We start from the raw sequence: 60,948 nt of genomic DNA, 5'->3' as shown, positions 1-60,948 counted from the left end.
CTTACAATGTTGTGTTGGTTTCTGCTGTACAAAGACATCAATCAGCTATAAGTATACATATATCCCCTCCCCCTTGAAAAAATAGCATTTTAAACAAGAAACCAGAGGCAAGAAGCTACTTTTTATGTTTAAAAATAAATATACTTTTAATTTAAATTTTCTTATCAAATATAATTATGATATTTAATTTCACACAGAATGGATGTGAATAGTTATGTCTGTGGAATTTTTTGCCCTCCTTCTCAAGTTGATAAATATTATTTTCAATAAGCCTCATAATGATGAGGGATAGATTCATATGATAGATTCATTCCTTTGAATAACAATTTTTAAAAAATGATCTCCTAATACAATAAAATACTCCAGTGGAAAGAAACTGGTAAGAACTTTGAAGTTTTCACCAAAAGTAAGATTTTTATTAGCAAATCAGTACTTGGAATGGTGCTAAGAAAGAATAAAAAATAAATGGCCCTATCATCGAAGAACTTACAGTCTAATAGGAAACACAAGAAACCTAAATATAATAAAATTAACTAGAAGAATGGTCATTTCATTGTATAAAAATACAATAGTTTAGAAGAAGTGACAGAGTATTTTAAAATCAGAGTCCCAGATAATTTTACAAATATTAAAGAATCTGCCTGCAATGTGGGAGACCTGGGTTTGATCCCTGGGTTGGGAAGATCCCCTGGAGGAAGGCATGACAACCCATTCCAGTGTTCTTGCCTGGAGAACTCCATGCACAGAGGAGCCTGGTGGGCTACAGTCCATGGGGGCACAAAGAGACAGATATGATTGAGCCACAAAGCACACACACACACATTAGAGTTGACCACTGAAGCACGAGAAGGATTTGGACAGGGCATTTGCACAGGACAATGTGGGAAGGGGTGATGTCATCATATTAATAATAAAGAAACATTAGGGAGAATGGTGAGAATTCTCACATTGAGTCCATGGCATATCCAGCATGAGTGAAAGAATGTACAAGTAAAGGATACAGGCTGGGGCTGGTTATCAGGTCACCCCTACATGCACCAAACACTCTAACAAAGGCACTGTTAGCGGATAATGGGAAAAGTTCAGATATGTATACAACACTTCTGAATTCCAGTTATCTTCTCTGTGACTCAGGTTCATTTACATAGGAGCTACAGACCATACCAGTAGTAGTGTTAGTCTCTCAGTCGTGTCTGAATCTTTGCCACCTCCGGAACTGTAGTCTGCCAGGCTCCTCTGTCCATGGGATTTCCCAGGAAAGAATACTGGAGCGGGTTGCCATTTCCTACTCCAGGGGATCTTCCTGACCCAGGGATCCAACTGGGTCTCCCACATTGCAGGCAGAATCTTTACCATCTGAGCCACCAGGGAATAGTTTTGCAGTTTAAAAACTCAGGATGAGAATAGCTACAAAGTTTTTTTTAAGAAGCTTGAAACTATCTACTCAGTTTTATAACTTAGGATATATAATGGGCTTCCCTGGTGGCTCATGGTAAAGTTACATCCACATTGTGTGTACCTAAAGTTTTGGGTTGATTCACATTGATTCTGGATACACTTCAGTGTATTTATCCACATTTGAAAAACAAATCCAAGAATATTTGATACATTGGCTAAAGTGATGTTAAGCACAACATAAACAGTAATGTTTGAAAAAAAAAATTTCCTAGGACATTCTAACTTAACATACCTCTATATTTCATTGTTGCCTCCCCAAAACCTTTTTCAGCGCCCCTTTCACCTCCTTATTCCTTAAGGTGTAGATGAGTGGATTCAACATGGGAGTCACCAGGTTGTAGAAGAGGGTGAGAAACTTGCCTTGGTCTTGAGAAGAGCTGTTTCCTGGCTGCATATACATATAGATGATGCTCCCATAGAACAAGGAGACCACAGTGAGGTGGGAGCTACAGGTATTGAAGGCCTTCCGGCGCCCAGCAGCTGACTTGATCCTCAGCACAGCTGCTGCGATGTAGCCGTAGGAGACAAGAATAAGAGTGAGGGGCAGTAGGACGATGAGAATGGCAAAGGTGAAGGCCAGCATTTCCACTGCACGAGCGTCCACACAAGCCATCTTGATCAGTGCCGGCATTTCACAGAGGAAATGGTTAACTCGTCGCTGACCACATCTGGAGAGAGTCATTGTCAGTGGGCACATGACGATGGCATTGACCAGTCCACTTCCCCAGGCCACAGCCACCAGTCGTAAGCACAGCTGGGGGTGCATAATGACCGTATAATGCAAGGGCTTACAGACTGCAGCGTAGCGGTCATAGGCCATGACAGCCAGAAGGATGCACTCGACTCCTCCAACAGAAAGGAAAGAGAGAAGCTGGACAACACAGCCCGCATAGCTGATGGTCTTATCAGGGCCCCAGAGGTTAACCAGCATCTGGGGGATACAGCTAGTACTGAAGCAGAGATCTAAAAAGGAAAGATTTGCCAGAAAGAAGTACATTGGTGTATGAAGTCGAGAGTCTAATATACACACAAGGATTATGGCTGAATTTCCTAGGACAGCCACTGCATACAGAGTAAAATTTACTACGAAGAGCACCATCTCCAGCTTGGGACGATCAGAGAAGCCCACTAAGATAAAACCATACTCTGAGCTGTCATTGGACTTTTCCATTGCCTTCTTTTCATATCACCTGTATAACTGGTAAGAATGAAATAAAGAATACTTCATCTTTATTTTCTGAAAACCATTGAAAATCAGGATTTTTAAGGAACATGTACAACATCAAGTCTCGCAACCCATTCAATATTTGAATAACTTCTGCCCAGCCACATAATTTGTTTATCATTTGTTCAAACACATAGGCAGGTTACTTCATTGTTGGAAAATTCAGAACGAGAATCAACGACTTTTTTTCAAGTAGAAAGTTTCCCCTTATTCATGAGACAAAGTTTTAAAAATCTTATTGAGCATATATCATATCTTCATATCTCTTAATATGACCATCATTAAAATATTTTAAACGAGTTACCATACCTAAATTTTCTTTAGGCCAAAGCATTCACTTTCCTTTAACAGTTCTTATAACAAGGTTATCATGTATATTATTACCCTAGTAGATGTCTTCCGAAAACCCTAAATGTTGACAATGACCTTCTGGAAATCTGACAATCAGGACTAATCTCAGTATCCAAGACAAGATTTGAAAATCACCAAAAAACTGCCTACCATGATCTGAACTATTATAATCTTATTAATGTTGTTCAAGTATGTATTTGCATCATAGTGTCATCATTTTCACTTAGATTATTATTGTATCTACTAAACATCCCAGTTCTTCCTGTGAAATGCTTTCAACTCAGATCTCTATCATTAATTTCTTTGAAAGAAATAGAATTCTGTAATCTAGATTTCTAGGATCAGAGAGGACATTCTATCCAGTAATAAAATAGCAACTTTGGGTATAATCTGTCTTCTCTTAGGCTTCTAGAAACATCAGAACAACATGATTATCTTGCAGAAGAGAAGTGCATGGCAATCAGGATGAATGGAGAAAAAAGGAAAGATAGTGTGGTACATAAAGAGTAACTTTAAAAAGTAAATTAAAAACAAAAAACAGATGGACCCTAATATGGTTAAGAATAAAGAGAGTCCTGGATTCATAAAAGAGAGATTTTTATTTGGAATAAAGACCATTAGGGTAATAATGAAACTAAATATCGCAATTATTTTTTAAAACAATTACAATTGAAAGAAAATTTAAATTGAGTGTATTTACTTTAAGTGTGAAAGTAACTTCTTTCTTCTGATTTCTTGTTAAAAATGCCAACATTTTCTTCTTGATGATTATGAAGAAAAATAAAATTTTCATTTGTTTTAAAAAAAAAAACTGTTAAAAGTATAATTTTAAGAGTTCCTAAAATTCCAGAATTGATTAGCTATCTGAAAACTCAAAATCTATGTCTACCATAATTTTTTTTCTACCACAATTTGTAATGCCATTCATTAACTAGTGTTATTGTCATAAAAACTATATACCCTGTGTTAGGGAAGTATGGTAAAAAATTTTTAAAATATTATCTAAAGAGTTCCTATAAAGATTGTATCCACAGAAGAATAAAATGAGGAATTTAATTATTCTGTGGCATCAAACACATGCTTACCTAAGAAAATAGAAATGCTGAATTTTTTTTTTTTTAATTTTTAGTTGGGTGATTTCTGAGGGATTTCCATGAAAAGGTGACAAATGTGAAAAAAAACAGAAGAGTAGGCACAGAAGAAAACACACCTTGAACTTAGTCCTGTTGATGTTTTGATAACTTAGGCATAAATAATAAGAGTAAAATTATTAAATGAATATTATAAAATATCTAGATTGCTGTGTGATTTAGGGAATCAAGACAATTAATAATAATATATTCAACTAGTAAGTTTGGAAAAAAATAAAGCAGAGTAGCACATATCATTGCCACAAATATTCTGATTTTCTAATAAAAAGCTTATTTTTGGTGAAAACTTCTCAACTTCAAAGTTATTATAGCAAATTTATTTTCCACAGCCAAATACAGTATACCAAAGTGAAAGAAAGAAAATTTTCTTAATTTTTCCTAGTTATTTAGGCTTACCTGTTTTCAGCTTTCCCAAGTGATCTAGGGAAACCACATATTAATATTTTTCCCCCTGGTTGGGATTTGTTATCTGGGATTTTGTGAAGATTGTACAGTTAATATAGGTAGAAAGTAACAATAGGGTGATATGAGACTAATGCACCAGAAGTTATATAGAAGTGGTTACAAAGATCTTAACTTTGTCAAGAAAGGAGCTGCCAGTCGAGCTCCAAACTGTCTCCCATGCATTAGAGTCTAGTTTCTTCCTGAAGATAAGAGTTGTAAAGGCTGTGTGAATTCCTTTTCTTATAATTTGAGTAAAGTGATGGAGTAATGGTATATCACTACCTCATAGAAAAGGCAAAGTGGAATGAGTGCCATATGGTAGTTAAATTATGGAGAAAAGAGGCAATTGAAATAGAAAATAGCATTAGTATTCCTTCTGTCTGCCTGCCATTTGGGCCAAATACCCAGCCTGCAGGAGGCCTTCAGGAGCTGTCAACTAAAGCCCCTGGAAGATAAGCAGTGCAACTGAGGACACTCTTGTAGACCCAGATTGGAAAAAAAAAAAAAACAACCAACCAGAGGACTAATTTCTTAGAATCAAAAATGGTGCCTGAAAGGAGGCATAACATAGTTTCTTATTGAGATCATGGGGCCTGAACACTCCTTTGGGTAATTAGCTGGGCCACCAAAGAGAACAGAGTATATTCTTAGGGGAAATCTTGCAACAACATCAGATGATTGAGAATCAAAACTCTTAGGTTCTTTTCTTGCTTTCTGACTGGGACCACAATTGTCCATATCCTCACAATTTGAACCTTTATTTCTGTGGAAAAGTACTCCTGGTATTTGGTAGGGCAAAAAAATCAAGCTTGGCAACACAGTGCAAATATGAACAGCTTTTGGAAAACTTTTTATTCTTAAATTGAAATGAGACTTAGTCTTTTGTCAAGGAAAGAATTTGAAAGTCTAATTTTTTCTATTTTAATCAGTTTTTAAAAAGATAATACAAAAAAAGCATATTATGTTTCTTTTTGTCACTTGACTTATAGCCTTTATTTTTACTTAGATTGGTAAAGTTACTGGAATATAGTAAATATAGAATAAATATATGAGATTTGGTTGAATGGTGTTCTTTAAATTGTATTCAAAGGAAACATGGAAACCACATTGATTATCTTTTGGAGAAGATAAAATTGTGTCCCCCCACTTCAAACCTCCAAAATGATAACATCATTTCCACAATCAGTGAAATGAAAGCCTGAACAATTCCACTAAGAGTGTTGCAAAACCTGAGAAAAAGCACTAATCATAGTCACTGATGTGACCCATTAGAGTTTACATATTTTCCCCAACCTGAAGTTATTTAAAACTCATTGGTGGTGGTGGCAATGGTTTGGTCACAGCACGGCTCATAACTTCATTGAGTTCTGCAAGCCCCTTTGCCATGACAAGACAGTGATACATAAAGGGGAACCTCTATATTTAAATAATTACAATCAAAACAATAAGATATTTTTCTCTGATTATATTGCAAATACCTTTCAGCTTGGTAACATTCAGAGTTTGTGAAGATAAAAGAAAATGGCACTCATGCTTTGTATTTGGTTTAAATTTTTGGAGGATGATTTTGCCAAATTATAGGTCTTTGACTCATTAATTTCATTTCATGGGATTAACCATTAGGATTGCCTTTATAAGTATACATAAAGTTCTATGTAGTACAGTTACATTGTAGCTAAAAAAGGAAAAAGACTAAATGTCCATTGACTGAATAGTTGTTAAATAAATGTTTGCATAGTTGTAAAATAAAATAAAAATCACACACAACAGAGGCCTGGCGTGCTGTGATTCATGGGGTCACAAAGAGTCAGACACGACTGAGTGACTGAACTGAACTGTGTTTTATTGATAATGAAGACAAAGTAAAATATTTAAGTATATTTTAAGTATATTCTGTATTAAATATCTAAAATATATGTATTAACTATAATGAACATAATAAAATTATGTTAAATTTAAATTATATTTAAAACAATATATTTAAATTAATAAAAGTATTAAACTATAATTATGTTAAGTATATAAAATAAACTTTTCAAAGTTTCAAAATTTCAGATATCGTGTATTCCCATTTCTATGGTTTACATAAATATGCAAAGATAATTAGAGAGTTTGAAGGAAGAGGATTTTCAATCTTCTAAAGTTAAAAAAAGTTAACATAGCCATATGAAAATGTAACATATAATCATGAATATATGCTGCTGCTGCTGCTAAGTCACTTCAGTCGTGTCCGACTCTGTGCGATCCCATAGATGGCAGCCCACCAGGCTCCCCCATCCCTGGGATTCTCCAGGCGAGAACGCTGGAGTGGGCTGCCATTTCCTTCTCCAATGTATGAAAGTGAAAAGTGAAAGTGAAGTCGCTCAGTCGTGTCTGACCCTCAGTGACCCCATGGACTGCAGTCTTCCAGGCTCCTCTGTCCATGACATTTTCCAGGCAAGAGTACTGGAGTGGGGTGCCGTTGCCTTCTCTGGAGTATATGCTACCTTAACATTTAAAAGAGTTAAATAAAATTTTGGAAGTGAATAAAAGTAATTTGACTGAAGTTTAATACTTAGGTTAGTCTCTAGAACAATTGTAACCTCCCAAAGAATACAAACGTTTGCATCACATCCATAAAGCATAAAAATTATTACAAGCAGTTGCAGACATGTGGTATAGAGCCCATGATTTTGCCTTGCAAAACAGGATCACATTGATCCAGAGCTCTACAGCTGCCCAGTTTTCTGACCCACATTAATGTAACCACATAATTAAATTCATCACCTCATTATTTCCTCACTATGCCCAGGAATTTGGTAGGAAATAAATAATTTTGGCTCTTTCAGTTTGACATTTAGATAGAGAAAACATATGATTTTCAAAATCAAAGCAGAAAAATGATTTGTAGAACTGAGACCAAAAATCTACTATACTAGAGACTTTCATTTCCCTGTAATTAAACTTCATTGGAAGGACTGATGCTAAAGCTGAAACTCCAATACTTTGGCCACCTCATGCGACGAGTTGACTCACTGGAAAAGACTCTGGGAAGGATTGGGGGCAGGAGGAGAGGGGGACGACAGAGAATGCGATGGCTGGATGGCATCACCAACTTGATGGAGGTGAGTTTGAGTGAACTCCGGGAATTGGTGATGGACAGGGAGGCCTGGCGTGCTGCGATTCATGGGGTCACAAAGAGTCGGACACGACTGAGCGACTGAACTGAACTGAACTGAACTGAAACTTCACTTTGATTCTATAAGCTCAAATGGAACTTGTAAACAAAAAATATTTTTACACAGGTGACTAGGTTATTTTAAAAAACACATTAGCTTGATTTCCTTCTTGGTATTTTTCAAGGTAAGAGTGTGAATAAGTTTGGGGAAAGGTTATATGTAATAGTACATTGCTTTCTATGTTTAAATATTGTGCAGTTGTTTATATGAACATAAAATTGATAAATCCAAACCAAGAAGAAATGCGGACTTTTGTTTGAGTCATTTACTTTCTTCTTGTCTTTAAGTGAAAAGAAAATATAACCTGCCAATTATTTCACTGAACAAGTGACTTATTTGTCTTAACAGTTATGTTCTAAAGGAGATAAGAAAAGATTATGGATTGAAAAAAATGAAGAATGTGAAATGTTTGGATCTATTGAGAAAAGTGATTTTTCTTAGGCCATTTCTATTTTCTTGTAATATTCAAACATGGCTACATTCACTCATGTGAAATTTCCCTCTGAATAATTATGGAAAATCTGAAGGGATTCTCAAGGTCATGATGAGGTCAATGAGTAATATTTAAAACTAGAGCAAGAGGGAGAGCGATTTTCAACTTCTGCTGCTCTTTGCACAAGTTGGAAGGAAAACAAGACCCTAGAGATCTCATTATAATGACAGACTTGAACTACTGATAACCATGATCTTGTTTTCTCTATGTCCACAGGGATTCAACTCTTTGAAGAGGAGAGCTGATTAACATGCTCTCCCCATGCTGCATGCAGTTATTAAAAAGTTTCAAATGAGTTTCATTATCACTCTCAAAATGGAGCAATCTCTAGGGTTTTAGAGGAGAATCAGTCAGTTAAGGACCGATCGCAGTGGAAAGCTAACGTAACTCAGCTCCCATCACTGTTGTGTTCCCTTTGCTTTACAGTTGCCTCTAAGAGCTACTCAGCAGCCCTGAGGATTTACCCGACAACATCATGCACACCATCAAATCTCAACTTTTCCAACATAACTAGAATAATGATCCCTTTGCTTTTAGATGGCATTTTGTTGAGCAGGGATTTAGTGGGATTTTCTAGGAGACTATTCTCTGATCAGTGACTTTTTGTTGTTTTTTTGTGCTTAATCTTCAGCAGCAGTTCCCATAAAAACTCCTAAAGCAGAATTACTCTGGGGATTCAGTAAACTTTTATTTATCAAACATATTTACAGGCCTTGTGAATGACAGTTTGTATATAAATAAATGTTATGTTACCTGTCTTTGAGGATTTCATAAGGAAAGCAAGGAAGATGATAAAGAAAAGTTACAACATTGTGTCAAAATTACACCCTATTTAAGACAGAGAAAAAGATGAACACTGTTATTGATTCTATTGTATTTTTTGATTGCACATTATTTTTCCACTCTACAATATATTTATTTCTCATTAAACATTATGTTTACTGCTATATTCCCAGTGCCTAGCAAAGTTAGTGCTTGGTTGTTACTCAGTAATTGTCAATTATTTCAGTCCATCTACAAGGTGATAGTAAATATGCTGAAGACTTGCTGTACAATGAACATTTTGGAAAAAAGGTACAGGTGATTTTTAAAGGAGTAAGCTCTAAGGGCAAAAAGGTATTGGTTTGTTTCACCAATTAGAATAATAAAGAATGAACTGAATATATCATTACAGTAAAGAATTTACTTCTGGTGGGAATGGGTGTTAGTTGCCTATGAGTGTTATAAACAACCGAGTGTCAAGGGATATCAATGTTGTTTATTGCTGCGAGGTCCTGGACAAACCTACACCTCTAGTCTTAGGTTTTCTCACCAGTGAAATAGGAGTGTTACAAGGGTTAGTGTAGGAATGAAGCCTTGACCGTGTAATCTTCTGTTATGGGCTTTATGACTTGGACCTTTTAACTTATAGGGCATTGACTAATTCTAGGAAGAGGTATTAAGGATCTATTTGAATCTTGATGGGAGATGTGCTATGAATTCTGCCAACATCAGTTGGAGATTTTTCCCATAAAGAAGGTGGCAGCTGATTTCATAGGGACAAATGAACAGTGCTTCCAAAATCAGTTCCAATCCTGTCAGAGACTGAACAAATAAACGATGTCTAAAAGTTATTTAATTCAACTGGTTCATTTCTTTGATGACAAGTGTCCATTTCTAGAACTGTTTTCCCCTTTTGAAAGAAAGAAATTTTGGCATGATACTTCTCTTAGAAATCTCAGCCTAATATATGGATAGGGTGGAGGTAAGAGTCTGTGTTTCTCTAAAGGCCTAAGCTAAAGGTAGTAAGTTCAGAGATAGGAATCTTTTGAGTTTCACTGGAGATCCCTACTGTGTGAAATTTCTCAGTTCTCTCAGTCAGGGGCTCTTTTATTGTAGTGATGCTGAGCACCCAGAGTGTGGCTCCAGATCAATTAGGACTAGAAGAGATTCATCCTCAATCAGGAATAATGTTTCTCTAAGCTAATGTTTAAGGGGACTTCCCTGGTGGCTCAGTTGGTAAAGAGTCTGCCTGCAATGCAGGAGACACAAGTTCGATACCTGAATTAGGAAGGTCCCATGGAGAAGGAAATGGCAACCCACTCCAGTATTCTTGCTTGGGAAATCCCATGGACAGAAGAGCCTGGTGGGCTACAATCCATGGGGTCCTAAGAGTTGGACATGACTTCGTGACTAAAGGATTGGGAAGAGCATCTAAAGTTCCTTGGAACACTGTCTTTGAGAATTGGGAGGACTTTGGAAAGGTGGGTAGGGGTCTAAAGTTTGCAACAATATTTAATAGCAGAAACTAGGAGGGTTTAGCTTCACTTAGGAGGCTTCGTTTACTGTAATTATTAAGAATTTTGCTCATCTTCCTTATAGTTGACTCATCTAGAGTGTGAAAAAGCTGCTTTGCCAGATTAACTAAATCTGGATTGGACACAGTTTCTTATTCTAGCCTGGTCCCCTTTTGACAAGACGGGACGGTCCCAGTTCAGACTATTAATAAACATAGAGTTAAGAGCTACCTGAGCAGAAGGAACATCTGAAGGAATATTGGAAATTTCATTAAGAACAATATGAAGTCCATTGTAATATTCATGACCAGGTTCATCAGATTTTTGTGTTCAAGCCTACTCCCATCAACAAAGTCAAAAAAGCCAATCGTTTGATGAAGCTGCCTAGCATTTGCCCAAGCCTGAGTATATAAATTAGTGGACTGGTCTCCAGTTGTAATTCTAGAAGCCTTTTGGAATTTTCCCAGTTAGTGAGTTTTCATTCAATGCTGGGCCTGGCCTTCACTGCATAAAAACTAGTTGATACTAAGTCAGAGAACTCAGATAGATAGATTTGAATGACTGCGTTACATTCCGCAGCAAATCTGTGAGAATATTTGGTTTCTTTGGGAAAATCCTTGACTTCAGCTCAAAGTTGAGCTTTAGTCCTGGAAATATAGGAAACTATTTAGCTTCTGGATCCTCAGAAGGTTTATGTTTAAAGGGACAGGTTCTGATAATTCAGAGGAAAGGGGAGTGGGGAGAGTTTCAGAAAAAGGGGAAGTTTTGGTGAGAGAATTATTGTGGGGGACTTCAGGAGATAATGAAGGCACAGGTATCAGAGAAGGGAAGGAAGATAATGATGCCAGAAGTGGAGCCTGAGACAAAGAAGCTAAGCAAGAAAAGCCTGAGCCATTTTATTTTTCCTTAATCATTTCTTTGCCTTCGTTAATTTTAAAATCCTATTTTGCAAAGAAGCAATTTTAGACTACAGATTTGAGGGAAGCCTTGAAATATCATTTAAAATAACTATTCCATTCAGTTCTGGAAATTTACTGTGCTATCATAGGCCAATTCAGTTTTGAGGAAACTAAGTTTAGGGATTTCAAAAGTCCTGCATAATGACCATTGATATTCCAAATTGCCTTTGGTCATGTCTGTCCATTTAGTTACAAATGTGCAGAAGGAAAGACCACAGTTAGGTCAGAGTGCCTGTTCCATTCAGTTCAGTCACTCAGTCGTGTCTGACTCTGTGACCCCACGGACTGAGGCACACCAGGCTTTCCTGTCCATTACCAACTCCTGGAGCTTGCTCAAACTCAAGTCCACCGAGTTGGTGATGCCATCCAACCATCTCATCCTCTGTCACTCCCTTCTCCTCCCACCTTCAATCTTTCCCAGCATCAGGGTGTTTTCCAATGTATCAGTTCTTCGAATCAGGTGGCTAAAGTACTGGAGTTTCAGCTTCAGCATCAGCCCTTCCCATGAATATTCAGGGCTGATTTCCTTTAGGATTGACTGGTTTGATCTCCTTGCAGTCAAGGGACTCTCAAGAGTCTTCTCCAACACCACAGTTCAAAAGCATCATTTCTTTGGCACTCAGCTTCCTTTATAATCCAATTCTCATATCCATGCATGACTACTAGAAAAACCATAGCTTTGACTAGACAGACCTTTGTCAGCAAAGCATTGTCTCTGCTTTTTAACATGCTGCCCAGATTTGTCATAGCTTTTCTTCAAAGGAGCAGGTGTCTTTTAATTTCATGACTGCAGTCACCACCTGCAGTGATTTTGGAGCCCAAGAAAATAAAGTTTCTCACTGTTTCCATTGTTTCCCCATCTTTTTGCCATGAAGTGATGGGACCGGATGCCATGATATTAGTTTTTTGAATGTTGAGATTTAAGCCAGCTTTTAAGAATCCATCTTCAATGCGGGAGACCTGGGCTCGATCCCTGGATTGGGAAGATCCCCCAGAGAAGGGAAAGGATACCCTCTCTAGTATCCTGGACTGGAGAATTCCTTGGACTGTATAGTCCACTGGGTCGCAAAGAGTTGGACACAACTGAGCGATTTTCACTTCACTTCATTTACATTTTCCTCTTTCACTTTCATCAAGAGGTTCTTCAGTTATTCTTCTCTTTCTGCCATAAGGGTGGTGTCGTCTGCATATCTGAGGTTATTGATATATCTCCTGGCAATCTTGATTCCAGCTTGTGCTTCATCCAACCCAGCATTTTGCATAATGTACTCTGCATAGAAGTTAAATAAGCAGGGTAACAGTATACAGCCTTGACATACTCTTTTCCCAATTTGGAATGAGTCTGTTGTTCCATGTCCAGTTCTAATTGTTGCTTCCTGACCTGCATACAGATTTCTCAGGAGGCAGGTTGGGTGGTCTGGTATTCCCATCTCTTGAAGAATTTTCCACAGTTTGTGGTGATCCACACAGTCAAAGGTTTTGGAATAGTCAATAAAGCAGAAGTAGATGGATTTCTGGAACTCTTTTGCTTTTTCGATGATCCAACAGATGTTGGCAATTTGATTTCTGGTTCTTCTGCCTTTTCTAAATCCAGATTGAATATCTGGAAGTTCTTAGTTCACATACTGTTGAAGCCTGGCTTGGGGAATTTTGAGCATTACGTTGCTAGCATGTGAGATGAGTACAATTGTGGGGTAGTTTGAACATTCTTTGGCATTGCCTTTCTTTGGGATTGGAATGAAAACTGACCTTTTCCAGTCCTGTGGCCACTGCTGAGTTTTCCATATCTGCTGGCATATTGAGTGCAGCACTTTCACAGCATCATCTTTTAGGATTTGACGTAGCTCAGCTGGAATTCCATCACCTCCACTAGCTTTGTTTGTTGTGATACTTCCTCAGGCCTACTTGATTTCACATTCCAGGATGTCTGGCTCTAGGAGAGTGATCATACCATCATGGTTATCTGGGTCATGAAGATCTTTTTTGTATAGTTCTTCTGTGTATTGTTACCACCTCTTCTTAATATCTTCTCCTTGTGTTAGGTACATACCATTTCTGTCCTTTATTGTGATCATCTTTGCATGAAATATTCCCTTGGTATCTCTAATATTCTTGAAGAGATCTCTAGTCTTTCCCATTCTATTGTTTTCCTCAATTTCTTTGCATTGATCACTGAGGAAGGCTTTCTTATCTCTCCTTGCTATTCTTTGGAACTCTCTATTCATATAGGTATATCTTTCCTTTTCTTCTTTGCCTTTATCATCTCATCTTTTCTCAGTTATTTGTAAGGCCTTCTCAGACAACCATTTTGCCTTTTTGCATTTCTTTTTCTGGGGATGGTCTTGATCACTGCTTCCTGTACAATGTCACGAACCTCTGTCCATAGTTATTCAGGCACTCTATTAGATCTAATCCCTTGAATCTATTTGCCACTTCCACTGTATAATCATAAGGGATTTGATTTAGGTCATACCCAAATGGTCTAGTGATTTTCCCTACTTTCTTCAATTTAAGTCTGAATTTGGCAATAAGGAGTTCATGATCTGAGCCACAGTCAGCTCCTGGTCTTGTTTTTGCTAACTGTATAGAGCTTCTCCACCTTTGGCTGCAATGAATATAATCATCTGATTTCAGCACTGACCATCTGGTGATGTCCATGTGTAGAGTTGTCTCTGTGTTGTTGAGTGCCTGTAGGGGGTGTGCTTTCAAGAAACTTAACTGGTATCTCATTTCCTCTAGAGTGGAGAATAATTTTCAAACAACTTAAATAGCTTACAGCACAAATGGCTCAATTCAAACACCTTGCAAGCCAATCCCAGCCAGAATTAAGAATGCAGCTGAGTTCCAGAGGAACCATTGGTAAGGTTTTTTTTTTCCCCCAAAGGATAGGTAGGGGACTTCCCTGGAAGTCCAGTGGTTAAGATTCTGATCTCACATGATGAGTGGTCAAAAAAAAAAAAAAGAGGAATAGGTGGAAGGCTGAAAGACCCAGCACCATTTCAGAGAAGCAACCCCTATTCCTGAAGGAATGTGTTGAAAGCTAGCTGGCTTCAGGAGAAACAGCCCCTGTCCTTGAAGGAATAGCCTGAAGGTTAGCCAGTGTCAGTGAAGAGGTCTGATCTCAAAATCAGGCCAAAGTGCCAAAAGAGCACTTGCATGAGGTACAGGGCCTTAACCAAAGAGACAAAATCATTAAACAGATCCCCCAAAAAGCCTGGAGAGCTTCAAACAAGAAAGAGGAAAATAGAAAGAAAAAAAGAAAAGAAAGGCCAGTTTCCAATCCAGAAGAAAGATATAACTTCAAACTCTGGGGTCCCTGAAAAAAGCAGGGAGTGACAATTATCACAGTTGTGCGTACCTCATCTGTTTGTCCACCAGTCCTGGAACCTTCAAAATCTTTCCTGGTCCTTGTCTGGGTCAACAAAATATTGTCCTGAAGCAAATGGACTGCTAGATATTTCTCCAACAAAGATGGATTTACTTGAAATCAGCGGAGAATTGCAGTTCAGGGTCTGCTATCTTACCAACCCACATTCAAGTTCCCACACAGCAAGGGAAAGCGAATACTCTAGAGAGGAAAAGGAAATTAGGAGGGCGGTAGATAAAAAGAATTCATGGCTTTTCATTAGCTGAGTCTTTGCCAGTAAAGAAGAGGAGTCTTTCTTCTTCTACCGGGCTCTGCTAACAATGCAAAGCGTGGGAAGGTGTGAGAGCTCCCCCTTCTGATGTCTGCTGCTGCTGCTGCTGCTAAGTCACTTCAGTTGTGTCCGACTCTGTGTGACCCCATAGACGGAAGCCCACCAGGCTCCCCCATCCCTGGGATTCTCCAGGCAAGAACACTGGAGTGGGTTGCCATTTCCTTCTCCAATGTGTGAAAGTGAAGTCACTCAGTCGTGTCCGACCCTTAGCGACCCCATGGACTGCAGCCTACCAGGCTCCTCTATCCATGTGATAGATTCTATTTAATTGGTGTTTCTGTTTACTAACTTTTTACTTAACAGGAACAACTTTTCAGTTGTTCCTTATACCCCATTCTACCTCACCTATTCAAGGGTGTAACTCCAGGAATTTACCCATATTTCTATTATGTCATCAAATTCTCTTATTTCATTCTTCCCAGGAGAAAACAAATATACCATTAATTCTAACATCTTAAACAAACAAACAAAACAAAATACCTCAAACCTTTCATGACCTCACTTCCCCCACCAGGTGCATTTCTAGTAATCATTCCCCTTCACAGAAAAATTTCTCAGAAATAAATTCTTTTGGAATTTCCTGACAGTTGGGTGGTTAAGACTCCCCTCCATTGCAGGGACCATTATCTTATTCCTGGTTAGGGAAGATCACACATGCCATAGAGTGCAGCCAAAAAATAAATAAAATTGTTAGTACTTTATAAAGGAAATAAAGTAATTCTATTTCTTCTATTCTTTTTTAACCTATTCTATTCTGGAATTTGACTCCATCACTATACAAAAACAGCTTTTGTTAGTGTCACAAATTGCCTCCAATTTGCCAAATACAATGGTGAATTTCAAGCTTGATCTTATCTCTCCTAGAAAAGCATTTGACCCAACTTGTCACTTTCTCTTCTTTATTACACTTTCTTCACTTGAATATTTCCATCAATAAATACTAAGTGTATGTTGAAGAGGGAGGGAGCAAGAAGATATCTTTTATTGTACGTCTCTAGACCAAGAGGATCCATGTAGAGAGACTGCTGCCCAGTTATATGGAGTTCCTAGACTTTTAGCTAAATGCCGGGAATGATATAAATTTTGGAGATGTCTCTGTTTTGGAGGCATTGAACGTATCTTTACATGTGGGCATAAAGAAAAATAAATTAGTATTTGATAACTCTAAGAGCAGACTACAGTCCTTTGATAGAAACCATACAAATCAAGTCTAACTCTTCCACGTGACGTTTTCCCATATGTTAAATATATCTGCCATTTTTGTTTCTCATTTTGTTCCTCTGATCCTCAGTGGAAATGGTTATCATGCATATAATTTTGTTACAAAAACTCCTTAGACAGAATTATAAGGATGTTATTGTTTAGTCACTAAGTCACGTCCAACTCTCTGCCACCCCCATGGACTGTAAGCCACCCGGCTCCTCTGTCCATGGGATTTCCTACTCAAGAACACTGGAGTGAGCTACCATTTCCTTCTCCAGGGGATCTTCCTGACTCAGGGATCAAACCTGGGTCTCCTGCTTTGCAGGCAGATTCTTTGCCCCTGAGTCACCAGGGAAGCCTTATTATAAGGATAGATATACTTTTGATAGGAGGCTTCCCTGGTGGCTCACAGGTAAGGAATCTGCCTATAATGCAGGAGATGCAGGAGACACTGGTTCCATCAGTGGGTTGGGAAGATCCCCTGAAGAAGGAAAATGGCAACCCACTCCAGCATTTTTGCCAGAAAAATCTCATGGAAAGAGGAGCCTGGTGGGCTACAGTCCGTGGAGTCAAAAGAGTTGGACATGACTGAGCATGTACACATATTTATTATAAGGATTGAACTGAATTCATTTATTTATGTTTGATACAATGAATACATGTACTCAATTGTATTCTTAGGGAAATCACTTCTAAAACTATAATTTCTACTATCCTATAGAATGTTTCAATAACATGCAGTAGAGTCCCTCGGACTGCAAGGAGATCCAACCAGTCCATTCTAAAGGAGATCAATCCTGGGTGTTCATTGGAAGGACTGATGCTAAAGCTGAAACTCCAATACTTTGGCCACCTCATGTGAAGAGTTGACTCACTGGAAAAGACTCTGATGCTGGGAGGGATTGGGGGCAGGAGGAAACAGGGACGACAGAGAATGCGATGGCTGGATGGCATCACCGACTCGATGGACATGAGTTTGAGTGAACTCTGGGAGTTGGTGATGGACAGGGAGGCCTGGCGTGCTGTGATTCATGGGGTCGCAAGGAGTCGGACATGACTGAGCGACTGAACTGAACTGAACTGAACTGAAAGGCTTTAGTATCAATGTTCAGTCTCATCCTGTAGATTTAACATTCTTGATTACTCTTATAATTAGATTTAAATTAAATTAAATTTATGTCTCCGATATCATTTGCAATTTCTTTCCCATTGTGTCTTCTATGAATCTAATAAGACTGCCTTTTTTGCCTTCTTCTCAGGTTATTTATAACTGTATATTAACAGAATTAATATTTATATCCTATTACAAATAAACTTCACTTCTTGAGGAATGTTGTTCTATTAATCAACTTAAATTAGACATGAACAAATAGAACTCTACTATTTTCCTAATGTTATAAAAGTATATCATGAAAAACATTCTCAAATTTTAGACTGCAGGTAAGATTACATTTATATTCAAAACATTACTATATCAGTCTGACATCTCTATAAAAATGAGATATGTAGGTGAGCACATAGAGAAATTAGAACCTTTGTACGCTGCTGCTGCTGCTGCTGCTGCTTCTAAGTCACTTCAGTTATGTCTGACTCTGTGTGACCCCATAGACGGAAGCCCACCAGGCTACCCCATCCCTGGGATTCTCCAGGCAAGAACACTGGAGTGGGTTGCCATTTCCCTCTCCTATGTGTGAAAGTGAAAAGTGAAAGTGAAGTCGCTCAGTCGTGTCCGACCCTTAGTGCTGCTAGTAGGATATAAAATGGTGCAGTCACTATGGAAAACAGTAAGGCATTTCTTCAAAAAATTAAAGATAGAATTTCCACATTATCCAGCAGGCAGTTCTTCAAAATTTAAAAGCTGAATTTCCATATGATCCAGTAATTCCACTTCTGGGAGTATACCCAAACTGAACTGAAAGTGGGGTCTCAAAGAGATATTTGTATACCCCTGTTCATGTCAGTATTATTCACAATAGCCAAAAGGTGAAAGCAAACAAGTGTCCTTTGAAAGATGAATGACCAGACAAAATGTGGTATATCCATACAATTAAGTGATATTCAGTTTTTAAAAAAGAAGGGAATCCTCACATGTTACAAGATAGACGGATCTTGAAGACATTATGCTAAGTGAAATGTCAGTCACAAAAATACACAAATACTTTATAATTCCACTTCTATTAGGCACCTAGAGTAATCAAAATCATAGAGATAAAAAGTAGAATGAAGGTTGCCAGGAGCTTGGGTGAGGGGAAAATGGGTATTTATTGTTTAATAGGCACAGAGTTTTAGTTTAGAAAAATGAAAAATAATCTGGAGATGGACAGTGGTGAAGATTGCACAAAAATATGATTATATTTAATGCCCCTGAACTGTACACTCAAATATGGTAAAAATCACAAATATTATGTTATATATATTCATCACTACAATTTAAAGAAAGCAGCAATCAGAATGTGCTGTTGTGCGTAGTTGCTCAGTCCTGTCTGACTATTTGCGACCTCATGGACTGCAGCCCTCCAGGCTCCTCTATCCATGGGGATTCTCCAGGCAAGAATACTGGAGTGGGTTGCCATGCCCTCCTCCAGGGAACTTCCAAACCCAGGGATTGAACTCAGCTTTCCAGCATTGCAGGAAAAAAAAAATTACTTGGATTAGGAAAATAAAGTTCTCAGAATTACAAATAAATAAACAAAATTAGCTTACATTTACAATTAGTAAAATTAGACATTATTCTAAATGAATATATTTGTTCAGTTCAGTACAGTTAAGTCGCTTAGTTGTGTCCGACTCTTTGCGACCCCATGAATCACAGCACGCCAGGCCTCCCTGTTATGACCAACCTAGATAGCATATTAAAAAGCAGAGACATTACTTTGCCAACCAAGGTCTGTCTAGTCAAGGCTATGGTTTTTCCAGTGGTCATGTATAGATGTGAGAGTTGGACTGTGAAGAAAGCTGATCGCCGAAGAATTGATGCTTTTGAACTGTGGTGCTGGAGAAGACTCTTGAGAGTCCCTTGGACTGCAAGGATATCCAACCAGTCCATTCTAAAGGAGATCAGTCCTGGGTGTTCATTGGAAGGACTGATGCTAAAGCTGAAACTGCAATACTTTGGCCACCTCATGTGAAGAATTGACTCACTGGAAAAGACTCTGATGCTGGGAGGGTTTGGGGGCAGGAGGAGAAGGGGATGACAGAGAATGAGATGGCTGGATGGCATCACCGACTCGATGGACATGAGTTTGAGTTATATTTTTAATAATCACAAAGTAACTGAAAATAACTTAGTTATTGAATTTGCCTGTAAATCATTTTCTACCAGTATAAAATCAAACCTAACATATGAAATTGCTGAATCAATTAATCCTTCATTAAGAAAAATTAAAAGCTATTTCAATTTTATTTTTCTTCTATATTCTCAGAACTCATCAAATTTCACCGACTTTGGTGCTGAAATGCACATTTGCTTCTAGATACTTGATAGATTATTTATTTGGACCATTAGCAGTGAATTTATCTTCAATGAGCAAAGTACTATCTTATGTTTACAATACAATCTATTAGCATTTTGCTTCCATTTACTCATTTAGTGATACTTATTTCTCATAAGAAAGAGAATGGAAATTAGAACGTGACATACCCGATTTATTTCTCATATCAGCATTATTCTGTGGCAAAAGTACATGATATTACTGCAATGTTTTAAGGAGAAATGTAATAAATGTACATTTCAATTATTGTATTTTCTAAATGTGTAATGCATTATAGAATAAAACAAAGGAGAAAAGGGGATAGAAGCACACTTAAATATCTACAATGTGAACAAATCACTCAATAATCGAAAGATATGTAAGCAGATGTAACCCTCAACACTTGATGACTCCTAAAGGTGATATGGTAAGATACACAGTGTGGTAATCCAATACTTATGGTATAGACTATGTTCTCTCAAGAAGACTAAATTCAATGAAGCTATTGTGCAAGAAACATGTGTATGAAACAAAAAATCATTGGAAATCATTAAAGATGTGCTAGTTTAAACTCTAGGCTGTGTTTTTGAGTTTATGAGAATACTGAAAATATTAATAAATGGGGAGAATATGAAAAATATTTCAAGCAAGTGAAAATTAATGAATGCCTAGGATTTGATCTATGAAGGAAATAAAAAAGAATGTTTCTAACAAGGAGGAAAACATAAGGGTAGAGAATGGAAGGACTTCCCTGGTGGCTCAGGTAGTAAAGAATCTGCCTGCAATGTGGGAGACATGGGTTTGATCCCTGGGTTCGATCCCTGGGTTGGGAAGGGATCCCCTGCAGGAGGGCATGGCAACCCACTCCAGTATTCTTTCTTGGAGAATCCGCATGGGCAGAGGAGCCTGGCAGACTGCAGTCCATGGGTCGCAAAGAGTCAGACATGACTGGGTGACTAAGCACAGAGAAAGGAAAATCTGAGTTTGATTCTATAATAAAAATCATTGTGGTTTTTAATATTATGTTGATATGAGTGTGGTACTGAAAATTTTAAACTAGGGTTATGAACTTCATATCCAAATTTAAAGTTGTTATATTTCAGGGTTTTGGTAAATTTCCTCTAACTGTATAAAAAAGAAAAGTGTGTGTGTGCATATGATATTACCAGAGAAATGATTGCTGGCTTTTGTCATATTCTTAGAAAGGTCTAAGTTACACCAACTTATACAAACATAAAAATAAAGTTGAAAATATTGAGGTTATACAGTTTCTGGTGAACTGGAAGACTAATTCTGGATTCTTGTTCAATAAATAGGTTTAGGCAACAAAAGACTAATGCAACTTCCCATCAAAAAACTTTTATTTGTGGGAGGTAATCAAAATAATTGTGGCTCAGCTGGTAAAGAATCCGCCTGGAATGCAAGAGACCTGGGTTCGATCCCTGGGTTGGGAAGATTCCCCTGGAGAAGGGAAAGGCTACCCACTCCAGTATTCTGGCCTAGAGAACTCCATGGACTCTGTAGTGTATGGGGTTGCAAAGAGTTGGACATGACTGACAGACTTTCACTTCACAATCAAAATAGTTCTCTGAGGAATGATGAAAACAGGACAAGTTGAAGAGAAGTTAGTTAGCTGCATAAACACTAAACATTTACAAAGCTTATCAGCATATTCCTCATGTTAAATAACAAAATTCAATCAAATGAATTCTAAAGATCTAGTTAGCTTTACTGAATGATTCATGAATCAGGTAGCATCCCACTGAACAAATAAAAAATACCTCTGCCTAGCTGTAGAAAGGAAAAAAATTTAAAGGCATAAAAGGGTCAAAACGACAACAAGAAACACCCAAAACCCAAAGGGAATTATTAGCCAAAAATGCATTGTTTCGGGCAAGGTTGCCCTTAGTACTAACCAGATAATTCCAGGTTGTCTGAGTAAGTTACATTCTTGGTGGATTGGGATGGCAGTTATGTTAGGTATTCAAGTCTCTGTACAGTTACATGGACTTAGTATAACTGACTCCATTTTGGGCCTATTTTTTTCTTTTTAATATTTATTCCCTGATTGAGACGACTCTCGCCACTAACCTTTTAAAGGCTTCCTTTACCTCTTTGTTTCTAAGTGTATATATCAGAGGGTTCAGCATGGGTGCAACAATTCCATAAAAGAGGGAAACCATCTTTCCCCGGTCCTTGGAACTGGGTGAAGGTGGTTGCAGGTACATGGAGATGGCTGTACCATAAAAAAGTGACACCACAATTAGATGGGAGCCACAAGTTCCAAATGCTTTTTGTCTGCCTTCGGCAGATTGGATCCTCAACACTGCTCGGGCAATAGAAGCATATGATATAACAATAAGTGTCAAGGGTACTAGATGGAATAGCACACTTACAAAGAAGAGTTCAGCCTCATTTGCTGTGGTGTCAACACATGACAATTTGAGCAGAACAGGGACTTCACAGAGAAAGTGATCTAGTACAAAGGGGCCACAGAGTGGCAGTTGGAGAGTCAGGGTAGACAACCATACTGAGTTGCTGAAACCAGTAATCCAGGATGCAGCTGCCAACTGGAGGCAGAGCCTGTGGTGCATGATGACTGAGTAACGGAGAGGCCGACAAATAGCTACAAACCGATCAAAGGACATGACAGCCAGCAGAACACATTCGGTGGCCCCCAAAGCCAGAAACATGAACAGTTGGGCCACACAGCCACCATAACTAATGACCTTCCTGGTGCTATGCAAATTTACTAGTAATTGTGGAACCGTACTTGTGGTATAGCAAAGATCTAGGAGTGACAGATTGGTAAGAAAGAAATACATGGGAGTCTGGAGTCTGGAGTCCAGGCGTGACACTAGAATAACGGTCAGATTGCCAAAGAGAGTCACCATGTAAGAAATAAAGAAGACCACAAAGAGTGGAAACTCCAGCTGTGGTCGATCTGAGAAGCCTAAGAGGATGAACTCCAGGGGGATGCTCTCATTTACTGGAGTCATGATCAGTGTTTCAATTCTTGGTTTCCTGAAACATAAAAATTCAGGAGGTCAACGAACATGTATTTATCAACTATTTCAATTATTTACAATCACGTTCATACTTGTTTGAAGACATTTAGAGAACTGATATTGCTTGCAACATGAAAAATACTTAATTATCTAAATATTTCTAAAATTCTGTCTTTCTATCTCTATATCAGCACTTCAAAAAGAAAAGCCAAAATTTTAAAAGAAAATACCTGTTTTAAACAATTCCAATGAAATTTGTTCTTTGATTTTTTTTTTCCTGTCATTTGGTTAATTTTTGTTTGTAATACTTGCCACCTAGATAGCAATTTGGAAGTTTCAGTTACAATTCCTGCTATATTACTTTTTCCTTTTAATTTCTCCTCAGTGCCAAAGAGATTACTCTATCATCTGAAACAAAATTATTTAGACCACCCCCAAAACTATGTTGTAGATAGATTCTAGCAAGCTATCAGATACATTTCGAAGGAGCATGCTTTTTGCCTCCTAGGACATCATAGAATCAAAATAAAATGACACAGAATTTGGAGCCAGACAAGCCTGGATTCAGGGCTCTTCTGTGTTAAGTCATGAATTACATCATCCAGGCAATATTTCTTATGTTCTCTGAACTTCAGTTTCCCCATCAACAAAACGAATCTAGCAATAGCTTTCTGGTATGGTGGTGGTAACCTGAGAGAAAGAAACGATAGTGATCCAAGACCTCTGAAATGTTCTGAGAGGAAAACTGCTTATTAGTTTTAGAACTCTTTTTTTTCTTTTATTTATTTTAATTGGAGGCTAATTACTTTACAATATTGTGGTGGTTTTTGCCATACATTGACATGAATCAGCCATGGGTGTACATGTGTTCCCCATCCTGACCTTCCCTCCCACCTTCCTCCCCATCCCATCCCTCATCCCAGTGCACCAGCCCTGAGCACCCTGTCTCATGCATCGAACCTGGACTGGTGATCTGTTTCACATATGATAATATACATGTTTCAATGCTATTCTCACAAATCATCCCACCCTCGCCTTCTCCCACGAAGTTCAAAATTCTGTTTTTTACATCTGTGTCTCTTTTGCTGTCTTGCATATAGGGTCATCGTTACCATCTTTCTAAATTCCATTTATATGCATTAATATATTGTATTGGTGTTTTTCTTTCTCTTAAGTGTCTTAGGGTTACCAATGGAAACTAACTCTTTGAATTAAAAAGTTGCGTTCTCAATCCCTCCATAGCTCCCAAACCATCAAGCTCAACAATAGAGGTAATAGTGATTATCTGATGTAAATTTAAAATCTGATCTTTAGTGTAAATTGCCTGGCATAGTGCCACACAGCAATGTGAATTGAAGTATCATAGTGATGCAGGAACTCTGGGCTCTTTAGCACAGAGGCTGTTCAGAGATGATGCTGTTAAAGTGCTACACTCAATATGCCAGCAAATTTGGAAAACTCAGCAGTGGCCACCAGACTGGAAAAGGTCAATTTTCATTCCAATCTCAAAGAAGTGCGTGCCAAACAATGTTCAGACTACCTCACAATTGCACTCATCTCACACACTAAGAAAGTAATGCTCAAAGTTCCCCAAACCAGGCTACTAAAGTACGTGAACCATGAGCCTCCCGATGTTCAAGCTGGATTTAGAAAAGGTAGAAGAACCAGAGATCAAATTGCCAGCATCTGTTGGATCATAGAAAAAGCAAGAGAATTCCAAAAAAACATCTACTTCTGCTTTATCGCTTATACCAAAGCCTTTGACTGTATAGATCACAACCAACTGTGGAAAATTCTTCAAGAGATGGGAATACCAGACCACCCTTCCTGCCTCCTGAGAAATTTGTATGCAGGTAAAGAAGCAACAGTTAGAACCGAATACAGAACAACAGACTGGTTCCAAATTGGGAAAGGAGTACCTCAAGGCTGTATGTTGTCACCCTGCTTATTTAACTTATATGCAGAGTACATCACGCAAAATGCTGGGCTGGATGAGCACAAGCGAGAATTAAGATTGCTGGGAGAAATATCAATAACCTCAGATATGCAGATGACACCACCCTATGACAGAAAGTGAAGAAGAACTAAAGAGCCTCTTGATGAAAGTGAAAGAGGAGAGTGAAAAAGCTGACTTAAAACTCAAAATTCAGAAAACTAAGATCATGGCATTGGTCCTATCACTTAATGGCAAATAGATGGGGAAACAATGGAAACAGTGAGACTTTATTTTCTAGGGCTCCAAAATCACTGCAGATGGTGACTGCAGCCATAAAATTAAAAGATGCTTGCTCTTTGGAAGAAAAACAATGACCAACCTAGACAGCACATTAAAAGCACAGACATTACTTTGATGACAAAGGTTCATTTAGTCAGTTCAACTCAATTCAGTCGCTCAGTCGTATCCAACTCTTTGCAACCCCATGAACTACAGAAGGACAGGCCTCCCTGTCCATCACCAACTTACAGAGTCTACCCAAACTCATGTCCATTGAGTCGGTGATGCCATCCAACCATCTCATCCTCTGTCATCCCCTTCTCTTCCTGCCCTCAATCTTTCCCAGCATCAGGCTCTTTTCAAATGAGTCAGTTCTTAGCATCAGATGGCCAAAGTATTGGAGTTTCAGCTTCAACATCAGTCCTTCCAATGAACACCCAGGACTGATCTCCTTTAGGATGGACTGGTTGGATCTCCTTCCAGTCCAAGGGACTCTCAAGAGTCTTCTCCATCACAATTCAAAAGCACCAATTCTTCGGCGCTCAGCTTTCTTTATAGTCTGACTCTCACATCCATACAGGACCACTGGAAAAACCATAGCCTTGACTAGATGGACCTTTGTTGACAAAGTAATGTCTCTGCTTTTTAATATTCTGTCTAGGTTTGTCATAACTTTCATTCCAAGGAGTAAGCGTCTTTTAACTTCATGGCTGCAACCACCATCTGCAGTGATTTTGGAGTCCCAAAAAATAAAGTCAGCCACTGTTTCCCCATCTATTTGCCATGAAATGATGGGACCAGATGCCTGATGTTAGTTTTCTAAATGTTGAGCTTTAAGCCAAATTTTTCACTCTCTTCTTTCACTTTCATCAAGAAGCTCTTTAGTTCTTCTTCACTTTCTGCCATAAGGGTGGTGTCATCTGCATATCTGAGGTTATTTATATTTCTCCTGGCAATCATGATTCCAGCTTTTGCTTCTTCCAGTCCAGCATTTCTCATGATGTACTCTGCATATAAGTTAAATAGGCAGGGTGACACTATACAGCCTTGATGCAATCCTTTTCCTATTTGGAACCAGTCTGTGGTTCCATGTCCAGTTCAATATGATTTTAACTTAGCTCACTTATTCTACAGCTTTCAGTATAGTATTAATGAAAGCTTTTGATATGCCTGTTGCTTTACAGCTGTTGATAAAATGAGGTCTGACATATAGATATAAATATCAATGTGAAAAAAATGCTCAAATCTTCAAGAGAAAAGACAAGTTTCTTAACATCTATTTAGCATGCTTCCAATATAATAGTACATTGTCAGTATTCACATGTACAAAAGTTACCTAGAAGTATACAGAGGCATTAAAGTTGTAACTCTGCAGAGTAGCAAAGGGGAGAGTGTAAATCAGACTTTAGTATTTGACTTTACTCCTGCTCATTCTACTTTTAATAAACAAGTATTATAATAGCTATCTTAAGAAAAATTATTAGGTATTATATAGTAACTTTAAATGTCTTACTTGTACTTTGCATTTTACTATAAGGATCAGTATTGCTTTAGACTTTAATATCATAAGAAAACAAATCTGATATAAATATAGTCTGTATCTCTTAGTAGATCCTTGATTAAAGATCTGAATTACGGCTCTACACGGAGATTTTCTAAAGGCTGGAGTATGGGAGCATTGGGGACCTGTTGGCAAAGAAAAAAAAAGTTGCCACTGATTATAAGAATTTGAAAAGTAGGACAAATGTGTACCTAAGGATATTTCAGTTTATATCACCTAGCTAAATATATCACCTGCTTTCCGTCCATCAGTGACATTGCAACTACTTCACGACGGAGATTCAATAATTCATAATGAGCAGGTCAAACAAAGTCTTAAAAACTTTTTTAAAGCTTCTGCTATGGAAAGAGTTTCCAGATAAGAAAGAAAGACAAAAGTTGTAGTTCCCATCTTGCCACTAAGCCACAACTGGGCAAGATAACAGCTTTGGAAAGCAATTTAATCTTCTGAAACACTGGAATTTTCTGTTTTTCATTTATATTTATGTTTTCTCAAGAAATTACCATGCCTCTGTGAATGTATAAAGTTCTAAATACTTCTTGCTGGAGCATAAGAATAAATAATAGTAATTTTTTTCACACAACATTGTAAGTTAGCTTAGAACAGAGAGGGAAGTTTTGTTTGCATTTTGCAAGAAATTAATTTGGGCAGAAATTTGAATTAGGAAGCTCAAAGAGTTCATTTTCCCAAGTTAGTGCATTCATAGCAGACTGAAGGTTAGAATGCAAGACTGTTCTACTCTAAAATTTTAACTTTCAGTAGAGATAACAAATATATGCAAAGTAGTATTTGAAATTAACAGGCTGAGTCAAATTTTTCTAAAATATAATGCTAAAAGAGGAGAGTGAAAAAATTGGCTTGAAGCTCAACATTCAGAAAACGAAGATCATGGCATCTGGTCCCATCACTTCATGAGAAATAGATGGGGAAACAGTGGAAACAGTGTCAGACTTCATTCTTTTGGGCTCCAAATGCAGATGCTGACTGAAGCCATGAAATTAAAAAGACGCTTACTCCTTGGAAGGAATGTTATGACCATCCTACATAGCATATTAAAAAGCAGAGACATTACTTTGCCAACAAAGGTCCATCTAGTCAAGGCTATGGTTTTTCCAGGGGTTGTGTATGGATGTGAGAGTTGGACTGTGAAGAAAGCTGATTGCCACAGAATTGATGCTTTTGAACTGTGGTGTTGGAGAAGACTCTTGAGAGTCCCTTGTTACTGCAAGGAGATCCAACCAGTCCATTCTAAAGGAGATCAGTCCTGGGTGTTCATTGGAAGGACTGATGCTAAAGCTGAAGCTCCAATACTTTGGCCACCTCATGTGACGAGTTGACTCACTGGAAAAGACTCTGATGCTGGGAGGGTTTGGGGCCAGGAGGAGAAGGGGACGACAGAGAATGAGATGGCTGGATGGCATCACCGTCTCGATGGACATGAGCTTGAGTGAACTCCGGGAGTTGGTGATGGACAGGGAGGCCTGGCGTACTGTGATTCATGGGGTCACAAAGAGTTGGACACGACTGAGCGACTGAACTGAACTGAACTGAATGCTAAAACAGTCCATAAGCTGAGTGCTCAGAATACCCAAATTTCAATATGTTTTACAGAATCATTTTTAGAAAAGTGTTCTACATACCTTCATTTTAAGCACTGGTAATAGGATGATTTGTGTGTCTGTATGTGTCCAAGAACATTTGAATTCTAATAGTACTAATTAGAAGCATGTGGAATTAACAGCCTCTTCCTCATAAGCTATTTAGTAATAAAATGGATATGATTAAGCTTGTTCAATCCTTTGATCCAGTCTTTAAGTGGCAAATTATGAGCTCTCCATTCTGGATTAACTCAGAAAATAGAAGAATAGGAGTAAAATATTGCAGACAATCAGAATAGATTTTTCTAGCATGGCATTGCAAAGTCTTATGGTAGTAACTGCTATTTTCAGAATTTTCCTCACCAGATTTGCAAAATAAATGAGGACAGGAAACTTGCTCTGTTAAAGTTGGTGTGTGCTCTGGCTTAAGGGAAAGCAGCAATTCTCCAGTGTTTAATGGTAATTGACCATGATATCCAATGGGAAGAGACAGGGAGGAGCTAGCTCTCCATGAAGTGGTATTTCGCTTTTTAGCTTAGATTTACTCCACAATACCCTTTCTCTGGAGACTGTCTCAATTTTTTCCAAGACGAAAAAGAATGAAGATAGAGATTAAAATACTTTATCAAATAATGTTTGGATTTTGAGCTATATCATACTGGAAGTTATGGGTTTTTTTGTAAGCTAAGTTAGTGAAGCCACATAGAAAAGAAAACTGAAATTCTATCTGAGGTCAGTTTCTATATAGTAAAATAGACTTCTGTTTAATTTACCATAGAAATATTTTTATTACCTTGATTTACATAAAGCAGTTTTATTTATTATATTCAAATATATTTCTATCATTTTTTTCATAGATTCTTGCTTATTGTTTAACATTTCTAGGCTTAGTTAAGAAGCTCTCCTTTGGTTTAATCTAGTTTCCTATTTGGGGTTGGGGCAAGATTTTTAAAATGATTCATATTTTTCTAAAGTCTCTTCTATCCAGGATTTATGGTTCCAAAACAAATTTTCATATGAGTAGACACAGGAAAAACATCTACAATTGAGAAAAAGCTAGTATCTACAAAATAAAAAGGTTTTACAAAGTCTAAGAAAAAATACAAATAACACAGTAGAAAAATGTCAAATAATATGAACTCAGAATAGCAAATCTGTAAGAGATTTTATATTTCCAAATAATCAGAGCAATATATTATGATAATCACTTACTAAATTGAAAATAAAAAATGTAACAAGCAGTAAATCCCAATCCTAATTTTGCTGAAGGAAAACGTCTACTCTCAGAAATTCTGGGTAGAAATTCAAAGTGTCACTAGAGTTTTAGAAATAAATAGGACAGTTAATATCCATCAGCCCAGAAATATCATTCATGGAAATTGATCCTATGGATTAAATTATCAGCATATAAAGACACAGGAACAAGGAGTTTTATTGTAGCAATGTTTGAAACAGCCAAAGATGGAGAAAAACTTACTCCCTCGAAGAATTGACTGAATAATAATCTACACCAGTGATTTGCCAGCAATATTCCTGAGTGAGAAAATAAAGATGCAAGAAAGATTGGATGACATAATCTTTAAAAAATAAATTTTTTGTGTGTATGCAAAGAAGTAAACAATTTTATTTATGTAGGCAGAACGCTGGAATGTCATTGCAACTACAAATTCTTTGCCTCTGTGACTTCTGATGCATGCCTGTCTGTTGCTGCTGCAAGCTTTTCTCTAGTTGGGGAGAACAGGGGCTACTCTTTTTTGGGGTGCGCAGGCTTCTCACTACGGTGACTTCTCTTGTTGTAGAGCACAGGTTCTAGAGCACAGACTTCACTAGTTGTGGTAGGGCGGACTCAGGAGTTGCGGCTCCGGGGCTCTAGAGTAGAGGCCCAATAGTTGTGGCACATGGGCTTAGTGGCTCTGCAGAATGTGGGATCCTCCCAGATCAGCGATCCAACCCATGTCTCCTGCATTGGCAGGGGATTTCTTTATCACTGAGCCTCCAGGGAAGTCCTCAGCATAATCTTAAGTGTATAAAAAATGACTGAAATGCTCTAAATATGATTTTAGGTATTATATGCCTATATAGGGTTATATGAGAATGAAAAAACTAAGGAAGGACACTTAGATGCTTAACATGGACAATCCATAGGGAATAGAAGCCGATATCTGTGGAAGAAGGAAAGCTCATCAAGTAAAACAAGGAAAAAAATTAATATTTAATCCACAAAAAATAATGAATAATAACTCAGGACTTCACAAACCAGTAACAGAGCTCACCTCTGAGTGGGCATGAGGGTGTGATTAGTCAGGGAAAAAATACTCCTTTTAATGTGGAAATTCCTTTTTTCTTTTCACAAGTTCTTATAATGAGTAATTTAAAGGAAATAGTAGCTTAAAAAGAAAATAGAAGACCAAACAAATTAGAAAATATGAATATAGACAAGTCTTTAGTTTGCTGAATAGGCGAAGATAAATAACCCCCAAAATTTCAGTAGTCTTAAAGTAAAAAATTAAAAATAATGCCCAGTTAACAAGGACCTGGAAATAGGAAAGAATCTGCAGAGTTTAATAATAATAGCAATAATGTCTCACTGGTACTCACTAACCTCAACAACACCCTAGAAAATAGCAACACTTTTATCTTCTTTTTGTTGATATGGAAACCAAAACATAGAGAAGTTAAACTTTTTAAAATTCACAGAATATTTTAGAAAACTGGAGATATACTATGAAGTGGGTATTGAATTTTATCAAATGCTTTGACTGAATGTATAGGTTTCTTTCCAATTAAAAAAAAAATTGACATACAGCACTGCTTTTCAAATGTTATACCACTCTATTCCTGTGATAAACCCCAAATGTTGACAATACGTTTTACTTTCTATGTAACACTAGATTAAATATGTTAATAACTGTTTAGGATTTTTGTATGTATTTTCATGAGCTATCTATCTGTAATTTTCCTTTCTTAAAATGCCCTTGTCACAGACATTGCTATCCAAATTTTGGTGATCTTATAAAATGAATCATAAAATTGTATCAGTTATCTATTTTCAGAATAACTGTGTAAGAAATAACCACAAAATCCCAGGGCATACAAAAATAGCAAGATGAAAACTGGTCTGATAATCTGATTAATAAGCATTTATTGAGCTGTCTTCTCATAGCTTTTAATTTAAAATCACAGTGAGAATAAACATACACATATATATACACACATACACAAGCATATGTATAATATTTATTTCTCTTGGAGGAAGTTTAAGCACTATAGCTAAGAGATAAACAAATGTGCAAAATGAATGAATCTTGATGTTCATTTCTACTTGCTGAATGTAAGAGATCAGTCTATGAAGATGAAGCACAGTTTAGTGAAAGGAAGAATCTGTAGGGGATGAAAATGAAACATGTCTTTTTATTACAGAGAATATTCTGTTATTCCTAGGACATGGCAGAACAGTTAGAGTACAGTTGATTATTCCTACTTCATACGTAAATAAGTAAACTAAGTAAACTTTTAAAACTACATTATAAATTAAGTAAAAGGTGATTCTGGACCATCGTAATGTAATTATGGACACAGTAACCTTTTCCCTTTGAGATATGACACTCAATATTTATAATCTGTAACAGTGGTTCTAAATTTTCTAGAGAAAAGTGCTATGAAAATTGTTCCTTGTGGGGGAAGAAAAAGGGAAAATTTGAAAAGTATTAGGAGAGAATTCCATAGGGAGCTTCCAAAATTGATATATTCATAGAGATTTATACTCTGTGTCTTGATTTCTTGCCTCCACTTCAAGATATTATTGACTTTGAAGTAATGCATATCTAAATAGTGTAGAGATGATGTAAAAAGTTAATTTTTATCATTGTTCAATAGGGAATGATTCTAAACGGACATTTCTTCTATATCCTTGAGTCATGAAGATCTCCTGGAGAAGGGCATGGCAACCCAGTCCTGTATTCTTGCCTGGAGAATCCCATGGATAGAGATGCCTGGCAAGCTACAGTTCATTGGGTTGCACAGAGTTGAACATGACCGAAGTGACATAGCATGCGTGCAACATATAGTATATTTTTATGGCAGTAGGACACATACTAAAAGTTGTTTTCAGTGAAAGAAATGAGAAATGCTAAACCAGGAATATTTATATTCAGTACATGGGCAGCATTAATGATATCCTTAGTAAACATCATCATGGCTTAACATCACCTTTCACTTAGTTTATAAATTAGGAAGAATCAATTATATTCTATTTTTTCTACCTTCTTGTGGGAATAATAAAAACTAAACCTAAAACTCATTCCTATAAGCCCTAATTAATCTAAAATAAAAACTAATCTATTTGGACAAAGTATAAGAGTTAGTGCTCAAAATAGGAAAATATTCACTTTATGTCTAAAAATGATATGTTTTGAGAAAAATTTATTAGATATTTGGTATTTTTTCTAGGGCCTCTAGATCCATCTAAGATTTCTTAAGTATTTTGGGGTAGGCTTAAATGAGAACTTGCTAAACCCATGCTTTATCCAGTTCCTAATGATAATACTGGCCATGCTCCCAAATTTTGGAATCCTATTCACTTGTCATGAAATTTTAACATCATATATGTTTTCCTAGGTTATGACATGGGATTTATCTGATTGACAACATTTCAAGTCTGAAGAAACATGCTTGCCTTTAAGGGTCAAATATATTTTCCTTACAACTCACAAGGTACTGCAATTATTAATGTAACTGTGAAACATTCAACATACAGAAAACACTCAACCATAAATATCCCAACAGTTCCCCACAGTTCATCTTATTGTGGCATTTGGCACTATAAAAGCACATTTGAACTTTCTAGGAATTTTTCTTCACTAATTCTAAGTTCATTCTTTTCACATATATTGAGGATCTGAAAGTGAAAATAAAGTCACTCAGTCTTGTTTGACTCTTTCTGACCCTATGGACTGTAGCCTGACAGGCTCCTCTTGGAATAGGCAAGAATACTGGAGTGGGTTGCCATTTTCTTCTACAGGGGATCTTTCCAACCCAGAGATTCAACTCAGGTCTCCCGCATTACAGGCAGACTCTTTACCATCTGAGCCGCCAGGGAATCCCATACTGAGGACCTAATCAGTACAAATCATTGTGTTGGAAGCTGGAATAGGTACAAAAATGCCCGGTGTCTACATTCATGGCTAGTATTTTGCAAGCATAGGTCACTGTCTAATCCTATATTGGAGACCTCCTTGTGATGAATCCTTGACTTAGAAGGACTTGAGAGGAATACAAGTGATGGTCAACTCAGGAATTTGCACTTTCTCAACCTAGCTAAAGCATTGAATTCCCGCATCTCATTAAGTCCCTTCTCAGTCTGTAATATCAGAACAGTCCTTTATTTGCTAGGTTTAACAGTATATATAGAAGGTGGATCAAAAGACAGTCCCCAGATTTGATGAGTTTTTACTCTATTTCTGCCTCTTCCTTCCCTAGTACCTTCTTCATGGCCTCTTTAACATCTTTGTTTCTCAGTGTGTAGATTAGGGGGTTCACACTGGGAGTGACTATTGTGTAGAAAAGAGTAAGGAACTTGCCCTGGTCCTGGGAATAAGTGTTCGCTGGCTGGAGGTACATGTATATAATCGTACCATAGAACAGAGACACAACAATGAGGTGGGAGCTACAGGTGTTGAAGGCCTTCTTTCGCCCGGCAGCTGACTTGATCCTCAGCACGGCTCGTGCAATATAACCGTAAGAGACGAGGATGAGGATGAGTGGTGCCAGGATGATAAAGATTGCCAAGGCAAATGCCAGTGCCTCAAGGGTCATGGTATCTACACAGGCCATGCCAATTAGTGCTGGCATCTCACAGAGAAAGTGGTCCACCCGCCGGTGCCCACAGCGAGGTAGCATCAATGTCTGCGGTGCCATTATCAGAGAATTGCCAAAGCCACTCAACCATGCCACTGAAGCCAGCTGCCCACAGAGACGCGGGTGCATGATAACAGTGTAGTGCAGGGGTCTGCAGACCGCCGCATAGCGGTCATACGCCATGACAGCCAGGAGGACACACTCCACCCCTCCCAGAGCCAGGACGAAGTAGAGCTGGATGGCACAGCCCAGATAGCTGATGGTCTTATCTGCACCCCAAAGGTTGTAGAGCATCTGAGGGATGGAACCTGTGGTGAAGCACATGTCTAGGAATGAGAGGTTGGCCAAAAAGAAATACATGGGTGTGTGTAGCCGGGAATCCACAACTGAAAGCAAGATGATGGTCATGTTGCCAAGAAGAGTCAGCAGGTAAAAAGTGAGGACGACCACAAAGAGGATCAGCTCTAGGTGGGGACGATCAGAGAAGCCCACCAGGATGAAGCCTTCAAAAGCACTTATGTTGTCATTTTCCATCACCTGTGACCACATGTTACCTGGTAGGAGAAAGACGAGTATCTGTGAAGGGCATAGATATACTCCCTTGAAATGGAATGACTGGTAAAATGGTAGAACAGAGTCTTCTTTGGAAATGCTGGATGCTTGACCCAGAATTTCAATAGGTGTTAGTTAAGTCATTACTGGATCTGAGAACATTATTTGGGAATTTTCAGGCTCTGGGCTGTGATGTTTTACCAATATTTTGCATTACTCTTTTTAGTTCTGGATGTAAAAAGTTACTTTCAAATGCTGATTATTTTACAAGGAAATGAACACAAACTTATCTACTTCTAAAAAAATTTTTAAAGGGAAGCATTGAATTCTTCTAGTCACATGTAACATATGGATGGGAATAGTGGCTTGTATCTTTGGATCAGAGAACCAGTCTTGCTACTAGGTGAAATTTCATTCTATACGTTTAATGGATAGAACTCCACTGACAAGTTCAAAATCTCTCTCCAGCTTCCTCACAGAATGAGGATTTCATCAAGCATATGTAAATAAAGTGCATAAGCATTTAGGCTGTGAAGAATTGGCATAATAAACCCAATTGCCCATGACACAGTTATGGTCTAAAGTTTAAAAAAAAAATCCCCCCCAAACAAAATAAAAACCAAACCAAAACAAAAAATCCCTAAATGATAGGAAAGAGGCCTAGGTTATATTTCTTCCTACTCAGAATCACTAACTTACCAAATTTGACTGCAACCTCAGAAATCCCATGTCCACAGTTCCTTCTCTTTCTTGGGACTTTCCTTGGAAGTCCAAGTAAGATGACCAGAGTGAAAACAAAGAGAAGAGAAAGATGACATTTAGGAAATCTTTGAGAGGGAAAGACAGCAAGAAGGCAACGGTACCCAGCAGAGGCAAATCTGAATGAAGAGAGAATATTGATAAGTACACAATAGTTATACCACCTGAAGACCCCAAATATCCACATGCCCCCTCCCACTCAGATAAGGAGTCAGAGAAGGAGCAGGCCAGGGGTAACTCTGATGTATGCTCTGTATAGGAAACACTTCAAGATCGGAGGATTCACATTTGAAAAGGAAGAATTTATATTGGTTTCAGAGTTGATATCAGATTTGATTCTTCCTTTTCTGCGTCACCCTATGGAGTAAAACTTTGCTTTTAAAATTCCCTGAACTAATTATCTCTAACAAGCAATGGGAGAGTATATAGTCTCAGAGGAAATATCTCTTTTACTAACACATACACACATACACACACACACATTACAGATTCATCCTAGAGAGAGACGGAGAGAAAGCGCCATATCTTCCCCTCCTGGTTTCATCAAGACCAGTAGTTCGTGATAAGCATTAAGGCATGGAACTTGGTCACCTCATAGTTCAGAATAGAACCTAGAATCAATGAAAAGATGCATAAGGATCTATATTGCATTTTTAGAGCATGTAGTGAGGAGAAGTACTATTCAAATCCCTTTAAAATTTTGCTGAAGATTAATTTTCTATGCAAATTTAAGGTCCATAATAATAAAGTTTAACTTGAAAAAGATTAATTTTGACATTCAAAATTAATGCACAAACTGTCTGTTACATCATAAGGAAAACAATAGGGAAACTATCACATCTCAAAAATGTTTTTTATATTTTTAGCTTTCAAAGGCTTCTAAGGGAGATGAATATCATGTTTAACCTCAACAGCCAGAGATTTCAACTGGTACACATGAGATCCTATGTATAAATGTGCTTTATACATTGAAAATATTGTTAGATTTTGTTAACCAATATTATTAGTATCTTATGGCCGACTAACTTCAGTAACCATTTCTACAGATTTTTCTCAAGTAAAAACGAAACATACTTGATCATTATCAGGTCAAATACTATGCTTTAAACATAAAAATATTAATGTCATATAGTATAATCTTAATACCACTAGTTATATTGGTAGAGATGGAATATACTAGCTAGAAACAGTGATAGTATTATCATCTCCTCTAATTTATAAACAAATGGCATGCAATGATTGTTTTCTGTCAGCAAACATTGAAATACATAGATGAGCAATCAAAACGAATCAATGTTAATTCTGTATTCCAGCAAATTTCTTGGCACTGTGGGGTGACCCATTCCCCTGAGAACTGCTTCTTTTGCTTACACCAAGTTGTTAGCTTGTATACCATCTCAACCTAATGTTTTCTCATGAAAAGTAGAGAGAAACACCTAGAGAATTTGATGCTCTCAAGAATTTCCTTTCCAAGATAATAAGTCCTTCTGAGAAATGAAGAAGATGAGATCCTCATGGAGCACATAATGAAGGGTGTAGAATTGTTAGCCATAGAAGAAAATTTTGAAGCAATCTTTAAATTTTTTTGCCACCTCATTCTTATCTATTTTAGTCACACCTGGCCCATCACTAAACCTAACCCATTATAAATACATTAAAACTTGTAACTGATGGAAATAATATAGTTACAGAAAGTTATTTTCTGTGAAATAAAAGAATACGGTCCAAACCTTACAAGTGATTACAAGAGATATTTCCCAGTTGTGATATGACATCATAGAATGTTATCAGAGAAAAAGGGTGAAAAGATAGAATTGGAGGCCCACAGAAAGGATGAAGAGAATGAGGAAGAAGCACCTTCTTTGGTAACTGAAGCACCAAAGAGATTCACAATGCAGGAAATGGCAAAGGGATTTTCTTTACTTGAGGAGGCAATGTTAGTTTTTGAAGCACATGACCACAAGGAATCAGAGCCTGTGCTATCAATGTCAGGCTTGAGTGAAATGCCAGCTTGCCCCCTGACTCCTATCACTGATGATCCTTCAGCTCTACCATCTCCCACCTCCTCTCCTTCCTCCAGTCAGTAACTCTTCTTGTTCACTGATGCCAGCCTCTGTATGCCAGCTGTTGTACTGTACATTTCAAGGTCCTATACTGTAAGAGTAAAAATGTTTTCTTTATTTTTAGTGTTGGTTTGTTTTTATGTATTATTTGTGTGAAAAGTATTATAAACTTATACAGTATAGTACAGTGCTACATAGCTGATTGTGTTAGCTGGGTACCTAGGATTACTTTGGTGGGCTCATGAATATGCTCTTGGAATGGAACTTGTTTGTATGTAGGGAATTTATTGTATTTCTCTTTGCTAAAAAAGGAATCTTTCTAAAATATAAATGTTGTGCTGCTAGTACTTCAAGTCCTGAAGTGACTCATTGTCTAGAGAAATATACACTTATTTCTTAATATTGATGCTACTTCTGGACAAATTTACATTTCCAGCTCTTTCTAAAAGGGATTCTGTTTATTTTATATTCCAAATATTTTGAACTAGTCAACATTTCCCCTAAATAATAAAAAATTGAATTATATCTGGAAAATAATTTTGAATAAAGGGGAAGGAGAATAGTCTTTGGAGATAGAATGGCTCAAACTCCACATCAGAAACAATGCAGACTTAAAAACTAGAAAGCTTCTTTTACTATCACTGGGGAGAAAAATTACTTTGAAGAATGTTTGTGAAAGTTAAAGAAATATTAAATATTGAACATTGTCCCTGACAATATATAGGAGATCTTTAATAGTTGTGATTTTTTCTAACTATATGTCTTCTTATCACATTCTCTTTGATGAGAATATTTGTTCTATAAAAATAATACTCATAGAAAAAGCAAGGGAATTCCAAAAAACATCGATTGCTGCTTCATTGACTATGCTAAAGCCTTTGACTGTGTGGATCACAACAAACTGGAAAATTCTTAAAGAGATGGGAATATCAGACCACCTTACCTGCCTCCTGAGAAACCTATATGCAGGACAAGAAGCAACAGTTAGAAACTGGACATGGAACAACGGATTGGTTCCAAATTATTAATTAATTTATGCTTTAGAACTGTGGTGTTGGAGAAGACTCTTGAGAGTCTCTTGGACAGCAAGGAGATCAAACTAGTCAATCCTAAAGGAAATCAACCCTGAACATTCACTGGAAGGACCAACGCTTAGGCTGAAGCTCCAATACTTTGGCCATCTGATGCAAAGAGCTGACTCATTAGAAAAGATCCTGATGCTGGGAAAGTTTGAGGGCAAGAGGAGAAGGGGACAACAGAGAAGGATATGGTTGGATGGCATCACTGGCACAATGGACGTGAGTTTGAGCAAACTCTGGGAGATGGTGAAAGACAGGGAAGCCTGGTGTGTTGCAGTTCATGAGGTTGCAAAGAGTTGGACACAACTTAGCGACAACAAATATAAATTCTTACACTCTTAATTTTCTTGAGAAATACAGATTAAATATACATGTATATAGATATTTCTGTGAATTAAAGTGTTAGTTGCTCAGTCACATCCAACACTTTGTGACCCCATGGACCGGGGACCTGCCAGGCTCCTCTCTTCGTGGGATTATCTAGGCAAGAACACTGGAGTGGGTTGCTGTGCCCTCCACGGGATCTTCCTAACCCTGGGATCACATCTGGGTTTCCTGCATTGCAGGCAGATTCTTTACTGTCCAAGCCACCAGAAAAGCCCCCTTTGCATTTAAAAAAAAATGATAATATATGTTCTTGATTTTTTTAGCTTTTTATTTTGAAATAATCTTAGACTTAAAACAAAGTTGCAAAAATAGTTCAGATGGTTTCTGTACACCCTATCTTCCCTTAATGCTTTTTTTTTTTTTTTTTCCTGCACTGGGTCTTCTTTGTGGTGCACAGGCTTCTCTAGTTGTGGAACATGGGCTCTGTTGCCCTGCAGCATGTGGGAATCTTTGCTTCCTAATCAGGGATCAAACCTGCCTCCCCTGTATTGGAAAGCAGATTCTTAACCACAGGACCAACAAGGAAGACTCTATCTTCCCCTAATGTTGAATCTTGCATAATCATGGTACAATTATCAAAAAATGGGAAATTAACATTGATAAAAGAGTATTAGAATTTTGAAAATCACCCCACTAATATTCTTTTATTGCTCTAGGATCCAATCCAGGAAACCACATTGCATTAGTTGTCACATCTCCTTAAGTCTCCTCTAACTTGGTGCAGTTGCTTATCCTTTCTTTGTCTTTCATGACCTGGACACTTATGAAGAGTAATAAAGTGACCATGATGTTAACTTTGATCATTTAGTTAAAGTAATTTCTACCAGGTTTCTCCATCGTGAAGTTAGCATTTTCCTTTTGTAACTAATGATTACCTTGTGGGAGAATGTGTTGAGATTAGCAAACATTTATTTCTGATCATGTTTTTACATTTATCTTGGCATTCATCAGAGATTCTTCCCAGCAGAAAATATTTCTATTGCATCTATTTTCTATTTCCATCACTCTTTCTTCACTTAATAATTGAAATTCTATTGTAAAGAAGAGCTATTACTTCTTCTTCTGTTTAATCTTTCATTAAATCATTATTTAATCAGTATAAACTTGTGAATATTTATTTTATTGTAATTGGTTATACCATTACTTTTTGGTGGAAATTGTCTTATATTTGGCTTTTAAAGCTTCAAGGTGGCTCATCCTTTCAACATGTTATGTTACTTTACGAGCATTTCCTTGGGACTACAAGATATGCCCTGTTTACTCTGTGTTTTATCCTATTGTTATAATTAATTAATATCACTATTTATACTGCTGCTCAAGTTGTCCCAACTTTGGCCTTTCAGATCTCCTTCAGGTTGATTCCCGTGTTCTTTTAATGTGCCCTGAACATTGCTGGCATCTTGTTCCATCACTTATGGCAACAAGAAGGGGCAAAAGTGGAAATGGTGATAGATTTTATTTTCTTGGGCTCCAAAATGACTGCAGACAGTGACTGCGGCCATGCTTTTTCCTTGGAAGGAAGCTGTGACAAACCTAGACAGCATATTAAAAAGCAGACATGTCATTTTGCTGACAAAGCAATGTTTTTTCCAATAGTCATGAACCGATATAAAAGTTGGACCATAAAGAAGGCTGAGCGCTGAAGAATTGATGCTTTTGAACTGTGGTGCTGGAGAAGACTCTTGAGAGTCCCTTGGACAGCAGGAAGATCTAACCAAACAATCCTAAAGGAAATCAACCCTGAGTATTCATTGGACAGACTGGTGCTGAAGCTGAAGTTACAATAATTTGGCCACCTGATGTGAAGAGCTGATTCATTGGAAAAGACCCAGATTCTGGCAAAGATTGAAGGCAGGAGGAGAAGGGGACAACAGAGGATAAGACAGTTGGATAGCATTACTGATTCAATAGACATGAATTTGAGCAAACTCTGGGAGATGGTGGAGGACAGAGGAGCCGGGAATGCTGCAGTCCATGAGGTCACAAAGGGTAGGATCCGACTTAGGGACTAAACAACAACATTGCTGAACACTTCTCTGTTCTGTGGCATCATCAGATATTCTAAGATCATGTTGTGCTTTTGCAGTCCAAGCTCTAAAACCAACCACTTTATCAAGGACCCCAGGTTCCTTTTACTGTATTAGAGAATGTATTCAGAAATCAAAATCTGGGTGCTAAGTATGCTCATTGCTACTTTATTATTCCTTCTAGGCTCTCTCAGCTAAGAGAGCTTAGAAATATCTATGTATACTCACATATATTTTTATTTCTTTATATCTGTTCGTGTTTGTATGTTTGTGTGTGTATATAACCACAAGTTCATACTGATGCCTCCAATTCCAGGAAAATATCACAGAGCTTGTTCTAGCCTCCACCGTCTCCTTATTTGTAACTTTTTCTTTGACTGTTGGCTCTCATGATCTGTAATTTATTTACTCATTTGGTCAGTTCTAATATACAAGCAATTTCAGAAGTTCTAACCCCTACTCCTGCCAATAATAACTTCACTAACTAGAGAACACTACTTGTGCACAGTTCTTTTTTTTTTCACCTTCAGTTCAGTTCAGTTTAGTCTCTCAGTCGTGTCCGACTCTTTGCAACCCCATGAATCACAGCACGCCAGGCCTCCCTGTCCATCACCAATTCCCGGAGTTCACTCAAACTCATGTCCATCGAGTCGGTGATGCCATCCAGCCATCTCATTCTCTGTTGTCCCCATCTCCTCCCACCCCCAATTCTTCCTAGCATCAGACTCTTTTCCAGTGAGTCAACTCGACGCATGAGGTGGCCGAAGTATTGCAGTTTCAGCTTTAGCATCAGTCCTTTCAATGAACACCCAGGATTGATCTCCCTTAGAATGGACTGGTTGGATCTCCTTGCAGTCCAAGGGACTCTCAAGAGTCTTCTCCAGCACCACAGTTCAAAAGCATCAATTCTTCGGCGATCAGCTTTCTTCACAGTCCAACTCTCACACCCATACATGACCACGGGAAAAACCATAGCCTTGACTAGATGGACCTTGGTTGGCAAAGTAATGTCTCTGCTTTTTAATATGCTCTCTAGGTTGGTCATAACTTTCCTTCCAAGGAGTAAGCGTCTTTTAATTTCCTGGATGCAATCAGCATCCACAGTGATTTTGGAGCCCATAAAAATAAAGTCTGACACTGTTTCCACCGGTTCCCCATCTATTTCCCATGAAGTGGTGGGACCAGATGCCACCTTAGAGTCATCTATACCGGGCATGGTGGTCAAATGCTCTTTCAGAAAGTTAATTTAGGCTAATTCTTTTCTTCTTTACTTTCTTTAGCATAGTTATGTTGTTCATCCATAACACTGGTGGGTTCATGTATTACTGTTTATATTTCTTTTGGGTGCCTCACATTCCGATTAACTTTTAATTATTTATTTAAATTTTGAATATGTGAAACATTATCATGGTTAAAAGGTTAAGAATTATACAAAACTCTGTATTCAGAAAAGGGTCACCCCTCTCTTATCCCCTTCTTTCTTATATGAAAGGTAACATATAATACATAGTCTTTGTATTTTGCTTTTTTACTTAACAATATAACCTGTAACAGTCAATAGTTCATACAGATCTTTATCTTACTTTAAATTATCTTTATTTTGAAAAAAATTATATATGTGCAGGAATTTGCAGCAATAATAATACAGAGAAGTCCTGTGTACCAAATGGGCCACTGGAACATTTAATGTAAATATAGTACCATGTCAAAACAGAAAATTGATATTAGTACTATTCACAGATTTTTTTTCAGATTTCACTGGTGTCACATGTACTCATTTGTGTGTGTGTGTAGTTCCATGCGTACCTCCACAATCAAGATACACAGAAACCCAAATGAAGTGAGGGTCAATTCCTAGGTAGGTTGATAAGAAAAGTCCGAGGTCCCAGAGGAGGAGAGAAGAGTCTGGAATTCTTTTTTTTTTTTTTGTAATTAATTAATTTTTTATTGGAGGCAAATTATTTTACAATATTATATTGGTTGGTTTTGCCATACATTGACATGAATTCGCCCCGGGTTTACATAAGTTCCCCCTTCTGAACCCCCCTCCCCCCTCCCTCTTCCCTTTATCCTCCCTCTGGGTCATCCCCGCATGCCAGCCCCAAGCATCCTATAATATGCATTGACCCTGAACTAGTGATTCATTTCACATATGACAACATACGTGTTTCAATGCCATTCTCCCAAATCATCCCACCCTCACCCTCTCCCACAGAGTCCCAAAGACTGATCTATACATTTGTGTCTCTTGCTGTCTCGTATACAGGGTTATCATTTGTGTCTTTCTGAATTCCATATATATGCATTAGTATGCTGTATTGTTGTTTTTCTTTCTGGCTTACTTCACTCTGTATAATAGGCTCCAGTTTCATCCACCTCATTAGAACTGATTCAAATGTATTCTTTTTAATGGCTGAATAATATTCCATTGTGTATATGTACCAAAGCTTTCTTATCCATTCGTCTGCAGATGGACATCTAGGTTGCTTCCATGTCCTGGCTATTATAAACAGTGCTGCAGTGAATATTGGAGTACGTGTGTCTCTTACAATTCTGGTTTCCTTGGTGTGTATGCCCAGGAGTGCGATTGCTGGATCATATGGCAATTCTATTTCCAGTTTTTTGAGGAATCTCCACACTATTCTCCATAGTGGCTGTACTAGTTTGCATTCCCACCAACAGTGGAAGAGGGTTCCTTTCTCTCCACATCCTCTCCAGCATTTATTGCATGTAGACTTTTGGATAGCAGCCATTCTGACTGGTGTGAAATGGTATCTCATTGTGGTTTTGATTTGCATCTCTCTGATTATGAGGGATGTTGAGCATTTTTTCATGTGTTTGTTAGCCATCTGTATGTCTTCTTTGGAGAAATGTCTGTTTAGTTCTTTAGCCCATTTTTTGATTGGGTCATTTATTTTTCTGGAATTGAGCTGCAGGAGCTGCTTGTATATTTTGGAGATTAATCCTTTATCAGTTGCTTCATTTGCTATTATTTTCTCCCATTCTGAAGATTGCCTTTTCACCTTGCTTATAGTTTCCTTTGCTGTGCAGAAGCTTTTGATTTTAATTAGGTCCCATTTGTTTATTTTTGCTTTTATTTCCAATATTCTGGGAGGTGGGTCATGGAGGATCCTGCTGTGATTTATGTCAGAGAGTGTTTTGCCTACGTTCTCCTCTAGGAGTTTTTATAGTTTCTGGTCTTACATTTAGCTCTCTAATCCATTTTGAGTTTATTTTGATGTATGGTGTTAGGAAGTGTTCTAGTTTCATTCTTTTACAAGTGGCTGACTAGTTTTCCCAGCACCACTTGTTAAAGAGACTGTGTTTTCTCCATTTTATATTCTTGCCTCCTTTGTCAAAGATGAGGTGTCCATAGGTGCATGGATTTATCTCTGGGATTTCTATTTTGTTCCATTGATCTATATTTCTGTCTTTATGCCAGTACCATACTGTCTTGATGACTGTGGCTTTGTAGTAGAGCCTGAAGTCTGGCAGGTTAATTCCCCCAGTTCCATTTTTCTTCCTCAAGATTGCTTTGGCTATTCGAGGTTTTTTGTATTTCCATACAAATTGTGAGATTATTTGTTCTAGTTCTGTGAAAAATATCGTTGGTAGCTTGATAGGGATTGCATTGAATGTATAAATTACTTTGGGTAGTATACTCATTTTTACAATATTTATTCTTCCAATCCATGAGCATGGTATATTTCTCCATCTATTTGTGTCCTCTTTGATTGCTTTCAGTAGTGTTTTATAGTTTTCTATGTACAAGTCTTTTGTTTCCTTAGGTAGATATATAACTAAGTATTTAATACTTTTCGTTGCAACAGTGAATGGAATAGTTTCCTTCATTTCTCTTTCTATTTTCTCATTATTAGTGTATAGGAATGCAAGGGATTTCTGTGTGTTGATTTTATATCCTGCAACGTTACTGTAATCATTGATTAGCTCTAGTAGTTTTCTGGTAGAGTCTCTAGGGTTTTCTGTGTAGAGGATCATGTCATCAGCGAACAGTGAAAGTTTTACTTCTTCTTTTCCAATTTGTATTCCTTTTATGTCTTTTTCTGCTCTGATTGCTGTGGCCAAAACTTCCAGAACTATGTTGAATAGTAGTGGTGAGAGTGGGCACCCTTGTCTTGTTCCTGACTTTAGGGGAAATGCTTTCAGTTTTTCACCACTGAGGATAATGTTTGCTGTGGGTTTGTCATATATAGCTTTTATTATGTTGAGGTATGTCCCTTCTATTCCCACTTTCTGGAGGGTTTTTATCATAAATGGATGTTGAATTTTGTCAAAGGCTTTCTCTGCATCTATTGAGATAATCATATGATTTTTATTTTTCAGTTTGTTAATGTGGTGTATTACGTTGATTGATTTGCGGATATTGAAGAATCCTTGCATTCTTGGGATAAAGCCCACTTGGTCATGATGTATGATCTTCTTAATATGTTGTTGGATTCTGATTGCTAGAATTTTGTTAAGGATTTTTGCATCTATGTTCATCAGTGATATTGGCCTGTAGTTTTCTTTTTTTGTGAGGTCTTGGAATTCTCAAGGAGGAGAAAAGGACAAATGTTTTCTTTCTTTAAGCCCAGAGCTGATGATTGCACAACAAAACAACTCATCTTGCTCAAGGATATGCTTTCCCTTAAACTCTGTACCAGTGATTATATAACAACAATGAATCTTGCTTGAGGACAGGTTTCTCCTTCTTGAGAAGCTTCTGACTAATCCTGTCATCTTAAAATATATGTTGTGGAAGTGGGTCTGGTGAGACCTTTCTGTTGTTAGTTCTAATCTTGTTAATTTAAGATTTATGTTGTGGGAATGGGTCTGGTAAAAGTATATAAGGCCTTGACAAGACTAATGAGTGGGGCACTCTCCAACCCCCTTCTGATGTCTATGTCAGAAGCTTTCTCTGTCCCTTTTTCACTTTAATAAAACTCTGCTACACAAAAGCTCTTGAGTGATCAAGCCTGGTCCCTGGTCCCAAAGCTGAATCTTCTTCTTCGGAGATCACAAACCTGACATTGTTCACCGTAAGCTCTCAGAAGGTTAGCCAAATATAACAATGAAGAATAAGAGAATTTTCCAGGAAGAATATTTTAACTGAGCCTTTATTATTTTAGTATTATTTTTGTTGCTTTTCAGTCAGTAAGTTGTGTCCGATTCTTTGAAACTCCATGAATTGTAGCACACCAGGCTTCCTTGTCCTTCACTGTCTCAAGGATTTTGCTCAAACACATGTCCATTGAGTCAGTGATGCCATTCAGCCATCTCTGTTGCCTCCTTCTCCTCCTGCCTTCAGTATTTCCCAGCATCAGGGTTTTTCCCACTGAGTCAGCTCTTTGCATCAGGTGGCCAAAGTATTGGAGCTTTGGCTTCAGCACCAGTCCTTCTAATGAATATTCAGGGATGATTTCCTTTAGGATTGACTGGTTAGATCTTCTTGCTGTCCAAGGTACTCTCAAGAGTCTTCTCCAGCAAAACAATTCAAAAGCAGAAATTCTTCGGCACTCAGCCTTCTTTATGGTCCAACTCTCACATCCACACGTGATTACTGGAGAAACCATAGCTTTGACTATATGAATCTTTGTCAGCAAATGATGTCTCTACTATTTAATACACTATATAGCTTTGTTATAGCTACTCTTCCAAGCAGCTAAAGCATCTTTTAATTTTGTGGCTGCGGTCACTGTCTGCAGTGATTTTGGAGCCCAACAAAATGAAATCTGACACTGTTTCCACATTTTCCCCATCTATTTGTCATGAAGTGATAGGACCAGATGCCAACGTAGTTTTTTGAATGTAGAGTTTTAAGCCAGCTTTCTAATTCTCCACTTTCACCTTCATCAAGAGGCTCTTTAGTTTGTCTTCATTTTCTGCCATTAAAGTGGTACCATCTGCATATCTGAGGTTGTTGATGTTTCTCCCAGCAATCTTGATTCCAGCTTGTGATTCATCAAGCCTGGCATTTCACTTGATGTACTCTGCATATAAGTTAAATAAGCAAGCTGAAAATATACAGCCTTGATGTACTCCTTTCCCAATTTATATTAGTTACCCTTTAAAGCACTAACTTAAGGTGTTCTACTTTCTATTTTCCTCAGTTGTTCATTCCTTTCCAAAGATGGTACAGGGAGGGCTGTGCATGGCTTGGGGTGGGGGTTGGTGAGGGGTTGAATAAGGATGGCAGGTAGGCCTGAGTTCTAGGCTGCTGCTCCCTCCAGAGATTGCACTGTACTTGTTGTGCACCAGTCACTCATTTTATTTGAACATTGTGAAAATCTTTCAAATTTCACATGAGCATTGCCAACTTTTTGAAAAAGTTGCTTGTATTCATTTGTGTTCTGGATTCTCTTTTAATTCCCTGAAAATATATTCCTTCATTAGTCAGAATCTTTATGATGATTATACATCCATTTTAAGACTTGAACAGTTGTATAATAACTATCCACAGTCCATGTACTTCAGGTGATTGGCATCATCAGACATCACCACATCCTGGCCCTGTACCTTATATCATAGTCCTGGTAAGTCAGCAGAGTCAGAAATCAGAGCATTCCTAAAAGGCATTAGTATCAGAGCATTCCTACATCAGAAGGGCTAAGAGCTACTAACCTACATGTAGAAAATGATTGTGAACTTTATAACTATATCTCCAAAAGAACTTTCTCTTAGTTGACAAAAATTCTTATAGCTACTTCATTACAAGTTGACATGAGAATATGACAGGAAGAAGTTGGAGTTAGTGGGTTTAACTAATTATGGATTAGTTTTTTGTCTTGGTTTGTTTTTTTGTTTTAACAAATTTTGCAAATACATGGGTTTATGTGAACACATTGCTAGAATCCTTCCTTCCCAGATTCTTAGAAAAGGCCCATGGAAATGATAGTCTGAAGATTAAGCTCAATCACTTTCATGGTAAATCCACCTCTGACATTGCCCATGAAGCCACCCACATCAGCAAAATCTATGCTATTAACTACAGACTTAGCTCAAATCTGCTTACAAGAATTCTGTTTCCAGGAAATATAAAATTGTTTTCAGAAGTCCTCAAGAAATAGAAAAGGCATAAAAATAAAATCATTTGTGTTAGAATATCAGGGAGCCATGGGAATAACAAAGATAAAAATATTGAGATTCAATTAATGTTTCATAGTGAAGAACTTGTGAAAAACTGAGCTGACATTGCTTTTTCCCTAAACTTACTATAATTTTGTATGCAAATAAGAAGCTGATGCCTTTAGCTGGTAAAAGACTATTAGAAAAGTCAATGTATGGCAAAACCAACCAATATAATATTGTAAAATAATTTGCCTCCAATAAAAATAAATTACTTAAAAAAAAAAAGAATAGAGGGAGGAAAAACTCAGAAATTTGTCGTTCGTGTACAGCAAAGTGACAAAAATGAATCAAAAGCCTGAACTACAAGGCAATTTTCCCCTAAAGGTATTTGAGAAGCTTTTAAATAAGAAGGGAAATTTAAAAACTATGTCAAAATCTCTCAAAAGATTGAGAAATCAATTGGTACTGAGAAGTTAAAGTTTGGAATTTATGATTAATCCAGAAGCATAATATTGTCTAGGTCTGTTGACATTGTTGTGAATAGCAGAATTTCATTCTTTTTTATGTTGAATTTTATTCTTTTATATATAGGTGTGTGTGCGTGTGTGCATGTGTGTGTGTGTATATATATTAATATCTGAAAAAAATCAAAACACTAACTGGAAAAGATACATGCACTCCATTGTTTATAGCGGCATTATTTACAATAGCCAAGATATGGAAGCAATCTAAGTGTTCATCAAGAGATGAATGGATAAAGATGTGTAGTAAATATGTGTTTCTTTTGGCAGAATGCAATTAGGCAAGGAAATCATTGTGACGTCTGTCCTTGGGGCAAGCTTCAGCATTCCCTTTTATTTCTTGGAATACTACCACTCTCTTGGGACTCTAATGTTAAAATTTCATTTTATTTATTTATCTTTTAGGTGTGCCATGTGGCGTGTGGGATCTTAGTTCCCTGACCAGGGATCACAGTTTTGCCCTTTGCATTGGAAGCACAGAGTTTTAACCACTGAACCACCAGAGAAGTCCCTAAAAGTTTATTTTAAACTTTAGTAGAGTTTGACTATATCTCTACTCCCATTTCCTCCTAGATAAGCCATTATCTCCAGCCTTTTGTAACATTTCTCTTACAGGAAAAACAGCTGGCTTCCTTACTTTGCTACTGCAGACTTTCATTCCCTGCCTACCTCACCGTTGCAGGCTTTTGTTCCAATACGCAATATTAAAAAGTCAGATAGTCAAAGAGTAACATACCAAATAAGCTTCTTCTAGAGGTTCTTTCCAAGCAAAAGAAGAAAGCTACACTAAATTGATCTCTTAAAAATGAGTCTCGGTGGTAAAGAAACGGAGCAGGACTCTATGCTCTTGGTCTACCATGTCCTCTGTCTGTCTTTTGTCTGTGGAAAAACTTTCAGTTCAGTTCATTTCAGTTGCTCAGTCATGTCCGACTCTTTGCGACCCCATGAATCACAGCATGCCAGGCCTCCCTGTCCATCACCAACTCCCGGAGTTCACTCAAACTCATGTCCACCGAGTTGGTGATGCCATCCAGCCATCTCATTCTCTGTCATCCCCGTCTCCTGCCACCCCCAATCCCTCCCAGCATCAGACTCTTTTCCAGTGAGTCAACTCGTCGCATGAGGTGGCCAAAGTATTGGAGTTTCAGCTTTAGCATCAGTCCTTCCAAAGACCACCCAGGATTGATCTCCTTTAGAATGGACTGGTTGGATCTCCTTGCAGTCCAAGGGACTCTCAAGAGTCTTCTCCAGCACCACAGTTCAAAAGCATCAGTTCTTCGGCGATCAGCTTTCTTCACAGTCCAACTTTAGCCGAAGAATAAATTAAATCAGAGAAGTGAGAACACACAGAAAGGAAGGAAAACAAAGGAGACCAAGTAATGGTTTGGTCATTAAGCATAGCCAAAGACCTTTAGTTCCTTCTCAAGGGCTATAGATAGTATTCTGAACCATATCCTGGGAACTATTTTACAGATACTGAATTCCCACCAGGTAGAGCTCACTACATGGTGACCAGACTGTAGCCATGACATAAGCTGCCACAATTCCTCAAGAAATGGAACAAACATACCCTGGAATTGAATATTGACTGTACTTAAAAAATCAAGATGATGCTGGTCAGACCACTGATGACCCATTCCAAGATGGCTGTGCTGTTTCTACATGTAGGCCCTTCCTCAGCCTGTAGAAAGTTCTTGCCCACTGATTGTCAGTGAAGTTGGCCTTCAGACAGGAATCTGCCCCCTCCTTGTCCTATACTGGTTGCCAATATCCAAAATAAAACAAACTTTCCTTTCTAACACCTGGCCTCTTTTTAGAAACCATTGCCATATTTTCCCCAGAAAAACTTGTAACTCTTTGAATTTCCACCAGTAATCTGTGAGCAGCACTTTTCATTCATTCTCATTGGCAATAAAATTCAGTTCTTCTTTTGATTCCAGTCTGGTGAGTATGAAAAGGTTTATCATCATTATTTTAATATCTCTTTCTCTATTTGAGAATTTGGATTTGCTATTCTAGATCACAAAGAGTCAGACATGACTTGGTGGCTGAACAACAACAACAACAAATTGTCTATTCATAAAACTGCCTTCCTATTGGGATATTCATGGGGTTTTCCCATGTTTTAAAATCATAATCTTTTTTTCAGAACTATACATATATGTCTTCTAAATCTACTCACCTGGAAAAGAAATTGAAAAGAACTTGAATATGATAGCACATAAAAATATAATATTTTGGCCAGAATAAATACTATAATATAAAACATTTAAATCTTACAAGACAATCTATTTAATTGTGAGTTGAAGAAGAACTTGGTTACTAAACCTGGAAATTTTTAAAATCCATGAATAAAAATATAGACTATATTGGTTCTACATAAATTCTTTAAAACTACTTTATGTAAAATGTGTCATAAACCAATTTAAGCAATTTTCTTAAGATAAATTAAATTGAGGTCTATTTTCTAATACACAGTCAAAGGGTTGGTAGCATAGCCTCAGATGAGTTCTCAGCAAATTTACAGATTCCTTCCTGAGAGAAATAAGTAAGTAACTGTAGACTAGAAGACAAATTCCAATTCAATAGCAGAAAGTCCAAACTGTCTTTGAACGACATTTTAGTCCCCACTGTCATTTTGTCTCAGACAAAGTTGAGGATTCAGTCCCTGGAGAAAGGTTTGCTGAGCAAATCAATGATGAAAGAGGAATATAATTTCATAAAGCTCTCCTCTTTCTCTCTTCCCACTGGGTATGTGGTTATTTGCTATAAACTATGGGGGAAGACTTTTGCAATTCAGTGTTGAGATTTCTGCCAGAGACCATAACAAACACCAATATTGATAGAGAAAGCACATTCATTTTGAAAAACTAGCTGGAAAAAAATAACTTAAAAATAGCAATTGGTGCACTAATTAAAACTGATACCAGAACATCATTCAGATCATCTGTAATACTTCATTTTTATCTTCCAATTTACTCTGAATAGAGACATCATGACTTGCAACATTTTGAGTGTAACTAAAAGAAGCTGAATGAATTTCATCAAATCAGTTATACAGCTAAATAGCATATGAAGATATAATTTTATCTGTGCACTTTAAATTAGTCTTATTTTGAACTCAAGTCTTCTTGGACATAAAATTTATCTATCACCAATGTTTAAGATGGAGGTAAGTAGAATATATTTCCAAAAAATGACACTAAAATTTGAGTACTCTAAGCATGCGTTTCATGGACTGTTTATATTTCAGATCTCAGCAAAGACCAACAACTTATCTGTTAGAAAAAATCTGATTTATCTAGCTTCAGCTTCTAAAAATATTTTTTATATATTTTGTATAAGTATATATTTTATATGTGATATAGTTTAAATTTTATATCATATGTTTTAAGAATATATTACATATGTACATACAAATTATATATTATGCACATATATGTTCAAATGTCTTTTATACAAATATATTTTGAACATATCAGTAAAATCTAAGGGAAATAACTTTAGAGCAGATCGGTCTTAGGTTATAATCTTTAGTCTGTTATTTACTAGCTCTAGGACCTGAGGAAAGCAATTTCTCTAAGCATATAAATTCAGTTTCTGCCTGCTAATTTAATCTTTAATAAAATGGAAAAAATTTTTGACAATCTTCCTTATGTTGCTAAGCCAATCTACAATGTATTAGCCGTGTGAAAAATCATTCCTATTATTCATCTTTTTGGGCTTCCCTGGTGTCTCAGACAGTAAAGAATCCTCCTACAATGTGGGAGACCTGGGTTCAGGCCCTGGGTTGGGAAGATCCCCTGGAGGAGGGCATGGCAACCCACTCCAGTATACTTGCCTGGAGAATTCCCATGGACAAAGAAGCCTGGTGGGCTACAGTCCATTGGGTGGCAAAGAGTCGGACAGGACTGAAGCGACTGGGCAAAGCATCTCTGAGTTCCCACATCACGATCATACTTTGACTAACACATTCATCCTTTCACTCCTGCAAAAATATGCTATCTATGTGGTATTTGGAAGCCAACCTCATAGGGATATGAAATAATTTGAGAAAATATAACAGTAAACAGTTTTCATGCTAAAAGGAAAATACCATGCCCATAGTCTTACTGAAGGTGAAACTGATATCCAAAGCTATTAATTAACTTGCTCAATTATATAATGACTTACTGGCTATGTGGGAACTAAAATTCTTGTTACTTCTATTGTCTCAAGGCTCTTTCCATAATGTAGCTTAAAATGCTGCTTCCAAACTGTTGAACTTAATCTTTTTGAATGTTCAAGGTCAGATATGGGATAAGATAATTCATTAGAGAGATGATAGATATGATTAACGCATCACAGATAAAATTTATTAATATCTCATCAGCAGCTTTCTAAACTTCTATCAACTTCCAGTAACTTCTGTATTAACCCAGTTATACTCCCTTTCTGATCCCCTTGATATCTCACATAATTCAAATGTATCCTTCTGCTGCCCTCTTGAATGCTTCTCAAAATGAGATGAATATTATCTTGAGATTCTGGCAATGTACGTTTACTCAAAAGCAGAGGAATCTTCTCAGTGGTCTTTCAGGAAACAGCCACAATTGTAAGTAATTAGGGCAGATGTCCACAGGTGATACTCAGGAGCCTGTCTGATATAATCTCAGAGAAGCAGATATTTTGTCCTTTTGTTTTGTTAGTAAACACTTCAGTCCTAACACTGGAGATATGAATCAGAATTCAAATTACTTAAAACTTCTAAAATGCAAAATGATACCACAACCACTTAATCTAAAGATATACTTTCAAGAATGGATAAATATTTGAGATTACTGTGTGTTTGAAAGATGGGTGAATGTACAAAAAGAAAAAATCATAAAGCAAAATACAAGAATTCAACGCTCTGAAATCTCCCATTTCCTCTTCTCATTACTTTCTGGCTCCACCATCTTTATTTCTTATTCTGCTCCAGTGCTTTCTGCTGGAGTGATAAATATTTTCCCCCTTACTGTGCCCTCACTGATTACAGAACATGAGAGGATATTACATATGACAAGATATGTGAACTAATATATCATATTGATGCAGAAGTAGTTTATCATGTTTTTAAGTAGTGAATTTCAGAGGGAGGGGGGTCAGTTGATTAAAATAAAATTAACTGATTCCCTTTTCTGTAATCTTCTGTAATCTTCCATAGAGAGGACTTCCCTGACTGAGTTCCAGGAAGTAACATCCTATCTAGGATCAGTCAGGAAAGGCCATTGTCCATGTGAGAGGAGAAAATACATGCAATGTCCTCCATGATGAGATACCTCCTGAGCAATAATATAAGAATTGTGTCACTCTTCAGTATTACATTTAAAGAGATACTGCACCTTATCCAAACAGGAATACTGAGAATGAAAGTGGGTCTATTACCAAACTGCAAGCACAGTAGAAGTAAACTCAGCAGTCCTGGGTAAACTGAGGAATGTCTTTCACCCCAATTACAAGGACTAGAGGGGATCTGTTCAACACTTATGCAACTTAAGGAAATTATGGATTGTGTGAAATCTCTCTACTGATGCCATTTATCCTGTTTAACCTGATTCTTCCATTCCTTGGCAACATTTATTTTTCCCAATAAAATTCAAAATGCCCTCCCCACAGCCACAATCCATCCCTTTGAAAAACCCCTTGCAGATTCAGACATAATTTTAAGAAAACACAAAGAGTTTAAAAAATTAATTTTCTTCCAAAGATCTGCACCCTAATGGGGATCAAAGTATTAAACTAAAGCAATGCTGGTCTGAGAGTAAAATACAGCTAGTAAATTGATGTGTGCATGTGTGTGTGTGTGTGTGTGTGTGTGTGTGCGCGCGCGCACGCGCGCTCAGTCCCTCAGTCATGTCTAACCTTTTGTGGCCCCAAGCATTGTAGCCCACCAGATTCTCCTGCCCATGGAATTTTAAGTGAAAATTTTTTTTTAATGTTAAAAGAGTAATGTCTGCTTTTTTAAAATTAGAACAAAAAACATAAATTTATAAATAATTCTGTTTACTCTCCACCATCCCCATTTCTTAGGAGTGACACTTTCTTCTGTATTCTTCAAGGTGATTTTTAATTTATGTATTAGTATCTTTATGTATGTATGTGTAAAATACTATTTTATAAATTGATAGAATCATGCTATACAAATGTTCAGTAATTATTTTCTTTCATTTAAAGATACATTTAAATATCATTTTATGTCTATATCTATGACTATGTTTCTCAAAGTTTTTGTCAAATGGAGAGCAAGGCAATTTTTAGGGGACTAGTAGTCCCAGAAAAAGTAGAACAAAATTAAAATACAGATTGCTAACTTTCAAATGAACATGAATAATCATGAAAATTTTGTATTCTGATATTGATAAAATAATAAAATAATTTAGAGTGTCCTGTTAAGATTTCTTCAGGATGAATACACGTTTAGTAGGTGGAACTGACATATCAGCAGTTTTAGGAAATTCAGGGCGCTGAACAGCTTTTGCTTAAAGCATCTCAGGAGGGCTTCCTGTGTGGTTCAGAGGTAAAGAATCTGCCTGCAATGAATGCAGGAGACACAGGAGATGTGGGTTTGATCCCTGGGTTGGTAAGATCTCCTGAAGGAGGGCATAGCAACCCACTCCGGTATTGTTGCCTGGAAAATTCCATGGACAGAGGAGCCTGGCAGGCTACAGCCCATGGGATCGCGAAGAGTCGGACATGACTGAAGTGACTGGGCAAAGTGTCTCAGAGTTCCCACATCACTATCATACTGGGACTAACATAACCGTGTTTCTATGTGCCAGGCACTATGCCAGCCAATTTTCACTGAAAAATCACATTTATACTTCACAGCAGGTGGTTACTAAGATCCTTATTTTGAGGGTTGATAGTGTGGGGGCTAAGGAGGAAAAAGGAAGGTGAGTTTTCAACTGGCAGAGCCATCTTTCACTGGTAACCTTAGAAAATTTATAGTTTTATAAACCATAAGTAACTCCTCTCTGAGAAACCTCAGAGACCTTGAAACACTCTAACTTCTTTCATCCACACTGCTCTGTTTCTAAGGGCCAGGGTCTAGACTAAGCAATGTGTGTATATGTTTCATATCAAAACAACGTAAAAAAGCAGGATTATCTTCACAAATGAAGAACATGAAGATCAGAGGATAAAAAACATTCCCAGTGTAATGTAACTAATTAGGCAAGGTAGCCTATGAGTCCAAGTCCAGTTCCATATTATTAAATAATCCTATATGAATTCTGAGCTTCTAAAATAAAAGAATATATATGTCCTCAGTTGTGTCCTTTATTGATAATTTCTACGTGTTCTTTTTTTTGGGGGGGGAGGGGGGGGAGATTTACACAATTCTAATTAATTTTAATTTACACAGTTTTTAAACAGGGAATCTCATTGGCATTAGGAGAAAATAATGTCGATTAGGGTAAAGAGCTCACCTGCCAAAAAAGGAGATGCAGGAGATGTGGGTTCGATCTCTGGGTTGGAAAGATCCCCTGGAGGAGGACATGGGAACCCACTCCAGTATTCTTGCCTGGACTATCCCACTGACAGAGGAGCCTGGTGGGTTACAGTCCATAGGGTCGCAAAGAGTTGGTCACGACTGAAGTGACTTAGCAGGCATGCACAGAATGAATTCAAATGGCAGAAATTGTGTCTATATCTATCTAATAGAAGGTACCCAGGGTAGAAAGAAGTGAGAAGAATGAATTTACAGAATAACAAAAGATCAAATTCTGATATTTTATAAAGAATAAGTTCTATGAATATGAAAATTGATGATACTTTAAAATTTTTGAAATTTATTTTGCTAATACACTTAAATAAAAATAGAAACACTTGAAATACTTGGAAAGATAAATATGTATATTTTTGTCAATATATTTTCAGATTATTAATAGTATCATTCTGTAAGTTTATACAAACTGTTAGCAAAATGCTTGTAACTAACTGATAGTAAATAAATGTGCTTGTTACCTTACTTTTATATTCCAGAGAACCAAGAGCTGAACCACTGAACATGAATAGGATCAATGAAAGTGTCCCCCAAGAGTTCATCCTCTTAGGTTTCTCAGATCGACCATGGCTGGAGCTTCCACTCTTTGTGGTGTTCCTGATTTCCTATATCTTGACCATCCTGGGCAATCTAGCAATAATTATTGTGTCCCGTCTGGATCCCAAGCTCCATACCCCCATGTATTTTTTTCTTACCAATCTCTCACTCTTGGACCTTTGCTACACCACAAGTACAGTTCCACAAATGCTGGTAAACATATGCAGCATCAGGAAGGTGATTAGTTATGGTGGCTGTGTGGCACAACTTTTCATTTTCCTGGCTTTGGGTTCCACTGAATGTCTCCTCCTGGCTGTCATGTCCTTTGATAGGTTTGTAGCCATTTGTCGGCCTCTCCACTACTCCATCATCATGCACCAAAGGCTCTGCCTCCAGCTGGCAGCTGCATCCTGGGTTAGTGGCTTCAGCAACTCAGTATTGCAGTCTACCTTGACCCTGCAGATGCCACTCTGTGGCCACAAGGAAGTGGATCACTTCTTCTGTGAAGTCCCTGCTCTGCTTAGGTTGTCATGTGTGGACACAACAGCAAATGAAGCTGAACTATTCTTTATCAGTGTGCTATTCCTTCTAATACCTGTGACACTCATTCTGATATCATATGCTTTTATTGTCCAAGCAGTGTTGAGAATACAATCAGTTGAAGGTCGGCGAAAGGCATTTGGAACATGTGGCTCCCATTTGATAGTGGTGTCACTTTTTTATGGCACTGCTATCTATATGTACCTGCAACCACCATCCCCTGCCTCCAAGGACCGGGGAAAGATGGTATCCCTTTTCTATGGAATCATCACACCCATGTTGAACCCCCTTATATACACACTTAGGAACAAAGATGTAAAGGGAGCATTTAAGAGGCTGATTGCAAGGATTTTCTTAATCAAGAAATATCCAAAGGATAGGCCTTGTTAAAGCCTTGAAGTTTACTACTTTAATAATTTAATAAATTTAATAATAACTAATTTAAGTTAAATGAAATATGTCGAAGCTGCTTTAGTCTGACTACTGTTAGAACTATTATGGTGAACTTCTTCAAATAAAATGTCACTGACAAAAAACTACACTTATTTCCTACTGTCTGCCTCTAGTCATTGCACAAGTCCTAAAAACTGGTGCATTATGATCCTCTAAAATAGTGTAAGCTTAAAATATTTAAAGTGTCAGGCTTTATAACACTGGTTTGTGTACTTGGTAAAGAGTCTTAAACTTCTGTGAGTCTAGAATAAAAGCTTAGGAAACAGAACATTTTTATACACATTCAAATATGCTTACACATACCACAAATATTTTCTTAATTACAGGAGATAGAACAGAAGTCCATAAAGCCATACAAAGCCCCCTCCTCTTATAGATATAAAGTTAATGATAATAGCTTAAATTTTAACACTATTCCCACATCAACACAATATTTGGGTTCCACAATGATTTTTCTTCCATAGTTTTACCTGGATCTTCTCTCATGTCTATGCTTTCCATTTATCCTAAATTGAAGTATCTTATTCTATTTCATCTATCAAATAAATTTGTAGCTACATTGTAGACCTGAATCACACACTCTTTATTGGAATTTTTTTCCTGATTCCCTTACCATCTATGTTATCTGTCTCCTTTTAAGCCCTAAAGCAATTAGAATCTAAATCATAAAACTAGCTAGTGACTATATCGGAGAAGGCAATGGCAAGCCACTCCAGTACTCTTGCCTAGAAAATCCCATGGATGGAGGAGCCTGGTAGGCTGCAGTCCATGGGGTCGCTAAGGGTCAGACAAGACTGAGCAACTTCACTTTCACTTTTCACTTTCACACATTGGAGAAGGAAATGGCAACCCACTCCAGTGTTCTTGCCTGGAGAATCCCAGGGACGGGGGACCCTGGTGGGCTTCTGTCTATGGGGTCACACAGAGTCGGACATGACTGAAGTGACGCAGCAGCAGCAGCAGCAGCACAGTATATAATGATATTCATTGCTTATTCAATGCACTTTTCTTGTGTAAGAAGAAAACCTTATGTTAGATCCCTTAGGTACCATGGATTATAATTTATATTTCTTCCACATGGCCTTCAGAGTTCATCAAAGTGCTGAGAAATATATTTGCACACTGTGAGTTGGTTTTTGGCTGATTTTATGAATAGCTGACATGCTGTAGTTCATGGGGTCACAAAGAGTCGGATATGACTGAGTGACTGAACTGAACTGATGAATAGTTTCACTGTAATAATTTTAACCAGTTCTTTTTCTAATTACTTCTTCTACTAAATCCAAAAACAGAAAATACAGTAACTAAGGAACACAATTAGCTTGTTTCCTTTGAATACCTTACACTAACAAGGTACATTTCTGCCTCAGTGTAATTTTCTGACACATCATGGCAGATCTTAAAACTCCACCTGGAGGGCTTTTAAAATCCAAGATCCCTGGGAGTCAACCCACCTACACTCCTAGAGTTTCTAAAGTAGAAGATCTGGAGGGAGCGGCTGGGAATTGCGTTTCTAATTAATTCTCAGGTTGTGTAGATCAGGGACCACACTTTAAGGACCGCTGAGCTAATGGTTAAAATGAATAAAGATGTCTTGCTAGTCCTGGAGATCAGGGTGGGCCACCTCCCAAAATATCACAATGGCATTATTTTGAGTTGAAGTTGCTTGAGAAGCAGCAGATACAAGAAGGAAACTCTGACCCTCCTCTGTCTCCTAGAAAACAGAGAACAAATCTCTCATGTGAAAGGTACACTCCCCACATCTGAAGGTAGGAGGACACCCTGATCACCGCAGATAGGGAATTTGGGCTGAGAAGCCAGTATAAACCATCTGTTGTTAATTAAACATACAAATCACTGACTTCAGTTCTAGGATTCACATTTTGAGAGATACATATATTGTAAAACCAAAATGCTTCTGCAGAATAATGACTAGAGAACTGAGGAATCAGAACATCATGTCTCTTGAAGAACTACTGAAGGCCTAGGTTTATTTAACATGGAGTGAAAATACTTTGTCAGTGTTTGATGCAATAGTTATCTTCGCGTATTTAAAGGGCAGTCATGTAGAGTATTGTCTGTTCTGTGAAAGATAGGATTCATATTAATGGGTAAAAATAAGTTGGTATTATATAAAAAGGGATTCACAATAAAATTTACATTATACTATGATGAAATAGTTACATTTCTGGCAATATGGGAAAATAGAAATCTATGTAAAATAGAGACTCAATTAGTCTACCTAAGGCTTTTCCTTTTTAAAATATGCTTTACAAATTTTCTGTAGCTAGATCACATGTCATAACCATTTCTGTGAATGACCAAAGAATAAAAGTAGACATAGAGAAAATGATAGATGTAACTAAGCCTTTAGAAAAATGTCATGTAGAAATTGATTCTTGTGGCTTCTAAGGGAAGAGTTTGGTGGAAGCTACTGTGATTTAATGTATAGGAGTCAACACTGGAAAAAAAATAGAGAAGTTTAAATGAATAAATATCTCTGTGGAGACAAGATTTTCAATTCTGGAGAGAAGTTGGACTACATGACTTGTAAGATCATTCCTGATCCAGGAAGTCTGTGGCTAAGTCAGTAACAATTAGGAGAATTTTATTAGATATAAAAAATAACCTCCTGAAGATAAAATTTGTGATATAATGGAATATATAAATAAAAGATACAGTGAAATTTATTCTCTCACATTTCTGGAGGTCAAAAGTCTAAAGTCAAGGTATCAGTAAGGTCATGCTTCCTCTGGAAGCTGTGGTGGGGGTGGGGGTGGTAATTAGAGGGATCTGTTCCTTGTCTTTTTTGTTTTCTATTGGCTGCTGCAAGCTTCGTGTTGCACCACTCTCAGTTCTGCCTCTGTTTTCATATCTCCTTCTCTGTGTGTGCTTCGGTCTAATCTCCTTCTGCCTTTCTCTTATAAGGACACATGTGATGGCAGGTAGAGCCCACCCAGGTAACCTAGCATAAATTTCTCAAGATCCTTGAGTAATCACATCTTTTCTATTGAAGGTAACATCCAAAGTTCTGGAGATTATGAGGTGGACATATCTTTGGGGAAGTTATTATTCAAGCTACTACATCATCTATAATGTTCAGGATGATGTATCCCATCATGCCATGAAAACTGAAGAGTAACAGTAGCTTTTGAAGATTTTCTTCATTAAATGTGTTGAGTGGTACATACGGGAGAGTTCCCCCTTTAGTGCTTATTTTTATATTTTTTTATTTTTTGGCTGTGCTGTGTGG

The 60,948-nt window shown here is 37.5% G+C and overlaps 3 protein-coding genes and 1 pseudogene across 4 annotated transcripts; 1 reads left to right on the top strand and 3 right to left on the bottom strand.

Moving 5' to 3' along the window:
• Positions 1 to 1,699: 1,699 nt before the first annotated feature.
• Positions 1,700 to 2,629, bottom strand: LOC129543443 (putative olfactory receptor 2W6 pseudogene; annotated as a pseudogene).
• A 19,374-nt stretch (positions 2,630 to 22,003) lies between these two features.
• Positions 22,004 to 23,004, bottom strand: LOC129543386 (olfactory receptor 2B6). Its single transcript, XM_055406462.2, has one exon. The coding sequence runs from the start codon at positions 22,943 to 22,945 to the stop codon at positions 22,004 to 22,006; it is 942 nt and encodes a 313-aa protein (XP_055262437.2). The 5' UTR covers positions 22,946 to 23,004.
• Positions 23,005 to 33,776: 10,772 nt separating this feature from the next.
• On the bottom strand, positions 33,777 to 43,721 carry LOC129543250 (putative olfactory receptor 2W6). 2 transcript variants are annotated; one of them, XM_088831465.1, is made up of 2 exons: positions 43,691 to 43,721; positions 33,777 to 34,687 (listed from the first exon to the last, which is right to left on the bottom strand). In XM_088831465.1, exons 1-2 carry the CDS (start codon positions 43,719 to 43,721, stop codon positions 33,777 to 33,779), a joined length of 942 nt encoding a protein of 313 aa, XP_088687591.1. The 2 variants fall into 2 exon arrangements, with proteins under 2 accessions (XP_088687591.1, XP_055262280.2); XM_055406305.2 differs by lacking the exon at positions 43,691 to 43,721 and adding an exon at positions 35,436 to 35,682 and having other exon boundaries at positions 33,777 to 34,738.
• A 12,948-nt stretch (positions 43,722 to 56,669) lies between these two features.
• On the top strand, positions 56,670 to 57,632 carry LOC129543312 (olfactory receptor 2B2-like). Its single transcript, XM_055406404.2, has one exon. It carries the CDS (start codon positions 56,670 to 56,672, stop codon positions 57,630 to 57,632), a length of 963 nt encoding a protein of 320 aa, XP_055262379.2.
• The last annotated feature ends 3,316 nt before the right edge of the window (positions 57,633 to 60,948 follow it).

The sequence above is a fragment of the Moschus berezovskii genome, chromosome 23, assembly GCF_049115385.1.
Source record: "Moschus berezovskii isolate FMDL1 chromosome 23, NW_MosBer_1.0, whole genome shotgun sequence".
Lineage (NCBI taxonomy): Eukaryota > Metazoa > Chordata > Mammalia > Artiodactyla > Moschidae > Moschus > Moschus berezovskii.
This window is presented reverse-complemented; position numbering and strand designations above follow the sequence as displayed.

What these genes read in the sequence shown, in the direction of transcription:
- LOC129543386 (XM_055406462.2), bottom strand. Translation starts at nt 22,945, where the DNA reads ATGACTCCAGTAAATGAGAGCATCCCCCTGGAGTTCATCCTCTTAGGC.
- LOC129543250 (XM_055406305.2), bottom strand. Translation starts at nt 35,682, where the DNA reads ATGTGGATATTTGGGGTCTTCAGGTGGTATAACTATTGTGTACTTATC. An exon ending in TGAGGTTGCAGTCAAATTTG is followed by an intron (nt 34,739 to 35,435) that starts GTAAGTTAGTGA and finishes TTCTCCTACCAG; the next exon opens with GTAACATGTGGTCACAGGTG.
- LOC129543312 (XM_055406404.2), top strand. Translation starts at nt 56,670, where the DNA reads ATGAATAGGATCAATGAAAGTGTCCCCCAAGAGTTCATCCTCTTAGGT.